Raw genomic sequence first — 72089 nt, forward strand, 5'->3', positions numbered from 1 at the left:
ACACTACTGACGATACTCAATTCAATTTAGACATCCCATATACTGAGGATTTGATGGAAGAAATATCTATAAAACGTGATGGGATAACTAAACAACTACAATCGATTAAGAATAGTAAATCTCCGGGTCCGGAGGGAATACCCGCGCGTGTCCTCAAAGAGTTAGCTCCACAGATCGCGCCTTACTTAGAGATCATATTCAAGAAGTCACTCTCCGAAGGGAAGTTACCGCCCGACTGGAAAATTGCAAGTGTTACACCCATTTTCAAAAAGGGAAACAGAAATGACCCAGGCAACTACCGTCCAATTTCCCTAACATCAATTATAGGCAAGATACTTGAACATATCGTTGTTAGTAATATCATGACTTTCTTGGACAGACGTAACTTCCTCCATGACTGTCAGCACGGATTCCGAAAAAATAGATCCTGCGAAACACAGCTCGCGCTCTTTCTTCACGACGTTATAAAATCTGGTGAATCGAAAAGACAAGTTGACGCACTATTTCTAGATTTTAAGAAAGCTTTCGACACTGTACCTCACAACAAACTTTTATACAAATTACAGTCATGCGGATTAAACGAAACAGTTGTAAGCTGGATACGCGACTTCCTCAGAGATCGTAAACAAAAAGTAGTTCTTGACGGAATTAGCTCTGATGTTGTAAAAGTTACATCAGGTGTTCCACAAGGAAGCGTAATCGGCCCCCTGTTGTTCATTATATACATTAACGATCTCTGCTCCCGCATTAGCAGTAAAATACGTTTATTTGCTGACGACGCTGTCATCTACCGCGAAATTAGTGATCACTCTGACTATGAAAATCTATCATCGGACTTAAACAACGTTCATTTGTGGAGTCAAGAGTGGGGACTCGAACTTAATCTGAGCAAATGCATGGCGGTACATTTTTTGCGGAATTCGTCCAACACTAACAATGTTTATGCAGTGGATGGCATTAACATAAAGGCAACAGACGAAGTGAAGTACCTGGGAGTTACGATAACCTCGAACCTCACGTGGGGAACTCATATAAAGAATATTTGCGGCATAGCCCTGAAGAAATTAGGATTCGTCAAGCGTATTGTGGGAAGATTTTCGGATGAGAAAGTAAAAGAAAGGTGCTATTTCGCTCTCGTCCGACCGCACCTTGAATATGCAGCGAGTGTATGGGATCCAGTGCAGAAAGACTTAATCCGCGAGCTGAATAAGATACAAAGGAAGGCTGCGCGTTTCGTCAAAAACCGCTACGGGCGTACAGACAGTGTTACCCAGATGTTAAGCGAATTAGGCTGGGAGCCGTTGGAGACTCGGAGGCTGCGCGCTAGGCTTAGATTGCTTGAGCAATTGAGAATGGATATATTTAAGAGCGACACAGAGAACATAATCTTAGAGCCACACTATATTTCCAGGTCCGACAGAAGCGATAAATTAAGAGAGATTTTTAGCCGAACGGATAGATATAAGAATTCGTTTTTCCCCCGAACAATAAAGGACTTTAATAAACGCTTGTCCCAACCTCGTTAGAGCACTTCTTCTTTTTTTTTTTTAATAGCTGTAAACGGCTGGTGTCCTAACACCCCCTGCCACACGCCTTTTAGGCGGCTTGCGGGGTATTATGTAGATGTAGATAAGCTATTGGATTAATATGTATCCTACTTCTAAGGGCAATCTGCCTGTGAAGCTAAATCATGCTGTTGTAAATACTTAAAAAAAATTCAGAAACATCCCTTAAGCAATACACAAGATATAAGGCTACGCTACAAGTCAGCTAATCTATTTCTTAGTCCTAACGCTGCCGTTGTAGCCTCTTTTCGATCGCGGAAATGGCGTCATGCTAAATCTCTCTGTTCTACGGTCTATCTCTCTTATTTTATTTTTATGATATAATCTACCGAAGTGTGTTGATGTTCGTAAGCTTTGCTCAGCTTCGTTGGAAAATAAAGTGATGTGGCCGATAAAATTGTTCCGTATTATACGTAAGGTTTTATAAAGACATATCTCCTACTCTTTTCGGAACTTCCGCATTGCTCAACACGATCCATCGATTTGATCTTCATCGTTCTTATGTAACAACATATTTCGAAAGCTTCGGGCCTTGTTTTCTCCGCTGCTGTCATCGTCCATGGCTAATTGAAGTAAAGAATCGTGCTCCAAATGTAAGTACTCATAAATTGCACCCCAACTTCAATGCTTTTATTCTCAGCTGTGAGGAAACTCCTCTTTTTGAGGAATGAATTGCTGTTCACTTAAAACATAGACTCACAGGTACAACTAGGCTTACGAACAGGAAACGTTCCGAATACTTGGTAGTACTTTAGGTGTCATTATCCACGGAGAAAAAATTAGTATGCTGCGATTTGCTGACGACATAGTACTCATAGCTGAGACAGAGAAGGATTTGAAGAAGATTTTGACAAATGTAGAAAAGACAATGGCCAGATACCAGCTGAAAATCAACAAAAATTAAACTAAGATATTAGTATGCAGCAAAATATAGGAGGCTAAGGTAAACATTAACCTGGGGAAGCATAAGCTTGACGAGATGGAAGAGTATTCTTACCTGGGAAGCCGAATTACCAACGATGGACGAAGCAAGAAAAAAATACTCCGTAGAATAGCGCAGCCGAAGAGGGCTTTCTACAAAAAGAAGAATCTTGTTTCAGCTAAGAATACAAGCATAGTAGTAAGGGAAGAATTCATCAGAGGCTACATATGGAGCATGTTCCTCTATGGAAGCAATGCTTGGACGTTGACAGTAGCAGAGAAGTCAAGAGTTGAAGCATCCGAAATTTGGTGCTACCGAAGAATGATGAAGATAAAATGGAATGACCGTGGAGAAAACTTACAATTAGTTGGCCACGCTATGAGACATAAAGGCCTAATGAAAACAATCGTAGGACAGGTGGAAGGGAAGAAGTGCAAGGGACGGCCCCTATGGAGTTACATAGGACATGTTTTGAAGGATGTAAAAGAAAAGAAATACGTAGCTATGAAAAGGCTAGCGGATAGGAAAAAAGAATGGTGAGCTGCGTCGTTAGCAATATCATGACTTTCTTGGACAGACGTAACTTCCTCCATGACTGTCAGCACGGATTCCGAAAAGGTAGATCATGCGAAACACAGCTCGCGCTCTTTCTTCACGACGTTATAAAATCTGGTGAATCGAAAAGACAGGTTGACGCACTATTTCTAGATTTTAAGAAAGCTTTCGACACTGTACCTCACAACAAACTTTTACACAAATTACAGTCATGCGGATTAAATGACACAGTTTTAAACTGGATACGCGACTTTCTCAGAGATCGTAAACAAAAAGTTGTTCTTGACGGAATTAGCTCCGATGTTGTAAACGTCACATCAGGTGTTCCACAAGGAAGCGTAATCGGCCCCCTGTTGTTCATTATATACATTAATGATCTCTGCTCCCGCATTAGCAGTAAAATACGTTTATTTGCTGACGACGCTGTCATCTATCGCGAAATTAGTGATCACTCTGACTATGAAATTCTATCATCTGACTTAAACAACGTTCATTTGTGGAGCCAGGAGTGGGGACTCAAACTTAATCTGAGCAAATGCATGGCGGTACATTTCTTGCGGAATTCGTCCAACTCTAACCATGTTTATGCAGTGGATGGCATTAATGTAAAGGCAACAGACGAAGTGAAGTACCTGGGAGTTACGATAACCTCGAACCTCACGTGGGGAACACATATAAAGAATATTTGCGGCACAGCTCTAAAGAAATTAGGATTCGTCAAGCGTATTGTGGGAAGATTTTCGGATGAGAAAGTAAAGGAAAGGTGCTATTTTGCTCTCGTCCGACCGCACCTTGAATATGCAGCGAGCATATGGGATCCGGTGCAGAAAGACTTAATCCGCGAACTGAATAAAATTCAAAGGAAGGCTGCGCGTTTCGTCAAAAACTGCTACGGGCGTACAGACAGTGTTACCCAGATGTTAAGCGAGTTAGGCTGGGAGCCGTTGGAGACTCGGAGGCTGCGCGCTAGGCTTAGATTGCTTGAACAATTGAGAATGGATATCTTTAATAGCGACACAGAGAACATAATATTAGAGCCACACTATATTTCCATCTACATCTACATCTACAAATTACCCTGCGAGCCACCTCTAGGGTGTTTGGCAGGGGGTGATCAATCACCAGCATGCAGCATGCATTTGGACTCCCACATGCACACCACACCGTCCAAGAAACGTCCCGTATAATAACAAACTATACTACTATATGCTGTTAGAAATAGAATATAGAATAGAAATTCAGAAACATGCAGTAAGTTTTACATAGGTTAGTAGGCTACACTACAAGTCATGCAATCTATTTACGCGTTCTATTGCTGCCGTTATAATCTCTTATTGATCGTGGAAAAAATGACATTCGGAATCTGTCTGTTCTGCAATCTATCTCTCTTATTTTATTTATATGATCTGATCTTCCGTAGTACGTTGGCGTCCGCAAGATATGGTTAACTTCGTCAGAAAAGACACTGCTCTTGAATTTATCTAAAAGGTTTAGTCTATTTTTCAATCTACGGTCCGACAGAGATTCCCATCCGAGTTTATGTAAGAGGTCAGTTACACTAACAAGACTATCGTAACGACCTTTCACATACCTGGCAGCTCTTCTTTGCACGCGTTCTAACTCTGTTATTAAGCCTTTTTCATGAGGGTCCCAAACACTGGCAGCGTATTCCAAATGTGGTCGAACGAGGGAAAAGTAGCTAATTTCTCTCACTTTGTCGTCGCACTTTCCTAATATTCTTTTAACAAAACCCATTTTACGATTAGCTTGACCGGTTATTTCTCGAATATGTTTATTCCACGATAGATCATTATTGAGTCTAACCCCTAGATATTTCACAGATTCAACTGCCTTTAACTGCGCGCCCCGAATGACATAGTTACGCTGTAGGGAGTTATTCTTCTTCCAGAAATTCATTACGACGCATTTTTCCAAATTTAATTCTAACTGCCAAGCATCGCACCAAGCTTGGATAGCAGCAAGGTCATTCGTTAGTTCATCTATATCTTTGCTGGAACGAATTTCTCTGTAAACTACAGCGTCGTCTGCAAATAATCGTAACTTACTCTGCACTACTTCGCCAATGTCGTTTATATAAAGAAGGAATAGGAGTGGGCCAATGACACTACCCTGAGGAACGCCAGAAGTCACTCTAACCTCATTGGAGACTGCACCGTCTAATACTACTCTTTGGACGCGGTCGCTCAAAAATTCTCTAATCCAGGAAATGACATCTTCGTCTAGACCATAAGATTTCAGTTTTATTATTAACTTTCCGTGGGGTACTTTATCAAATGCCTTTTTGAAATCAAGAAAAATCGCGTCTACTGGAATGTTGTCTTCCCCGGAGACTAAAATATCGTGGGCGAAAAGCGCTAACTGAGTTTCGCACGATCTGCTTTTCCTGAATCCATGTTGATTTCCCATTAATAAGTTTTGCGCGTCTAGGTGTTTCATTACCGAGCTGACTACGATGTGTTCAAGGACTTTGCAAGAGATGGACGTTAAAGATATCGGCCTGTAATTAGATGGCTGTTCCTTGTCTCCACTTTTAAATATAGGCGTTACATTAGCGATTTTCCAGTCATTAGGTACTTCGTGTTGCTTGATGGATTTCCTGAATATTAACTGCAAGTAGGGGGCAAGTTCTGAGGCTAGTTCTTTATATACGCGAGAAGGGATTTCGTCTGGACCAGGTGATTTATTTGGACTAAGCGATTTCAATATATTTTCTATTCCGAGCGTACCAATGTCAATAGCTGGCATCTTATGAATACAGGGATTGTCATCGGTCTCGGGTGAGTTTTCGGAAGGCTCCGTGAACACGCTCTTAAAGTAGGAATTTAATAAATTGGCTTTATCGTAACTGCTTGTCAACACATCTCCATTCCAGGTCCGATAGATGTGATAAATTAAGAGAGTTGTTTTGCCGAACGGATAGATATGCAAATTCGTTGTTCCCCCGAACCATAAAGGACTTTAATAAACGCTAGTCCCAACTTCGTATGAGCACTTAATTTTTTTTTAGCTGTAAACGGCTGGTGTCCTAACACCCCCTGCCACACGCCTTTTAGGCGGCTTGCGGGGTATTATGTAGATGTAGATGTAGAAAACAATCTTAGGATTGTTGACTAATTATGATGATGAAGAGGTCGGATTAGTTGTAAGTATGTTAAAGATTAATCCGATAGATTATGTGTTGTATGCAGCGCACATGTAGCGTAGTGAATGTTCGAGGAATTGAACTTTAATCTCCATGAATGGTGTTTTGCATGGTGGGTATTGGTGATGGTTCACCCATTGCCAAACACCTCTGTATGTAGCCTTTAGGGTATGAGTAGATGTTGACGTGAATATTTTGGAAGCCATCATCTAGCAATCACTATAACGTTCCTTTGCCGACTGTTGTCACTCCGCTATGTGAAGAACGCGTACTTGATACGCACGATAATTGCATATAAATATGTATAACGAGGACATTATTATTGTTATTAATTAAATATTAATGCAACGTGATTTAAAAAAGCAGCTGAAAAAATATCGTCATAGGAACACCATGCCGCAATATGCGTGCTATTGGCATTTTATTTTCCGGAAGAAATTTTTTGAAAAATTCAAAACTTATTTTTCGAAATAATTTTGGTCGTAACGTCGGACGGTATAAGTCGGGGTACCTGCATTAAATTCCCAACTTCTCTGATTCTTATATCTTATTTGTCTTTCTCACCTTGAATGTGTAGGTTATCTTTAATGTCGGGGGTCACTATTGTAACCCTGGCTTGTGATTACGTCATTTACTCCCCCCTACCCGTTTCCCCCTAGAAGCTCACAAGCGACGACGCAAAACTTCTCCCTCCCCCCGTCTGATTACGTCACGCAACCCACTCCCAACTCCCCCACCCCCACCCACGTCTCCTTCCCTCGGCACCCACCTGTTCCTTTTCCACCCTCACCCACTCCCCCTACGGGGCCACCTCCCTGCGGAGGGCGGAAACGAGGGTAAAGCCCCCTCCTCAACCTTTCCCCCCCACCCCAGTGATCAGATTTAACTCCACGGAGTCCGCCGTCCCCTCATTATGTCGGCGGATACGGCAGCTGCACTTCTTTCTGCGTTCGGTCGCGTGGGAATCGTCCCTATAATCGTAGCCATCGTCGCGAATAAAGTGACGTTAATTTCAATGAACTGCACAAGTGGACTGCAGAGTTGATCACCCCCTGCCAATAACAATATTAAGGCGGCTCGCAGGATACTATATAAATCTTAAGAGATCAGATCTTGAAATGCTTTGAAGACAAAGGAGCATCTTATGGAAAAATACGTGTGTCTTCATTTTTTAAACTCTTCATCTATATCTACATAATATCCTGCGTGCCACCATTAGGTCGTTACGATAGTCTTGTTAGTGTAACTGACCTCTTAGATAAAAACGGATGGGAATCTCTGTCAGACCGTAGATTGAAAAATGTAGTAAACCTTTTAGATAAATTCAAGAGCAGTGTCTTTTCTAACGAAGTTAGCCATATCTTACGGAAGCCAACATACAACGGAAGATCAGAACATATAAATAAAATAAGAGAGATAGACTGTAGAACAGACAGATCCCGAATGTCTTTTTTCCAAGATCAATAAGAGATTAAAACGGCAGCGATAGAACTCATAAATAGATTGCATGAGTTGTAGTGTAGCCTACTAACCTATATAAAACTTAATGCATGTTTCTTAATTTTATTATTATATATAACAAGATTTGGTAGTATAATTTTTCAATATGCGTGGCGTTTTTTGGACTGTGTGGTGTGCATGTGGGAGTCCAATTGCATGCTGGTGATTGATCACCCCCTGCCAAACACCCTAGAGGTGGCTCGCAGGGTATTATGTAGATGTAGATGAACATCTTATGGAAAAATACGTGTACCTTCATGTTTAAACTCTTCATCTACATCTGCATTCTATCCAGCGAGCCACCACTAGAGTGCCTGGCAGGGGGTGACGAATCACCATAAGCAGCATGCCAGAGGACGCCGCATGCATCTACATCTACATCTACAAATTACCCTGCGAGCCACCTCTAGGGTGTTTGGCAGGGGGTGATCAATCACCAGCATGCAGCATGCATTTGGACTCCCACATGCACACCACACCGTCCAAGAAACGTCCCGTATAATAACAAACTATACTACTATATGCTGTTAGAAATAGAATATAGAATAGAAATTCAGAAACATGCAGTAAGTTTTACATAGGTTAGTAGGCTACACTACAAGTCATGCAATCTATTTACGCGTTCTATTGCTGCCGTTATAATCTCTTATTGATCGTGGAAAAAATGACATTCGGAATCTGTCTGTTCTGCAATCTATCTCTCTTATTTTATTTATATGATCTGATCTTCCGTAGTACGTTGGCGTCCGCAAGATATGGTTAACTTCGTCAGAAAAGACACTGCTCTTGAATTTATCTAAAAGGTTTAGTCTATTTTTCAATCTACGGTCCGACAGAGATTCCCATCCGAGTTTATGTAAGAGGTCAGTTACACTAACAAGACTATCGTAACGACCTTTCACATACCTGACAGCTCTTCTTTGCACGCGTTCTAAGTCTGTTATTAAGCCTTTTTCATGAGGGTCCCAAACACTGGCAGCGTATTCCAAATGTGGTCTAACGAGGGAAAAGTAGCTAATTTCTCTCACTTTATCCTCGTACTTTCCTAATATTCTTTTAACAAAACCCATTTTACGATTAGCTTGACCGGTTATTTCTCGAATATGTTTATTCCACGATAGATCATTATTGAGTCTAACCCCTAGATATTTCACAGATTCAACTGCCTTTAACTGCGCGCCCCGAATGACATAGTTACGCTGTAGGGAGTTATTCTTCTTCCAGAAATTCATTACGACGCATTTTTCCAAATTTAATTCTAACTGCCAAGCATCGCACCAAGCTTGGATAGCAGCAAGGTCATTCGTTAGTTCATCTATATCTTTGCTGGAACGAATTTCTCTGTAAACTACAGCGTCGTCTGCAAATAATCGTAACTTACTCTGCACTACTTCGCCAATGTCGTTTATATAAAGAAGGAATAGGAGTGGGCCAATGACACTACCCTGAGGAACGCCAGAAGTCACTCTAACCTCATTGGAGACTGCACCGTCTAATACTACTCTTTGGACGCGGTCGCTCAAAAATTCTCTAATCCAGGAAATGACATCTTCGTCTAGACCATAAGATTTCAGTTTTATTATTAACTTTCCGTGGGGTACTTTATCAAATGCCTTTTTGAAATCAAGAAAAATCGCGTCTACTGGAATGTTGTCTTCCCCGGAGACTAAAATATCGTGGGCGAAAAGCGCTAACTGAGTTTCGCACGATCTGCTTTTCCTGAATCCATGTTGATTTCCCATTAATAAGTTTTGCGCGTCTAGGTGTTTCATTACCGAGCTGACTACGATGTGTTCAAGGACTTTGCAAGAGATGGACGTTAAAGATATCGGCCTGTAATTAGATGGCTGTTCCTTGTCTCCACTTTTAAATATACATTGAAATTCCTATTGGAAATCCATGCTATGCGCATTTCTTAGATACATTGCATACCGCGCGGTCAGAGAAATATTACGGATAATAGAAAAATATACATGCATATTCACAAGACAAAACTTTCCAATCGCAATCGATAATATAAAAATAATTGGTGACTTGCCAATTCATTCATGCATCGAGTGGCCTGTAAGCTTTATGTAGATGCAGATTCATGTGTAGACGAATTTAGCCTAACAGTTGAAGAAAGATCTGTGGTTTTCCCGGCGTATGATGATGTTGAAGTTGTTTCGGGTTTCCCACCGGATGAGATTCTCCATCTCTGCCGACGTTTCGATGGCCGTGTCGTTCATCGTCATCAGGGCTTGATGACGATGGACGACATGGCCATCGAAACGTCGGCGGAGGTGTTGAATCTTATCCGGTGGAAAACCCGAAACAACTCAGCATTAGCCCAACGGTTAGTAATTCCTATTGGAAATCCATGCTATGCGCATTTCTTAGATACGCGCATTATTTACTTAAACGATTATATAATCTATGCTCCCTCTCTTTAAATTAATAGTAATGCGTTTTTACTTCTTGCTTTTCCTCTGGAAATCAATCACTTGAATTTAAGTTGTAAATTAAAATGAAGAACTAATTCAAATGCAGCCACAGTTAATTTTGAATCCACTCATGTTAGATTATGCTGTAGAATGTTTCTTCATAATTTTTGTTATTGCAGGCTGTGAAAGTTTTGAAACATGAAAGGACCTGCATTTCTCCGTTTTTCGATCTGCCACCTATTTCTCGCGCTATTTGCAGCGAAGAATTGACGGCCCCTTCATAGATAAGTTGATGACGTCACCGACTCCTCCCAAGCGTGTAACCGCGACTAAGCTGCTATACGTCCTCACGCATCGGCATCGGGTCATCGGGTGGCTCGTTTCTGTGTACACTCTTGCAATTTCCTCCCTCATTTTACGGTTTTCTCTGATCGAGTCCAAATTTTAATGATTTTATACCTCTTATATGTATACGACACTTTAAGTTCGCTATTCTTTTTTATTTTTAAGGTATGAGAGAAGGGCTAAATGAACAGAAAAATTGTTTAAAGTCGTAATTTAAATTTGCCTTCTGTTTATGGTGCTACTTTGGTTCTGAGGAAACAATTAGTAAATAAAAGGTTGCTGTCAGTTATTCGTAAATGCTTAGATTTCAATTTACGAGCGATTTGAATAGATTTTGTTACATATTATGTATAATACATTTTGTTACATATTATCTATAATACATTTTGTGATTTATATTGATATATATAAATAAAATAATGGAACCGGCCTTGCATTTAAGTTTAATTTTTTTTCTTTCAAAAATTGCGAGTGACTTTTGATGCAACATCATTGCGAGTGGTTTCTCCTCCATATGTAGGGTTCTCTCCGAAAATAGCTCTAATGACGTCACCAACTCATTAAAAGTGGGTGAGAATTTTTTTATTCAGTTTACAAGAGAATGGTTGAAGGAGAAGTTTATTTTTTCGTCGTAACTCACTATTGTTCTTCTATCCACCTAACTCTGTCATTGAATAGGGTGGTTTCCTTTTATTTTTTATTGCCTAAATCGAAAGATTACAACTCCTGGGTAACATATTTCACGCTTTTAGATTTTTAAATGACGATATCTACTTTTCGCGATTTAATGAAAAACGAAAAATTTCAAGCGCGCGAAAACGCGACGGCTAAGTAGGAATGCTGGGAAAAGCCCGTGCGACGTCATTCTGCTTCCGGCTGCCGCCGTGTGAGGCCATCTTGGTGCGAGGCTATGAGGGCCGCTACGATGCAGGCTGCTAGTAGGTAGCAGAGTACCCAGCTAGCAGGTAGCACTAGGCTTAAATAAGGATTATTAATACCCTATCAAGTTATATACCTCATTATGTAGTTATTATTTCACCCTCCTTCTCATCAAATATAAGGATTATTTTTTCGGTGCCACAATACCACTTCGGATTTTTAAAACTTCTGCCTTCGCATGGAATATACGCAGCCCATAGAGCACGCTTAAGTTCGGAGAACGTGGGAGATGTAAGCAAGGAATGAGGAACAAGGAAGGCGAAAGTGGGAAGTAATCTTGTGAACGGAAGCTGCTTTGATTGTGCCGTCCTAGATCTTTCTGGTTGCCAAGACGTCGTTGCCAATAAAAAAATATTTGCCTCGTCATCCCTTTGCTGGGGAGGAGACAATTATAAGTCAGAGGGATTCCCAAGAATGTCTATAAAAAACGAAACTGACTAAACGAGAACTTTCTGCCTTTCAGATTTGGATGTCACTAAATAAAGCTCCTCCTAATGTCAGCAGTGGACTTCTATGGACATCATGCTGTTAGGCAGGGAATTATACGATCAAGAACCATTCTAACAGTGATCCCGAATTGGAGATGTGATATTTCTAACGAGAAAAAATAGTGTTGTTACGGAAGCTTCCGCGGTTATCAAATTGAAGATTGTTTTCTGGATTAATTCCGCGTCTATTCTTTTTTTGTGGACGACAGTTTCGGGTTCGTTGCAGCTCCCGTTTTTAGGTCCAAATGATCTGTAGAACGCAATTCTTTATATATAAGGCTAGTCAGACCCGCGCTGATTTTTTTCAAGCAATTGAATTCAAACCGAGCAAATCTGCGCGTGCATGACTAGCCTTATATACATAAAGAATTGCAGCTCTGCAAATATGTTAGGGAAGTTCAAGGTAAACGATCTACCGTATGTTCGCTGAGAAACGACAATGGAGATGTGTTGACAAGCAGTTACGATAAAGCCAATTTATTAAATTCCTACTTTAAGAGCGTGTTCACGGAGCCTTCCGAAAACTCACCCGAGACCGATGACAATCCCTGTATTCATAAGATGCCAGCTATTGACATTGGTACGCTCGGAATAGAAAATATATTGAAATCGCTTAGTCCAAATAAATCACCTGGTCCAGACGAAATCCCTTCTCGCGTATATAAAGAACTAGCCTCAGAACTTGCCTCCTACTTGCAGTTAATATTCAGTAAATCCATCAAGCAACACGAAGTACCTAATGACTGGAAAATCGCTAATGTAACGCCTATATTTAAAAGTGGAGACAAGGAACAGCCATCTAATTACAGGCCGATATCTTTAACGTCCATCTCTTGCAAAGTCCTTGAACACATCGTAGTCAGCTCGGTAATGAAACACCTAGACGCGCAAAACTTATTAATGGGAAATCAACATGGATTCAGGAAAAGCAGATCGTGCGAAACTCAGTTAGCGCTTTTCGCCCACGATATTTTAGTCTCCGGGGAAGACAACATTCCAGTAGACGCGATTTTTCTTGATTTCAAAAAGGCATTTGATAAAGTACCCCACGGAAAGTTAATAATAAAACTGAAATCTTATGGTCTAGACGAAGATGTCATTTCCTGGATTAGAGAATTTTTGAGCGACCGCGTCCAAAGAGTACTATTAGACGGTGCAGTCTCCAATGAGGTTAGAGTGACTTCTGGCGTTCCTCAGGGTAGTGTCATTGGCCCACTCCTATTCCTTCTTTATATAAACGACATTGGCGAAGTAGTGCAGAGTAAGTTACGATTATTTGCAGACGACGCTGTAGTTTACAGAGAAATTCGTTCCAGCAAAGATATAGATGAACTAACGAATGACCTTGCTGCTATCCAAGCTTGGTGCGATGCTTGGCAGTTAGAATTAAATTTGGAAAAATGCGTCGTAATGAATTTCTGGAAGAAGAATAACTCCCTACAGCGTAACTATGTCATTCGGGGCACGCAGTTAAAGGCAGTTGAATCTGTGAAATATCTAGGGGTTAGACTCAATAATGATCTATCGTGGAATAAACATATTCGAGAAATAACCGGTCAAGCTAATCGTAAAATGGGTTTTGTTAAAAGAATATTAGGAAAGTGCGACGACAAAGTGAGAGAAATTAGCTACTTTTCCCTCGTTAGACCACATTTGGAATACGCTGCCAGTGTTTGGGACCCTCATGAAAAAGGCTTAATAACAGAGTTAGAACGCGTGCAAAGAAGAGCTGCCAGGTATGTGAAAGGTCGTTACGATAGTCTTGTTAGTGTAACTGACCTCTTAGATAAACTCGGATGGGAATCTCTGTCGGACCGTAGATTGAAAAATAGACTAAACCTTTTAGATAAATTCAAGAGCAGTGTCTTTTCTGACGAAGTTAACCATATCTTGCGGACGCCAACGTACTACGGAAGATCAGATCATATAAATAAAATAAGAGAGATAGATTGCAGAACAGACAGATTCCGAATGTCATTTTTTCCACGATCAATAAGAGATTATAACGGCAGCAATAGAACGCGTAAATAGATTGCATGACTTGTAGTGTAGCCTACTAACCTATGTAAAACTTACTGCATGTTTCTGAATTTCTATTCTATATTCTATTTCTAACAGCATATAGTAGTATAGTTTGTTATTATACGGGACGTTTCTTGGACGGTGTGGTGTGCATGTGGGAGTCCAAATGCATGCTGCATGCTGGTGATTGATCACCCCCTGCCAAACACCCTAGAGGTGGCTCGCAGGGTAATTTGTAGATGTAGATGTAGATGTAGATCTGATCATTGCAAAAAAACTGTAACCATCAGCTCAACAACCATGCATCACCTGTAGTTACCCATTTAACTCGAAAATTTCATCATTTAAATGCACGACACCATTTTTTCCGAAGCAACCATTTTCTACGTAAAACTTTCTCGGGATCGCCACCGAGTCACTAACTGCATAACTGCCGACGTTTCGATGTCCGACTAGGCCATCGTCCTCAGGGCTGTAAGGACGGTGGCCGACTCGGACATCGAAACATCGGCAGTTATGCATTTCCTGACCCTTGTGGAATTCCCGATAACATTTCACAAAGTCTACTCGCCGGGAAAGCACTAAATCTTTCTTAACCATTTTCTGGTCTAACGATATTCACCCAATTTTTCGACATCCTTTTTCTCCGCTTGCCGCGCATAAGCAGTTGCGCATGAAGATCTTCATTCCGGCGGGCTCCCCGGCCCAATATCGGTACCCTCCCTTATATTCATAACGTGACATTTCATATTAAAATTATACGAATAACATAATAAATGCGTGGAGAGCTTCGTCAAACCAATCTTAGGATTATTGACCAGTGATGATGATTATAGATGCATGGGCATCGCTGTTTACCGCGAACAAACTCTAGCGCATGATCCATTACACTAATTCATATTTTTTATTTTTTTCTTTCGAAGGGTGAGGCCTGGCCCCAGGGCTTTTTTCAGACAAGAATCACGGAATTTCATTCGGATGACTGGCATCGTTTTGATGATTAGGCGTCATGATGGCGTCGTTTTTGAGATCCGACATTTCGACAGCTTTGTCTGCCTCATTCTTCAAAGGTTTCATTTTTCCAAAAAAGCAATGAGAGAAGTATAAACCCGAAATCCCGGCGCTGCATTAAAAACCGTGAAAATTTATTTTTACGGTTGAAAAGTTAATTCCCGTATCCATTGAGGCAAGAAGGAAAATTAATGATCATAAGCTGTACTTCTGTATTATAGTTTCATATTTCGAGTTAATTCAGAGTGAATTAAGTTTTTTTTATTTAATCTCAGTTTATTGTGTATTTTTCTTCGGTCTGGTAACGTTATCATTCTACCCAAACCCATCTGCATCTACATAATACCCTGCGAGCCACCTCTAGGGTTTTTGACAGGGGGTATTATGTGCAACAGGCCAATAATGTGAGTGCAACAAGAAATTTCTTCCACAAATAGAATCTCCTCTTTCACAAGGAATAATTGGAGGATCAGAGGATTTCGTATTTAGTATTTCTAAGTATTAACCGTATTTATGTTAACTTTTTTAACCCGATGGGAATCCCGAGAAACTGTATCCACATAATTCGCCGGGAAAGCATCAAATCGTATTTTATGCGGCTAATTTATCCTTAATATTAAATTATATTTACTGCTAATGTTTCCTATGTACCGGCCTTTATTTTTGGTTTTAAGGTATGGTTTAATATTCAGCACTCAAAAGTACACCAGGAAATGGAATGTAGTTGTGGCCTTAATTATTTTTATTTATTCTTGTAAAACCCACAACAATTCCATTGGCCTATTACATCAGGGTTTATAACTTACGTACACGAACATCATCCATGCTCTGGATAGGGGCAAACCAAGGTGATAAAGGAGTTTATAGTTTTTATCGCCGTGGGGGCTACCTACCCTGGTGGGATTGGAACCCGCGACCTCTTGTGTGGCTGGCAAGTCCTTTACCCCGCCGCCACCGAGGCTGGCATACTTGGATATTTGAGGATTTAGCATATCTGAAAGCGGGAGTGTACCGAGTATTTTACGCGGGGAAACAGCGCGCCCTCCCCCCCTTTCCGAATGTTCCCTCCCCTCTCCTCCTCCGCCCACCTCCCCCACTCTTTTTCACCCCTCTCATTTCGCTCCCCCTTCCTCTCTGCTTTCCCCCCTCCCCTCCCTTACGCTCTATACTGCCGTTGTGTCGTAAAGCTGAAAGGAGGCTCTCCCGTTACTATGGTCTCCACTCTTGCCCTCGTTGCCATGGAGACCGAAATGCTCCATCCCCCGAGGCGCCATCTATCGGGGGCGCGGGAAGGCACCATAGTAGTCCTTGTTTCAACGCGGTTCGCATTGCAATACAAAATGAAATTTGAGGGGAGACCGGCCGCACGCAGGATGAAGGCAAGATGGGAAGAACCATGTGAAATTCTCTCAGTGTCTGAACGTAGCATATGTGAATGCCTTTTTAATACTTACAGTTTGATGTCGTTGTCATTCGTTTAAGCGCTTCATGCGCTTTAATTCAAGTTTTGTTGACTGTAACGGTAGACCGAGCAGTATTAAATGCCAACATTGATGAAAAATGAAAAAGCAGGAGCAATTTCCACAATTATAAATATATTAATACTACCGGTTTCGCTTTTCAGCATCATCAGGTACCTGAAAAGCGAAACCGGTTGTATTAATAAATTTATAATTGTGGAAATTGCTCCTGCTTTTTCATTTTGTCACGTTTCCACTCCATCTCGCCTGAAACCTCAGGCCAACATTGATCTTAAAATAACACCGGGGACAATTTTAAACACGATTTTTGTTGACTTCAATTCTTGAGCGGCCCTTTGCTAAAACAGGCATGCTAAATTTCAAAACTGTAGTTAGTTTTCTTCTACCACGTCAAGTTTTTTCACTACTCCTTGCGTGATTGAGACCACACTGTGCTGTATGGAGTGTCAATCACAGGAGGCAGTGGCGTAACTAGGCATGTGCTTTGGGGGGATGAGAAAGCCTGGGGTGACGACTCCCCAGGCAACAAGGGTTCCAGGAAAATTTTTTAAAAACGACATGCCTGTAAATACATTTTCCATTATTTTGGCGCTAAAAAAATTAACTTTAAGCAGATGCAGTTATTACATGTCAAAACTAGGCAATACTTTTAAATAATTGTTTTATCTGTCTGAAACTTAGGGGGGATCTGTCCTCTCATTCCCCCCCCCCCCCCCCCATAGTTATGCCACGTACAAGAGGTACCATTGCTCTCTAATTGGCTGATATAAGCCTTATCACACTGGCACAGGGTGCCTGACGCCTTAGCATTGCTTACACGGATATTTTTTTTGCTGTCAATTCACCAGCATCGGTTAACTATACATTTGAATGGATTACCAACCTACAAATTTCGTGTATGAACAGTATATAAGGTAATATTTCCCTTAATATTCATTCATTTGCGCTCTTTTTACGACGCACGAGACAAAAAGAGGAGCTGCTGTAGCTTAAAAAGTTAATGTGATAGATAAAAACTGAGGTTATTTTCTTATTCAGGGGCTAGAAGTTAGTCAAAAACAAGTCACAGATCTAAGACAACGAAAGGGCTGTTCCCCATTGTAATCATTATCTTTTGAAACATGAAAACGTACGAATTTCCATTAGAAACAACGTTTACAGAAACCTGCATCCCACGCCCCACACTGAAATGTAACTAGCAATCATGGGCGTACCCAGGATCAAAACTAGAGGGGGAGCAAGCCGTTCAAGTTGTAACACAGAAAAGATTATGAAACCATAATTTAAAGAAAATATGACAGTTCTTTATTATTTTTTAAAGTTATTTTATAGGAAAAGTATTTTTATTTTTATTGCATTTTATATACTAATAACAAATCCTTGGATTTAAAGAAAATTTATTTTAAAAATTCACTTTGAACTAAATTTTTTTTCTGCCCCCTCATGCCCCCCCGCTCGGTACGCCCGTGCAATGTCATTTTCGCTCTTATAAATCGATGAAGCTGTTGATCGAATGATAAAAATGTTTATAACCTAAACCAAAAATGTAAGTTTAATAACCGCATATTTTACATATCCTAAAGGTAATGCTTAATGGTTGGAGAATGGAATATGGGGAGGGGGACTTACGACCTGGCGTTGGAAGTACTTTTTATCCTCCAGCTCGCTGAGGAGGGCTACATTGTGTGCCGAAATACGTATTTGATTTGTTCCTCGTCTTCTTCTGACCTTTCAAAACGCTCATCTCGAAGTTACATCTACATAATTACCCGAGAGCCACCTCTAGGGTGTTTGGCAGGGGGTGGTCAATCACCAACATGCAGCATGCATAAGGACACCACATGCACACCGCACGGTCGTAGACATATTTCGCATGATGCCAAAATTTTCGTCATATTCATCCAAAGACAAAACTTGCCAACGGTAAGTTATTCCTATAGCAAATCCAGACTAGGTTAGAACAATGGCAGAAAAATTAAAAACATGTTATAAGTCGTCCCTGCGAGTGACGCCTTAATTCTATTAATTGAGACACCGTTACTATCCTTGATATTTCGAGGAAAAAATGACATTTAAATCGCTCTGTTTTGCTTGCTATTTCTTTTATTTTTTTTCTCGTGATCACGTCTACTGTAATGCGAGGGTAATCGAGGGTTATGTTTCATGTTGTCTGGGAAAACAACTCCGAATTTAATAAGTAAATTTAGCCTATAGCAATTTTCTCCTAGAATCTTGAAGCAGTCCGTGGGTGAGTGAATGTGCGGGTGACTGTTTCCAAATGCCTGTGTGCACATCTACCATAACGTCGTCTTTTATAATTTTGTATTTACATATCATAATCTACGTATTAAATTTTCGCTGCCGTTGTCGTCCCTTACCAATCGCGGATAAACGACATTCTAAATCTTTCTGTTCCACACACTACCTGTTTCTGTCTTATTTTATTTTTATGATCTGATCTCTAGTAGCATGCTGTTGTTCGTAAGATGTGGTTAACTTCGTCGGAAAATAAACTCATCTTTAATTTAAATTATCTTTATTGCTTTCAATTAATTTTTGTTAGAGTTTTGTATAATCGTAGAGGTGAAAAGGCCAGACCACAAACTTATTACATCAGATATTGGAGAAACTTAATATACCTTGGCCAGCGACTGAAATTTATCGACAGTCATATCAATACTTGGGGCCAAAATTATTTAGTATGTTGCCAATCAATGTGGCAAAGAGGGTGAAAAGATGGGGATTTACATCCTCTGTTAAAAAATGGCTTATTTGCTATGAGGAAGTAGAGTTTTTGCTAAGATAGGTAGCATAAAATGTTCTCAATACTAGGTATATTGTGCGTGTGTATGTAATTGCTATGCATTTCCAAAAGCAAGTTAGTTACCATGTGTATTAGTATTGCTTGCGTGTACATTACTGGAATATCACAATTGAATGCAAACGATAAGAAAAAAATCGCTGAATTCAACGAAGGAAATTTTTCATGTATTGAAAGCACCAGTACTGTATAAACAGTGTATGATGGTAGTTCCAAAACGATTTCACAAGGGATACCTATATATTCAACCATCCTTAAAGGGTTTTCTGTCGCAATGTAGTTGCATATGAGTGGAATGATATTATATTTAAAACAATTTAAATTGTTTTATTGGTTCCGCGAGTGGCTTTTGTGGCTGGTTGTCGTTTTCAGGGGAGAAATTTGCGTCCGCCCGTCTGTCTGGCTTCAAGTCGACCCTTGCTTGTCCCCTGGGAGCACAACCGACGCACGTCAGAGAAAGGCAATGCTGGAGAGCATCTGCTCCGGCCAGACGAGATAATATGCGTATCGTGTTGGCGCCGGGCCGCGGTGTGACACTAGACTCACGGAGCACTCCTGTTCAGCACAGACCTCCTGCCAATCTCTTGAGATTGTATTCCTACAATGCACAGTGGCAGAATGGAATCACCCCGTGCCAAACACCCTAGAGGTGGTTCGTAGGATATTATGTAGGTGTAGATCTTTTGCAACTCAATTTGACGAATTAGTGTCATCTAACATTTTCATGTTCTACGCTTACAATTCTTGCTATCAATTAGGCAATTAAACATTTGTGTAAAGGTTCAGTTTTCTCCAGGTGTGCCCTATTCATTCCGCTATCTAAGTATTTAGGATCAGATCTACATGTGTCAAAAACCAAGTACCTGCATGTAAGGAATGCTACATGCGTGTCGACCTGTTAGTATTGCGGGAAAAAAAGCATCATAAATAACTAATCGGACCTATTACCTATATTGTGTGTATTTAATTGCTGTGTGTTTGTGAAAGCAAGTTAGTTATCATGTGTATCACTTATATATGTACCGAAAACTGTTACAATTTTGCCAAGTTGGACAAATTGGCCAGTTTTTTTAAAAATATTATGTTTGGCGCCCTAACAAATTCCTAACAATTTCAAGAGAGGCGTCTATGTTTTCACAACACACTCGATATAATTGACCATCCTTGGTATGAAACCCATGGAATCTTTGCCTTTTCTGTCGAAAATGACAAAGTTTTCTTTTAGTATTGGAGTTAGTGAATTTTAAACATTCCTTTTTAAATGTTTTGAGTATCTCTATGCACCTTTCTTCATATTAAAGGGTTTTCAAATTTCAAAAATATCATATTCCATTATTTTACTGAGATTTCCACTAGTTATAACTCGGTTGGTATTGTTGCCCCAGTCCCAGGGAATCTTTGCCAACTATCCTTTTATTTTAGATTATAAAAGGTCAACATTTTGGCAAGAATGGCTCATGATTTTCTCAACCCCCAACACATAACGGCCACTTATGAAGAATCTTTCTCTGTTGTCGGAACATGATTATTGAACTGTGTTTTTTTCCGTTTTTAAGCAAATATTTTTTCGCTATAAACAAACCCTCGAAATTGTTATTTTTTCTCATTTATATTCATGCAATTTTCACTACGATGTATCCGCCTATCCCTATATATTCCACTCATAAATTTTAGTTATTTTTGTACCATATAATGAGCTCTACTGTAGTATATAACCCCATTATGTTCTTGATGGACTAGTCCAAGAGCAGTACTGTACAACTGGTTTACTACAGCCTCGGCTGTTACGTCAACACAGATATAACGTCATTCGCTCCTAAGTCCGACCAAAATTAAAATGTAAGCATTGATATAACCTCGGATTTATCTTCAATACATTACAAATCCTCGCATATAACGGCAACAAAATCCGGCTCCAAGGAACAAAGTAGCCTTCATTTTACATAAAATTTAAATAGCAAAATACTATAACTCATTAACGTAGCTTTATTAACACCAATAATCTCATGAAAGAATTTATTTCATGATAACTCGTAATTTATCATTTCTCCTGTGTTATTGATTAATTAGTTAAATATTGCCACCGATGCATCGTCAATAATTGTGTGGTTACTTAAATTACGTTATAACCAAGTTATACTGTACATCATATTATTATTATCATTACGAACCCGGAGGATACCCGGAAACCATGGCAGCAAAGCAGCGCAAGTTTTAGAAGAGTAACGATTCAGGAAAATAGAGACAAACTAGGACCGCGGTCGTGCGGGTGTGATGGGTTCCAACACCTTGCAGTCGACAAAGGGAAACGGCATTTGGGGACTGGGAGGGAGGGGTCAGGGGGAGGGGGAGTGATATAGCAGGTGCGAGAAAGAGCCGCAGCCGACAGGTGGGCGCGAGCGGCCGAGGAAGTGACGTAGGATGACGGGTAGTGGGGATGGGAATGGCTGGGTTTTGGAGATTTAGTGTTGTGGGATATACCGTGTGTTAAAAGAAGCAAAATACTACTCATGATAAAATATGTGTAGCAATTGGTAATTAAATTTTCAAACTTTGCCAACCTCGGTGACGGCGGGGTGAAGTCTTCTCCTACCAAATAAGAGGTCGCGGGTTCGAGTCCCGTCTGGATAAGTGCCCCCAATGCAGGGATTGGTTGTTCGTGTTCGCGCAATTTGTTGAATACCCCGATGTAAAACGGCCGATATGAGCCTATTCGGTGGTTTGGGAGTAAAATAAAATGAATATACAACTCCACCACCGACTATGGTTTCGACATATCGTCATTTTCAAGCTCGAGTGTCGAAACCATGATCCGTAGTGGAGTTATTATAACTCCACTACGGATTTTAAAGTAAATAAAATAAATCACGAAATAATAATAATTAATAATATTAATATTAATTAATAATATTAATATTAATTAATAATTAATAGTAAAGTAAGTATATCTTGTATATTAAAGTGTGTGGAAATTACCAGTAGTCGTTTGTTTTATTATGGATACATCGCATTTCCTCCACGTCAAGCATGAAACGATTTCATTCAAAATACTCAGTTATTAGCTGCAAGCAGAAGTTTGCGTTATTCACTGCGACTTCTACAATTTTTGTGACATGCCCAATTTGTTTCCTTCAAACAGTGAAGAATAGATATAGCTTCCTTGTATCAAACTGCAATTTATGCTGACCAAAATGTTATTTTTTCCACCGTACTGACCTTGCATGGATTTATTTTATAAATCCCTAACCGTTAGCAAGATTTTCGTTTTCATGAAAGTGGTATTTGTTTTGCTATCATGTCTAAAGTTTATTAAGACCGTGCGGTTTGCTTGTCCTGTGAAGTTCCTCTTACATGCTGGTGATTGATCACCCCCAGCCAAACACCATCGAGAGCAACGCACGTGAGAACGTTTAAATGGGTATTTTATCGTTGTAAATTAGTTTCGTCCTTAAAATGTCTACAGATTTCAATTAATTAATTGCTAATCGGGTCTGTTTGAACGACCCCATTGCAATCTCACGATCCGTAATAAATGAATGAAGTGGGTTCTGTACTCACCTTGAAATTTTAAAAAATCATTACGAATTCATCCGAGTGTGTTGTTTTGAAAAGTTACACTTTTATTTATGAGATCAACCTATCCTAGAATACAAAATTGAGGCTCACAGAATGTGGGCTGTACTTAACTTCATATTTTTTCAAGAACTTTCGAGGTTATATTGCTTGCAGTGGATGTGCTTTGAGAAGTTCAACGGAATTGGGCGAGAATCTGTGATACAACCAAATAAATCTAATAAATTTCCTTTTTTTATCCATGATAAAAAGAAGAACACAATGGTAATTTCCACTCTTTTAATATTGCAACTCAGCACCGACCATGGTTTCAACACATAAGTGTCATTATCAAGGTGAAAAATTCAGTACTCTCTCGGTATATATACCCAGGCCAAGGTAGGAGGTGAGGACATATGGAATTTTACGTACATATTTTACATTGTATTGACAAAGGGCTTAAACTAGATTTTATGGAAAAATTCGAAATTGCCAATAGCCCGGATGGACTTTGTAATGATGTTTTATTTTGTAAGGACTCACCTTTGTTAAGCATTCCCATGACGTCAAAACCCTGACCTTCACTCCGATCCACTCGATGTATGTTTTCGTCCTTCACTCACTTGTTCACCAAAAACCGTTTCCCCTCCCACTCCCCCACACCAATTCCATATGTCCTCACCTCCTACCTTGGCCTGGGTATATATACTGAGAGAGTACTGGATTTTTCACCTTGATAATGACACTTACGTGTTGAAACCATGGTCGGTGCTGAGTTGTAATATTAAAAGTGTGGAAATTACCATTGTGTTCTTCTTTTTATCATGGATATTAAGAAATTCCACAAAATCGAGCCGGATACGATTTTATACGTTCCTTTTTTTAGCTTTTTTCCTTTTCTTGTACAATGCCGATGGTGGAATACAGCGTGGTTCGACGAGTTACCAATACGGGATCTCAGAGACAAGCTACCACCAGAAATGTCCTCACTTCTATGTTCGATTTTAGAATTTGGGGACTAACAAGGGAAGTCCCTCACCACCCGCACCCTTTCATATTTTGTTAGGTGATAGAAAATGGATATCCATGAGGTGTGGTTCTTGTTTTAGCCGCCGACGCTCTGTACTTTTTTTAAATTATTAGTTACGGAAATTGAACTGCTAGATTTATTCAACTCTCAACGCTCCAACAGACCCTTAAGCCTGAATCACACGATCATTTGTTTCGTCCCTCCTAGTGACCGGAAAACTGATCGCTCGTGTGATCATTTTACTGAATCACACGGCCCCTCCTGCCGTCGCTTTTCGCATCAATTCCCATATCACAGCTCGTTGTCATTGGACCCGCATTACGAAAATATATAGCGTGTTTATGTTTACCTATGTCGTTCAAAAGGTTGTCAAACGTAGCGCTGCAATCGCTCCATACGGGCATGCGTTCTGATTGGCTGATATGGTGTTTCAGTGACGGTTTCAGCGATGGAAAAAAGCGACCAGACGAGTGATGAAAAAATTGATGGGAATCCTCATCATTGGAATGATCGCGAAAAACAATTGCGCGCGACGATCATTTCGGAATGATCACTCGTGTGATCGCTGGAAACTAGAAAAATTTGAATGAGATCTGTTGGTGACACTTACAGAACTGAAGTGGAACTTCCCTTCCCGTGGTGACAGGAACTTGCTTTGTTGGACTGTTCGCAGGCAGAGGGATGTGGTAAGCCATACGCTCTAAGTGGTGTTCCAGGCTATATGGGCGTAGGGACTACCAGCCACGCGAAAGTTGAACCCTCCTGATATGAAACCGATCGACTGTGAGGTATTTCCTTTTCAAATCTTCACACTATTCACGTGTAACCTCTGTGGTGACTCCCATTTTGCGAAAATGACGTAAAAGCTCCAAGATCCACTCTGAAACGTTGGGATTTAAGTTCTTCACCATTGATTTAATAAATTTTTCTTTGGACAATATAATGGTAATTATTAATATTTTTGGCGATCGTCCACATCAGATTACCACCTATGTAAATCAATGGCTTTTACAATATTGAAGGAGATGAACAGAGACGCAATTAAAATATTAAGTTTAAGGGTTACGAATAAGCATTACGAATAAAAAAAAACGATTACTAAGGTTCGTTCTCTGTAATTCATTTTAATGCAAAATATTTTATCTATAATATATTGAGACTATTGGGCCAACAGCCATCTTAAGCTCGGAAAAGCCACGTAAGGCTATGAGGCTACACGATCGTCGCCTGGACTGGGTCCCCGTAGCATTCAAACACACCGTACACCGGTTCTGGCATATTGGATGCAACTGCGTACTCCTTTCCGTTGATGACCACAATTACCCCTCCCGATTTGGTCCTCATGATTCCAACGCGGTCACCAGCCTGAAAATATTCAAATGAAAAGTGGGTGAGGAACTTCCTCCGGAGGAGGTCCTTTCGTGAAAAAAACATGGTATGGTAAAAAAACATGGCATGGTATATATAGAAACGACAGCAAGGATAATACTATGGAAGTAGACTGAAGAGCCGATAGATTTAAGATGTCGTTTATTCCGCTTACATTAAAGACCTGCGATATTTTGGCTCTAGAATTGCTCGATTCGGAGTAGGGAAAATTGGCTTTGCATGTATAGTTAATAACTAACTACACTTGTCAATACTTATTGTATGCATGCATTTCTTGCCGTGATGAAACTCGTGCATGCATCACTTACACTAAGTTTTCGTTTTCTATTCCTTACTAATAGTTTTATTGGCGTGGTAGCATTTTGTGTCCTTAGCATCCTCCTAGTTTCTGGCCTGACCGCGTGTCGTTGCTCTGTGTGTTTGGCCTGTGTCCGGTGAACGAACGCGTTTTTAATTATATTTTTCAGTCGCAAAGATATTTGAAATTAACTCTAGGTCCCACCTCCTGCTGCGACACCGCTCGAAAAATTCCGAGCTTGCACGATTGGGCCACTCGCGAAGATATTTTAAAAGGATCACAGTTATTGCATTGACGGAGGCGACAGGTAGCAATGTGAGCCCTGGACTGGAAGACTCGGTCCTTTGCTGTACTATAGGCGAATATAAAGCTCAAAATTAGAACGTGCGTTTCATTTCAGCAGCTCGAAAAAAGTTCTCATCCTGCCCCACCAATTATTAGATCAAGAAAATACAGTATCCTTGAATGTTGGACTAAATATTTGGCTATATTGCACCTAGGAAAACACAAGTAAAAGTAAAGATCCATTTCGAGTGTGCTTGACTTTAATTTCGTTTTTCCGAACCCGATTTTTCATTTATCACCCATGTTTTTAAGCAATGCGTGCAATTTTGCCGTCAGCAGGTCAGCAATGTAATTTGATATTATAAATAAAACAGTTTACACCGAGCCCTGATCCTAAATTTCAAATAATCTCAACTCTTTCGTTGTGCGTTTATACCCTACTTATACCCTAATTTACCTGGAGAATCGATTTCTTAAATCTTTGCTAGTTATTAAAGAGGTTACGTGAACGCTTTTACGATATAAAATCGAAAAAATGTACTTACTTGGAGAAGATCTAGGTTGTACGGTCGATTGCTCAAGACGTGTGATCCGTTGATGTAGACGTTACTGTGGTACATTACTACCGTTACGGGCCTGCAAAGAAATCACAAATAACAAATTAGGTCTTTGTACTCTGTGGGCACTCGATCGTGGAGATTGTAAAACGGTAATTTGAATGTGTCCAAAGTATATCTACGGTAATTTAACACGTTCACATCATTTATTGCGAGTAATGTGTGCTATTGACATTTAAAGTATGGTCTTATGATTGAAAGTGCAAATTGATTTCAACTCTACCATCAGTGGGCGTTTTCAGGATTATTTTTCGCGTGGGTTACAAAAGTTACTTTGTACGCCCTTCTTTATATTTAGTCTCATATTCTCTCTCCGGGTTGAAACGAAATATTTTAGTTTCGTTTCACTTGCCATTCCTGGTTATAACCATCGTTGTGTGAAAACACGATAGTTCCAACGATCGCCGGAACAATCGTAATCTGAAAGAGACGTATCGGTGCTGCGTTCCAAACAATGGATTGAGTCGCCATGTCATGTGAATTGTGAATTGGCGGAAACCCGCGGTGGATTCACAAGAGCTTGCAGCATGTCTACAGTAATCTGGCATTAGACAAAAGCACGGTAAGTCGTTAGGCAACGCGTTTGTTATCATCGCCGCTACGGGGATGAAGAAGAAGCTATTGATGCAGTACGACGTTGGCACCAACGTCGGAACAGTGGAATGCAAGGAGGTTGTAATTATCTGGAGGCGCTGCATTCGAGTTTTAAGCGTGGTGAGAATTCCGCCATCTTGGTTCGACAATTTTCGGACTTAATCTCAAACAGTGTACGTATATAAGGTTTATAATTAAATATTCTATTCCTTATATCGCTTCTGTACTTACTTATATCGCCTCTGATATATAAAATAAAAATGTAACTATTACTTCTTGATTGCCGTCGGAGTTTTCCGATCGTTCGTCATACTACTATGCATATTAAACTGTCCATATAGTCATATCGTGGTGATAATATATCGTCGTGAACATACTTTCGTACTATTATTGCGACCAGTCGGCTATAGTAATATTTCCATTGGCTGTAATATTATAAATTACCAGTAGAAATGCAGGGGAATGGATATTTTACACTTTTTCAATGTTATTTTCGGTTAAGCTAAGCGGAAATGTGGTGATAGACAGAAATTTTTTCCTTGGGAAAAGATATTCGAGGCATATTTTCACGAAGCCTTCCAATAATGATAGAAAAAAGGTTTACTGTGTTCGTTTACGATAGTTAATCTTAACGTAACAACGATCATGACCGAATACTTCACCAAATAGTTAGCATTGACTCTAATGGAATTTTCAATGTTTTGGTCAAAGTAGGCGTGGCTTATCCTACCCAAGCACCCCCATCCCGGCCACACTGCGCTCAACGCTCGAAACCAATGGTGCCCCCTCCAGTATATTTACTACCTCCTTGGTGGAATGGTACCGTGCTGGAATACAGGCCCTCCGTTCAAGATGGCGTCAAGCCGTAGAATTGAATTGAGATTAAATTGAAAAATAGCGTTGTGTAGCAAAATGATTTGGGAATAACATGTTATATTTGAAAATTGAATAAAACTACCCCCGTTTCAGAAAAAAAATCTGTTGCATTACTTTATGAACTGCCCTAGTAATAGGGTTTCCTATTATTTTCTTATTGCCTACATCGAAAGATCATTACTCCTGGAGTACGCCTTTTACGCTCTTAGATTTTCGAATGACGATACCTATTTTTCGCGATTAAACGAAAAGTGAAAATTTTCAAGCGCGCGAAAACGCGACGGCTAAGTATGAATGCTGGGAAAACTCCGTGTGACGTCGTTCTGGTTCCCGCTGTCAGGTTCACCGTGCCAGGTGACCTTGGGGCGATGCTTTGAGCGCTGATACGACGCAGGCAGTTAGCAGGTAGTAGAGTACCCTGCTAGCAGGCGCTAGGCTTGAATAAGGATTATAATTACCCTATCAAACGAAAGAAACTTTCCAAACTTAGGTCATTTTAATGGGTGATTATTAAGAGATGTTTCCCTGAGCTCTGTGCCTCATGCATGCATTGGTAATCTCAGACGATGTAAAACTCCTATCTACTCGTACAGAAACCAGGTCCCTGTGACGTCGCGTGTAGTGGAATCGCATGGGCGCCAATCTGGCCTTTTTCAAATGAGGTTAAAATTGACCATTGACATTCGTCTAAACTGAGAATTCTAAAACCAAATAATTTGTGTATTATGAGTACACTAATGGTGGGTAAGGAATCGTAATCAATGCATTTCGTTTACCTTGATGAAGGAAACTATCCTAATGTCACCCGCAGGCAAAAGGTCGACTTTACGTTGGTGTTTTTTTTTCATTTTCCACTTACTTCATGTAGTTGATGTGTGAGGATATCTCTCCGTCATGAGGTGCGGTCGTGGTCACTCCGATGCCCAGGCTGCAGCCGAATTTCTTCCCGCTCCTCCGATCCACCATCAGTTCGAACAGCTCGTCCGGATGCAGAGGTCGCTTTGTGTACCCCACTCCATGGAATTTATCGTCGCCGCTGGTTGGATTCGAGGAAGAAATTAGAAATTCAGCGTGTACAGAAACAGAAAAAGGTTATCTAATAGGATGAAAGCGAGTGCTTCCTTAGAAACTGGATTCATTTATTTTTTAGCGTTAAGGCCTGTTTACACGATACATTAACATCGTACGAGCTAATGTACGTTTGCGTGAATGATTTTTGTGGACTGGAACGGAACATGTACGAATGCATGAACCAAATTGGAACAGATTCTATTTTCTGTGAATGAATTCGCACAAGTTAGGTGATTACACGGGGCATTTTGGCGTTCATTCTCGCGTTCATACATTTAGACATAAACCCGTACGTGTACGAGTAAACAGGCCTTAATAAATGAAATATTTGAAGTTTTATTTTTGTTGTTTCAAGGTCTTGATTTTGGTGTTCTTAGTTGTTAATGGTCAATAAAATTGCGGAAAAGTCAGAGCAATCAGAGAAAATTCAGCGAATCTTTTCAGTGGTGATAAGGAAAATACTGACAGTCCCATTAATTGTGTGATTTTTGAGCTCTAATTTTAGTCGATTCCCCTCCAGCAATGCTCATGAAAGTTGACTTAATTATCGGAAAAGGTCGTATGTTTTAATTAGTGTGACCAAAATTTTACAAATTTGAGCTCTTGACTTCGAAATATGTGTCCAAAACAAAATCTAAAATTTGCTTAATGCTAATTTCAGTGATAGAATATTCGAGATAGAATAAAGTATGGATACCATTAAAGAAGATGTCAATTATTAGGTTTTCAGACGTGATAAAAAAATATATTTAAGAAAATTTAACTGTTGACGCAGTAAGGTCACAGTCAAGGTAATCGGAGTGGCATAAGTATAGCATACCAATAAAGGTATCAATTTATAGGTTTTAATGGGTGCCAAAGTCAGTGGTATAATCCAAACATCCGTCTTATCCACTAGTAGGCCTCCAGGCTAATACGGAGGTCAAAGATCGTAGAGGTACACGTCGGGCTATCATCACAGCCAACGTGTCAAATTATGGGTTTTAAAGGTGCCCAAGTCAGTATTGCTGTTCACTGGTTATATCGTGAATCGTGAATCAAAACAACCTCCACGCTCTAAGGTGGCTTATAGCTAGCATCTTGTACACGGTAAGATGATGCTTACGGCACGATATGCTTACGTTTAAGAGTAAATTAATTGGACATGTTTTAGGGAAATGAAGCATCGCATTGCTGAGCGTGGGTTATGCTTTTAGACGGATATCTATTATCATTTCTTAATTCCAAGAAGTTCTAGAATCGTATAGAAACAGCAATTGAACTTTTTGGCGTTCAAAGATTATATTTATCGAATGGAAGTTCAGATACCGTGCAAGACATAAATGGTGGTTTGGTTTTCCTACAATTTAGCTTAATAGTTGTGCTTTATGCACTATCGTGGCCTAGGGAAAGGAATTGGCCGTGTTACCTTCAATGAGTGAAGATCAACCGTCTGTAGCTTAGGTCAGGGTGAGCCCTATCTGCATCTAATTTAAGTATACCGAGGACTCATCTCCGTAATAACTTTTACGGAGTCACCCGCAATGCACGAAGTACGAAAATTCCACAGAGAAAATATCATTCGCCTTGACCGGGATTCGAACCCTAATCCCCTGATTTCCGGTCGAGTGTTTTAACCATTTTAGCTACCGTGGCATTATTTCACTCATAATAAGTTAAAAAATGTAAAAAAAAATATTTTTGTGAGAAATTTTGATATTTTCATAATAAATTCTGTAAATTCGGTTTACCAGCCAGTCAATAATTTTATTGCATAAAATTCTGAAATCAATAAGATAGCTATCCCTTATATTTTTAGCATGAAGATGGTCCCTATCGTAAGACGTATTTCATGAATCCATAAGTTTTTTTTGTTATTCCTTCTTTCGAAGACCATGATTACCGTTTCTATTTTTATTGATACCAATGCATTTGGTTAAAGTTTATTCGGAGGGTCTTTTCCATGTTTAATGAAAATTTGTGTAATATTATGTTTATGAAGGTTTCTTTCCGTCAGTCCGTTTACAAAAAATGAAATGTTTTTCTGGGACATGGAAAAAAGGCTAATAATTATTAGTCAATATATAATAAATATTATAATATTTAAAACCAGGACAGCGTTTTGATACTAGTCAAGTTTGAAAAGTAATATGTTGTTTGAATGTATAAATAATAATTTGACTTTATATTTCTTTGTAAAGTAACCAATTATAAATAATAGGGGAAGAGCATCCGTATAATTCCTTTAAATTCCTTTAAAGTTGTACGATAAAATACAACTTTAAATGAATACCTGAGTCCATACTTACTTGATCTTCTGAATAGTTCGACCATTATTAAAAATGGCAACATTTGTCCCGCATTTTGGGTGAAATGATAGTCTGGTAGCTGTCTCTCCTAAGGTAGTTCCTGGAAATAAAAATCAGGTATGAAATGTAATTATATTAATTAAAGTATTCTACCGATTAAGGTAGGTTTTTTATGGAGTTTTTAAGTAGAATTCGAGGATCCTTCCCTTCCATTAAGCACCTCCGTCTTCAATTCACAATAAGGCCTACTCCCCTTCATTCTATCTAAAAATTGTATTCTTTTCCTTTCTCGCCCTCGTTTACCTAACATTCTACACTCTGACACTGTTTTCAACATCCCCTCCCCGCTAAGTAATTGCTCCATCCATATCTTCTGTCTCCTCTGTATCTCATCTAAAAGCTGCCCCTCTTCATCCACCATGTCCATCTCTTAGCCGTTCCTCCTCCTCTCCGTCCACTACACCGTCTCGATTCTTCTCCACACCCATATCTCAGTCTTCTCTCGTCCTTCTTCCTAAGTGTCCATATTTCCGCAACGTTAAGCGCCACACTCCACGTCGTAGTCTTCACTAACCTTTTCTCTAAACTCTTAAATAACGATCCTCTCATAATCTCCTTCCTGTTCATGAACGCCTCCTTTTCTCGCGCAATTCTCTTCCCGATGCCCTTACTGCTGTATCCCTTTTCCTCTAATGTGCTGCCTCAATAGTTTAATAGGATGGTTTCCTATTATTTTTTTATTGGCTAAATCGAAAGATTATTTATTACTCCTGGAGTACCTATTTCACGCTTTTGGATTTTTAAATGACCATATCTTTTTTTCGCGATTAAATGAAAAGTGAAAATTTTCAAGCGCGCGAAAACGCGACGGCTAAGTATGAATGCTGGGAAAACTCCGTGTGACGTCGTTCTGCTTCCCACTGCCGCAAGTGAGGTGACCTTGGGGCGAAGCTTTGAGCGCTGATACGACGCAGGATGCTAGCAGGTAGCAGAGTACCCTGCTAGCTGTTAGCGCTTGGCTTAAATAAGGATCATTAATACCTTATCAAACGAAGAAAACTTTCCGACCTTAGCCAGTTTTAATAGGTGATTATTGAGACACGTTTCCCTGAGCTCTGTGCCTCATGCATGCATTGGTAATCTCAGACGATGTAAAACTCCTATCTACTCGTAAAGAAACTAGGCCCCTGTGACGTCACGTGGAGTGGCATCGCATGGGCGCCAATCTGGCCTTTTTCAAATGAGGATAAAATTGACCATTGCCATTCGTCTAAACTGGTTTTTCTAAAACGAAATAATTTGTATATTATGAATACACTAATGGTGGGTAAGGAATCGCAATCAATGCCTTTCGTTATCTTTGATGAAGGAAACTACCCTATTGCTCTACCTGCTCGAGTTTTTTCCTTTTATATCGAGTCTCAAACTCCTAGCTCGCGATGCTTTACAAAATCGTATACCCTTGTTCTTATTGTGATAATTTTTATGCCATATTGCTCGCAACGCCTGTCTTATACATCCACTACAGCCTGCAGCCCTAATGTTGACTGGCTAGTTAAAGCCCGATCATCCGCGAAACTCACTTATTTAAGTATCATTCCCTCACTTTTACTTCGTCTCGCAACTCATCCCACGCCTCTCTTTAGTTTCTGCGTTTCAGCACCGCAAAGCTCCACCCTCGAGATCAGATTCTTCTCTAATATTAACTTTTAAGTAAGTATATGTTATTCATAGTGTTTCAGGAGGAATATTTGAGCTTAATTAAACGAGGTATTTGAGCGAGTATCAGCAATGCCATTCCGCGATCTCATCCATTATGAGATAAATTGTTTCAGATAATCATAATCACCCATTTTGTTCAAACCCTAAGTATTTAATATCCTTAAAAATCCAGGGTATTAAATAAAATGTCGAAGAGGCTGATTATCCAAGAAAAACGTTTTCATTTTCATGGTAACTGCAAAGTGTTTTTAAAAACATGCTTGCGTTTCCATAGCTCAGTAACTAAGAAGATTCGACTTATGATTATGGGCAAAAAAAACTTTAAATTTTCTCACCTGCCACCTCCTGAAATATTTCAGATTCGTCCTGAAACACCCTGCATAAAGCGAAAATTGGAAAGATTTATATCAGTTCATGTAAGTTCTCAGCGTTCTCAGAGGTGAAAAGAAAAAGTGTCGAGAAGCGCAGGATATCACGCCTGAGTTAGCGTTTCTCACTTGGTTGGATAGGTAATATAATCTTTAGCATTGTGATGGCATGAGCGTCGGTGGTGTAATGGTCAGCATAGTTGCCTTCCAAGCAGTTGATCCGGGTTCGATTCCCGGCCGACGCACTTTTTTTTCCGATCGTATTCGCGATCATCGCCATTCCGTGGTCACCCCGGACCAGTAATTAAACATTGATTCTGCATTAATAATGTACAAATTGCAAGATGAAATGTATTTCTAATTACTGCAAATTACATTTTAAATAAGCGTATGCTAAGCGTTATATTGAGGTTGTACAGACTGTCCCACTAGTGGTGTGTCAATTTTGACCTCTAATTGTAGTATATTCCCCTCGAGTGATATTCATAAGAATTTGCATACTTATGGGGAAAGGTCCTATTTTTGTTGAGTTTAAGCAGCACTCAACAAAACATAGGAACGCATATTGACGGGTATTTGGGCAATACGGACAATATCAATGACCTAGTCCCCCTTTAAAACCTAGGGATCGAACCTTTCTTGGTGTGCTATTCTTTTTGCCACCCACAGGATTCATCAAGCGTATTGTGGGACGATTTTCGGATGAGAAAGTAAAAGAAAGGTGCTATTTCGCACTCGTCCGTCCACACCTTGAATATGCAGCGAGCGTATGGGGTATGGGTCAGAAAGACTTAATCCTAGAACTGAATAGCATACAAAGGAAGGCTGCGCGTTTCGTTAAAACCTGCTATTCCTTTGGATTCTTTTATTATTAATATTATTAAAGTATCCTTCCGGTAGGTTTATAGTGAGTACTGAAGAAGAATAATGGGGGCCTCTCTTTCCTTCAAGCACTTCCCTCTTCAATTCACAATAAGGCCTTCTCCCTTTCATTCTCTCTAAAAACCCTATTTTCTTATTTTCTATGCCTCGTTTACCTAACATTCTACCTTCTAACACCGTTTCCAGCATTTCCTCCCCGGTAAGTATTTCCTCCATCCATACCTTCTATCTCCTCCGTACCTCATCTAAATGCTGCCTGTCCTCTCCCACAATGTCCAGCACTTCGCCGTTCCCTCGTAGATGTGGGAGCAGCAAATTTTTCAAAAAAAGTCGATATAGTCAATACTCTTTTATTGAACTGCAATGATTAAGAGATAATTATTCTTCTAAACTTGCCTCCAGTGTTTCCCTCGAAGATGAACCTCGTTTTCCCGTTGCAAGGGACCACGCGATGGGAGAGGTCCAGTGCCATCTTCTCCGTTCGGTCCCCGACGTCGCGGTAGCCCGACACTCGGCTGACCCAATCTCCGCTGCCGTTCCTCTCGCTGCGGATCGAGAGCTGGAAGCCGTTATTCGCGACGGTGCCTGGGCAGTCGCTATCCACACTACCACTGCATATAGCGTGTGCGAAGACGCCGCAGAAGAGGATAGCGACCTGCAGAAGGTTCTGGGATGACATGCTGAAACGTTTGTAGGTTTAAAGTGCTTCTTAATTCGAAGGTTCTATGATCTCAAAAGAGTTGCTGACAGATTACGCCAAGCCAGTCAAGGTCCAAGTTACGCGGAAAGATTTAAGTTGAGCTACTAATGAATTGCTCCGAAAATTCAATTGAGACAGTCCAGAGCAGCTCATGCGAACAGGGCTTCCGGATAGTTTGGCACTGTCACACCAACTAAGAATTCAAAACTCATAACTCTAACCATGCAGAATCCAGATGATGTAGTCATGTTCCCCCTTCTTGAGTCTTTAATGAGAACCTTGTGGCGTTTCGTTTGCCAATCAACTTCTTCTTCAAAGCTTATAAGTGTGGAATTGATCACGGTCGTGAAGATGAATGAGTACTCTTTGTATCGCGAAAAAAGTGTATAGCCTAACAGGAGTGAAATGTGATAAGTAAGAATTGCCTCCCAGATCTTATCCTTGATGTCATTAAGGCATAGGAACAAGGACTTGGTCTCATGGAAGCGTCTTGACCGTGCGAAAGAAAGGCCCTCTTTTTAATACTTCACCCCCTGCGAGCCACCTCTTGGATGTTTGGCAGGGGGTAATCAGTCACCAGCAAGCAGCATGCAAGTGGCACCACGTGGACATTAAAATTTTACGCATTATGTCAAAAAGTACGCGAGCATTCATTCAAAGTCAAAACTTGACATCATTTAGCAATTTCTGTAGTAAATCCATGCAAAGTTGGAAGAATGGAAAAATATTAACATGTAATGAGTCGTCCCTCGAATGACCATGGGCGTACCAAGTGGGGGGGAGCAGGGGGCAGCTACCCCCCTAGAAGCATGAGTAAATTTTGTTCAAACGAAATTTTTGAACAAATTTACTTTGAATCCAAGAAAAGTGATATTAGTGTAAACCATGTAATTAAAGTAAAAATATGTTTTCCTCTAAAATAATTTTAAAAACCAATAAAGCGCTGTTATAATTTTCTTGTAATTTTGGTTTCATAACCTTTTCTGCGGTACAACTTGAACGACTAAGGCTTGTCCCCTCCTTTAGTTTTGATCCTGGGTACACCTTTGCAAGTGACGCCATCAATTTTATCAATCGAGACACCGAGACACTTCAACGTGAAAACCAGGTTTTCGTGCCAGGGTTTAATGCAAGGGGACTGCATAGAGGAGGCCCAATTCCATCCCATATAAGGCTGATTTCTATTGGCACTTTCGGTCGCATTATAATCGGTTTTCAAAAATGTCCGATGAATGCAATGATATCCACTTTTTTCGATTATTTTTCAGTACGATGAAGGAAAGTTGCGAGGAATATCACTAAACTTTAATGAATTTGATAGATCACATAATCATATCTATAGATATCGTTGGTTTAAGTTGGTTGGTTGGTAAGGTATAATTCAAATCGTTGAGTATAGGTACCTTATTTCCCCGCAGTGGCGTAGTAGGCGCAGTGGCGTAGGTCTGGTGGGTCCGGGCGCCCTCCGGAATAGAAAAACACAATTTGTTGCCTTCATACAACGAAACAAAATATCGAAAAATCATAAATTTACAAAATATATTTTTTCATAAATGAAGTTTTTTCGATAATGAAAAGTGTTAAAATTAGTTTAAAACCCTCTACTAAGTACGCAGTTTTTTTTTTTTAATTTTCCACCCTGGTCTTGTATGTAAGAGGGCCCCCCTCCCCGAACGAAATTCCTGGCTACTCCACTGTTTCCCCGTGAAACTCGGATCACTTTTACCGCCAGCGACGCGAGTGGCGACTTTTGCAAACCCATTGAAATAAGCGGTGGATGACAAATCATATAGAGGCCGACTTGAGAAACCTCTTTTCTAATATTCGTGTGATGACGCATTGACATCGAGTTTTCTCTAGCTGCAGCGCCGGCGAAACTGTCGTCACGAAGATGAACCGACTTGAGGATCCACTTTTGTAATATTCGTGGCTTTAACCTCGGGAGCAATATGAAGTGATAAACAGATCTACGACACGTGGAGGAGAATTGAATGTGTCTCGATACATGAAATACTCCTCCGTCACTTAGCAGCCACGCGAAAGGTGACTCGTGCGAACTCACTGACGTGATGCACGTGGCAAGTCCGCTAACACGAGCACGAAGGGTGAATTTCACACAGGCCATCAGAGTTATTATTATATACCCGTATTCAGATTCCATTAATTGACACGCTTAGTCTCAACTTGCTTCTTCTGCTTGTCTATTTCATCGATAGTATCCTGTAATATTATAGATTTCCAACCCAAGTACCATTGTTGGATCGACTTGAAATTTTAAGTGTACATCAGTGCATGCATTCTAAAAATATTTCTAGGTCTTAAGAAACAGTTTGAACCACCTTTTTAATTTATTTCATCAATTACCATTTCCATTAATCGCTTAGCTTCATGATTCCTCGTACTATTAAGGATATCAACGTTGTCTCAATTAATAGGATTAATGGTGTCATCGCTAGGATGACTCATTGCATGCTTTTTTCCATAGTTCAAACCTTGAATGTTTTTGCTATAGGAATAACTGACCACTGGCTAGGTTTTTCTTAAAAATGTACATGTATATATTTTGCTAGTATGCATAATATTTCTATAACCGTGCGGTGTGCATGTGGCGGTCCTCTTTCACGCTGCATGTTGGTGATTGGTCACCCCCTGCCAAACACCCAAGAGGTCGCTCGCAGGATTTTATGTTAATGTAAATAAGAATTAACGATTTCATCCTTCTGTACACAGCATGTGCAACGGTTAACGCGCCTGGTTAGGGATCAGATGGTTAGAGGTCCGTAACCTGGAATAGGTGATTGTTTACCATATAGGTACTTTCAAATGTTATTTGCAAGTTCACTTCCCTCGTACTTCCATCGTTTTAAGCTTTTATATTTCCTACTTTATATGAGGAAGTTTTTGATAGCTTTTAGACCTCACTTTCAATTTCATAAAATTATGAAAATAATTCTATACTGGATCAAATAATTAATTTAAAATTCGCATTTACCTATATTCTAACTAAAAAGAAGAAAATAAAAATATTTAAAAAACTATTTATTTTTTCCAAAAACAATAAATAGCACTAAAAAGGTTAAAAAACTTCACTTCAGGAGCCAATCTTCAGCTATCAGGGTCTTCTACCCTCTTTTCAAATAAACCTAATTAAGCAACCACGATTCATTCTCCAAGTGTTGACAAGAATAATTTTAATTTTGAGTGCATTTTGTACTGTTTTTGTAAAAAAAGTTTTTTAAATCCTTAAATTATTTAATCTAAATAAATAACCGCGGAGAAGCAATAGAATAACTTTCATGAAGTCACCCGCAAGTGCACTTAACATTGAGAAAATTCCACAGAGCAAAGATCATTTGCTTCGACCGGGATACGAAGACGGACCCGCAGAATTCACACCGGGTGTTTTACCAAATGAACTACCAGTGCATCTAATTCCCCAGCGGAGTTCAGCTAGCTTAAGAGGACATGGTGGTTTATGCTTCGGAACATACAATGTTTAAAAAATATACATATATAACACCTGACTTTTCCTGATATTCATCCTTATTTTGCCAGGCTATTTCATACCCTATATTCGACCATTACATAATATTTATGGAGATAAAGGGCCAAGAAAATACAAAATTCTATCGGAAAAATATATAAACCTTTATAAAACGAGTGAATTACAAAACAAACCTCAGAGATAAGAGTAATTTGAGACCTTAATATCAGTACACAAAAATGATGAACCACAGTCTGCGGAGAGTATGATTGTTCTTTTGATTCGCACATCATGACATACATTTTCTCTGTCGTCGTGAACGAGATTCCCTGACTCATTTCAATTCCCCTAAATTTTGCACTAGTCTCCAATAATGGACTGGAAAAGTCTTGACGTCACCAATCGATAGTCATTTTTTTATTTTTCCAAACAAAGCAAACAAACCTTTTCTGACAATCTCAAAGAAATAAGTGAAAGTAATTAACTTTTCCCATCTCGCCAGCGGATTTTATAGCATTACGATTACCTGGAATGGTATTCGCAAGATATATATTCGCTGGAACAATCGTAATCTGAACGAGGCATTATCGTGGGATTGAAAGCACTCCATGTTACAAGTGACTGTTCGGAGTCCCGCCTACGGATGCAAAGTTATATTCATCTCCGTCACGTGTGCCGCAGCATGGATTTGTGACTTTAACGCCTTGTTCGATAATACCCATCCTCAAGTTCGCTCTGGAGAGATGCCTTGATGGTTAACTAGCATCATCTGCTCCACGCAGTGGCGCAACGAGGTGGAGGGTTTGGGGGATAAAGAGAGCTCAGAGAATTTTTTTATCCGTAAGTTAAATCCATTTTACTTAATTAAATTAATAATTCTTTTATAATAGTGTAATAATTAATGAAATATCCCTCTGATACCCGTATAACTCACCATTTTGAACCATTTATCTCAATATTTTTTCTGGGGGAGGGCCCCCGCACTTCCCGCTTACCCTGGTGGGTATTCTATACCCCCCAGTATTAGCTGCACCTAAACCTCCCCAGCTTAAATTTCCTACTGCGCCCCTGGCTCCATGTATTTCATCTGTGGGTTAACCCTATCCTTCCACCTGTTCCTCAATGATAATTTTCATTAGACCCTTATGTATCATTATATGGCTGTTGAACTTGCACTGTCTTCTACCCAAGTTTTTCGAAGGCTTCCCTTCTCTCCTACTTATCTTATAAATTACGCATTACTCACGCGATCTATCCATTTGATCTTCATCATTCCTCTATATCAAATCATTTCGAAAGCTTCCAACCTTGACTTATCTGATGCTGTCATAGTTCATGCCTCCCTGAAAAAGTGTCCCCTGAGTTCAAGTACTTTTCTTGATGGCATTAAGGAGAAAATCTAAAGAACTTTAAGTGTAGAGAGATATATATTTTAAACTTCTCTTCTTTTTGATGAAATTAAATTGATTCTAGCGTACAACTTATACCGAATTTTTAATAAATAAAAAACAACAAGAATTGGAATTTGAACATCGCGGAGAAGCTTGTTAATGGCACCAACTCAGAGTGGTAGCCATTAGTTCACACCTTGTAGCAGTCAGAAAGTGTGGAAGCCAAGAACTGCTTGGTATTCCTAGGATCCAATTTAAAGAGGTTAGATATCACTGAAAAAAATGATCCTTGAGGAATGAACTGCTGACAAATATTGCAAGAACTGGAAGAGTGGTCAAAAAAAGGCCGCAGGCCTCTACTGGAGGGGTCTGAAGGGCACAACCCAACGAGCGCAAGATGGTCATGAATGCAAAGTTAGGCTAACAGCCTTATTGATGAATAAGAGAGATGGCAATTTTCCTCAAATTTATTTGACAAAGGTCGACGCGTTTCGACCGTCAGGTCATTCTCTAATAAGTTAAGAAGTTGTTGGCACCAGGAGCTGTATATAGTTTATTTATTTATATCAATTACCCCCGAAAACAGCACAATGTGTTATTTACATCGGGAGTTTAAACAATCAACAACATACTATCACACACACCCATGTCCTGGAAGGGGAAACTTATCCAGGCGGGATTCAAACCCGCGACCTTAGGTATGGTAGGCGAGGACTCATCCCCGCCGCCACGCGCCACCGAGGCCGACGTGAGTGGCGATATATGTAAACCCATTTAAACTCGTGGTCAATCACGACAGACGTCGAGTCCTACTTGAGAATCCTTTATTGTAATATTCGTAATTGAAGGGCTGGTATCACTCGGATGCGTTGAAGAAGTTACTATATAGTTCGGATGGGTGAGGAGGGGGGAGGGAGATGCGTCATTTGGGATTGAACTTAAGGATAGTGATGGCATAGAGTGGGTAGTGTTTGTTCATTTATTAAAGAAATGCCCCCTTCTAGCACAATTTCCAATTCTCCATTGTATCTAATCTTCGGCCTTTCCTCTCCACGTGGACGATCTCTGGGTCAAAATCACAACAATGTTTCTCTTCTAGGAGATGCTTCGCCATGGACCAAATATGATTCAACTATATATCGCCTGTCTCAGTGACTTTTAACAGCCCTAATTATTACTAATTTTATCGTTAATTTTGGATTGCTCTGTCCGTCAGCGACGCAAGTGGCGATATGTGTACATACATTAAAACTCGCGGTAAATCACAACAGACCTCGAGGCCGACTAGAGATCCAATGTTTTAATATTCGTGATCGTAGGGCTGGTATCACTCGCCGTCTGATCTTGACTTATTCTGGAGATACGTTCACCAGGCAACCATGCGATTCAATTAATATCCTCGCGTACGCGATAAAGAGATATTGAATAGCAATGGCATACCCAGAGAGAGGATAGAGGGGGCTATAGCCCCTCCCTGGGGTGTCCAATTTATACTAGATAAAAAGGTAATTTTGTTCATTTGTAGAATATGCACCGGAGAGAAGAGCCCCGAAAATCCAAACCTCTAAAAATATACATTAATGTGTGTTTCAAAAACTTTATTCTTTGAAAAAATAGTGATGAGACAGCCTTAAAGAGTTGTTACAAGCCTCGAAGCTCTCAAAAATTTCGTTGCGTCCCGGACCCACACTTCTGCACGGAGGGTACCCTCTAGCCCCCCCCCCCCCCGAGCCTCCCCTTGTCCCTATCCTGGATCTGCAACTGTTGAATAGCACGATCTAAAATCTTTTTAAAGGCTTTTTTTTCCCTTCACGAATCATACAGATTAAACACGCATGCTATCCTCGACGAAGGGAAAATTTTTAGAAAAGGATTGTTCACCAATTTTATTTTCCTGTCCATTACGATAGAATTTGAAAAGTAAAGAGACTAACGAACGACCAAACTCTGCATACCAGCGATAAACGGTTGTCTATGATGGTGCTTCTTCGCCAAAAACAACATAAAAGTTCAGTAACGCATTCTTGCTGCGTGAGGCTTCGTCGAAAGTTATGGTGCGGTAGGTTTTGTTCATGACTTAATTCCATCTCGTATAGTGACTTGGGAACTTTGACACGCCACTGTTTTAAAACCATCCGAAGCCGATCTTAATGAAACTTTGCATGGGCATTAACCAACTCAAAAAGTTGTTTATAAACACCATTTATAGTTGCTAGGTGATAAGGAACGTTCTATTCCCGACACTTAAAAGGCTACCCTCGTAAAAGTTGTAGGATGATAAATACTGCGTTATGCACAGCAATAGTGTACCAATCGTATTCAAGTCATGTGGCACAATACCATGTTAACATTGAGACGCTCGAGGTGTATTGGGACATGATTGGGACCTATGCACCGACGGCATCCGGCCTTTACATAACCTTGCTCTAACTTCTTGACTTGCTACTCTTAGACCTTTTGCATGAGTATCGTATGGTTCGTTGTTGTCTGAACTCTTGACGGCGGTACTTCTCTTCAATGAAAGGTTCTCCCTGAAAGAGTATAAGGAAATAGAAATTTAATGGCATCATCACCTCATGTAAAGTGGACAGCAAATTTCGCGTTTTTCGATATGAAACTCGCGAGAGTGGCTGAATGGGGAAGAATAACTGTCGTCTCTTTTCATTCCATCTAGCGACCCCTCTATCGAGGGAACAAGGAGTTTATTCAGTAAAAAATAAATTAAAGGCAATTTCATAAACATTTATGAAAACACACTTTCAATTGTGGCTCATCTATCATGTTCAACTAAATTGGTTTTCCATCCTGTGTTTTTGGATATTAAATTTTAAAATCAGAAAATTATCACCGGGATAACTTAGAAACTGCTGTAAACACGAATTATTTGATGAGTGTCGTGAATCCTACACGAGCGAAGTATCCGATAATTTAGCATTGGCATTGTTCAGAAAAGATTTCGGAAATAGCAAAGTAAATTTATAACGTTAATTGTTGCTGCAGAGCTATGGCTTTCACCAATTCGAAGTTCGACTTACGTATGACGCAGGGACACCCCGCAAGTGTCGTGAAGCTCTTTGATGACTAAATCTCTAATATTAGCCTTAAGCTATCGGGAGGTCTGCTTTATAGCGCCGACGCGCCACGATATATCGAAATGGATATCGATTTTATCGCTTCATTTATTCCGAATTTCCCTCTACCTGAAGGAGTATTTTTTGTATTATAGTTGGGCAATCTACAATGTTTGACCATTCGAGAAACGCTAGGAAAATAATATGTAATTATGAGCTAATCTTTCGTTTCTGATAAAATCTTGGCATATCGTAGAATGTAATAAGTAAGCAAAAAAGTATCAATTTGAAGTAATACGCTGATGATTTTGTTTCTGTAATTGACCTTTGTATCATGGATTCTCTCATGCCATTCTTTGTTATATGGTCTTATGTTAGTCCATTGTGCTGGGTTCTTAAGTTTTGTCCACCGCTTTCCTTGATTTGTCCCTCTCATAAGCTAGTGTATTCAGTTCTCTGTCTTATATTAGCATGAAAATCAAGTATTATTACGCCTAAAGGCCAGGTTACACGATACATTAACACGCACGGGTTAATGTCTAAATGTATGAACGCTCGAACGAACACGAAAATGCACCATGTAACCACCTAACTTGTGCGAATGCATGAACGGAAAATAGAACCTGTTCTAATTAGGTTTATGCATTCGTACATGTTCCGTTCCGGTCCACCAAAATCATTCACGCAAAAGTACATTAACTTGTACGTGTTAGTGTACCGTGTAACCAGGCCTTAAGAATAAAAAATGTAAAAATAAATATAAAATATAATAATTGCGAAATTTTGGGAATGGACGATGCGTAATTAATCAGTCTACATTTCAAGTACTTAAATTAGTGCTATAATACTTGTTTTGTTACTAGATGCTACTGTGGACGTTTTAGTGTAAAGTTTCAGTGGTATGGACTCGATTCTCTTTAAATATTTTTATTACATCAGGTGAAGCACCTTTTATTCTGAGGTCACTGGAAGTGATTTAATTGCAAATTAGTGAGTTACATTCTATGATTATATTTAATGTGACATTACGTGAACTTTTCATTTTCAAAAAAATAACTGCTGGTCCAAAATGACGTTGAAACGCTTATTATTATGCATAATAACAATGCTATTGCATCACCGGGCAATTATTGGGCAGATGTAGGTATTGATATTTTACTAATGCTAAATAAAGTGTTAAAATTGTAACATAAAGGGCGCTTTGTAGCGTATCATTCTGCAAACAGGAGATTTTCGAATTTAATCAAGAACAACTGTAGTCAGTAAATTCTCATAGTTGTAAATGGTTCTTGTAGCGGATCGAAAATTTTGAAAACAACAACTGTAAGCGAACCCGATTTCTATTTTTTGTACTTAACCCTTCTCTGCTCGTAGCGGCATGCGCTTCAAAACTAGTAAGAGGGTTCCCTCTTGACTTCCATTGCTTGAGAAAGTTTACGCGTGAAGACAGTTGATCGACTTGGTTTAGCGGAGAAACCAAGGTCGTGATGTGACAGACTTTCGTTGTCGGGATGAGGTTGGCCACTTACGGCTTTGGAATATATTGAGCGTTCGTCCGATTGTTTTAAGCTGCGAAAACCTCCTATGGCTCATAGTGAGGGGAAATGGAGGGTTGCTGCATACTGTTCCAAGAGTTGCAACACTATGCATGCGGTTAAACCTTTGATCCTCCCTCAAAGAGTGCATTGGTAATACATTTCGGTGAAGCTTCGAGAGGAAATGGTATGGTATGTGGAGGAGGCGACCGGCAACAAAGATCATTTGCGCCATGAGGGAATGGTATGGATGGAAGTTTTGGAGAAACCGGTCGTTGGCATTAACGAAAGGCGCCTAGGGGACCACAGCTTAACGTCCCATCCGACGGATGGAGTGTTGCGCTCGAAATGTCCTACACCCAATATTCAAGCCGGGGTCGGGCAGTTTCTGAAAATTCTTTGCTCTCTTCGTGGTTTGAACCTGAGCCCCCGGGTTGAGGAGTCAACGCTCAACCTAATCACCCTAATCGCGAGAAAGGAATTAGAGAATATTAACGTAAATGGCCACTGGTATGGAGTCACATCATGAAATGATCTATCAAGATAATTTAATGGCTGTATTTGAGATCAGGTATACCAATTTAACTATTTTTAAAAGTGCAATTCCCCCAAGCCCAAGAATGAATCTCCATCCTTACTAGCTGATCCGCCTCGGATAACCCTTCTTTCCTCCCTCATTGCGTGCCTTATTAATACGGTCAATTTGTCACCATCGCAAGTCAACAAACGTAAGATTGGTTTCATACAGCTATCCAAAAAATAATATAATATTCTATTTTCAAAATCTTATTACCTTCAAAAGGAAACACTTTATCAGAACTTACATTACTAGAGTGCTTCTCTACTGAAGTGAGACATGGACAGTGACAGCAGCAGAGAAATCAAGGGTAGAGAGGCCTTTGAGATGTGGTACTACAGTAGAGTGATGAGTAAGAAATGGACCGACCGAGTTAGTAATGCGGAATTCCTGAAAAGAGTAAAAGGGAAGAAAAACTTCGTGAAAACGTGGATTAGAAAACGAAACAGCCTTATAGGACACATTTGAAGTCACTATCTCCTGATGAGGGACAAGTGGATGGCAAGAATGGAAAAGGAATGCCTCGAAAAAAATATATGGAACAGGTAAATAAGGGTGTGAAAGAGAAGACATGCGTAGTTGTGAAAAGATTAGCTAATGAGAGAATTGAGTGAAGAGCTTCGTTAAACCAATCTTATAATTGTTGACCAGTGATTATGAGTACGGACAGTGCTTGTCTTCCCGTGACCCTTTAGTAAGATGGTAACATCATTTTTAATTCAAATGATTTCCTTATTTCATTGATTGCTTTCTTCTTTTTAACTTTTTAACTGCACCGTATGCACATGGAAACATTTTAAAGAACCCTGACGCTCAATGATGAAAACTCAAAGTGAATCATGATATTTATTGCTATTTTTATATATCTCTGAGTTTACTTGGGATAAATGACTGATTCTTTCCTTCAGCTTCCTGAAATCTACATTTTTAACTCGTAATTAATTGAACTGATTTATAAAATTACTTTTGTAAAATTCTTACTGTTTTTGCTGCTTTCAGTTTTATTGCATCTGTCATTCTGTTGTTTTTTGAACTTTAACGGAAGGGAAACGAACTTTCCTCCCGCACAATATTTTTTTATCTATCTAATTAATCAATCCACGGTTTGCGATATTTTCCTTTTTCGTTCTTTATAATATTTTGGATCACTTCGCCGTAGTTGTTATAAGGAAAAGCTTGCTTACGCTCTGCAAGCTGATATCGAGTTCAGTCTCTTCAGGGCTTGAAAACTTACGACACGTGGAAAGCCTCAATATTATCCTCGTGCTTAAACTTTGAATTTCCCTAATGATGTCGTATTAGCATCTCCCTTGCTCTTTACATTTTTTCCTTCCGCTGTGAAGGAAATTATGAGGTGGTGCTTTTGTTATTTTCCCCATTCGTCGACCTCCCTTGCCCCGTGGAGGAAGCCTTTTTTTGGGTATCAGGCTCATTTGAATGGCGGCGAACGAAATAACAAACAGGATGCGATCTCCTTGGAAACAGGAAAGCGTGAAACAGGAAGATGAGGTGGTGTGTAGCGGATAGAGTACGTGAAAGCTGTTAACGTCCTGCTTTTAAAACCGTGGAAATGATCTCTATACTTTGCATTCCGTCGCGACGCGTCGCCTGTAGAATATTGCATACTCGAGTGTACTAGATAAGTTTAGTAGATGAAGTTTACTTAAGGTCGTTAGAGCACCTCGGTAAAAGTAACAAGTTTTGATGACACTTTGGTCACATATTCTTTGAAAGACGCACTTTAAATTATCTAAAGAAAAATGGATTCCTATGTGCCATTTTTGAGATGCTTCACGGTAAAATTTGGATAATTTAACATGGGCTCCTATGGAGAAATACTGTTTTTCAAGCCGGTGGAGCTGTTTGTGAAAAGAAGTATTTGAGACGGCACTCATTAGAAGCAAAATTTTGTGAGCAATCTAAACATGTTCGGGAAAGTATTAGTCCACCGTAAAATAAGAAAGATATTTGCGAAAAACTGCCTGAAACTGGCAAGGCGGCTGGGATTCTTTCGTACCAACATCGTAAAACGAAAACCTCTACACCGACTTCGCCTAAATTACGCAAATATATTACCCGGCTTTTGCATACGTCTTACACATCTTTTGCTTATAGATAGGGTATGTAGGATTACCACTAAGGACACATTTACGTAGTATTTACCACTAAGATTGTGAATATTAGCCAAAAATGTGTCGTCAACAGTTCAGTGTGCAACGGTTGGAAGCAGTGTTGAAACTAGTCAATTTAACTACTGTAAATACCTTTTGAGAAATAATTTATGTCGTTTGAATTGTGCTGACGTGAAAACTGCTCACACGTTTCATTCCTAATTATTTTTTTCTGTTGTTTAAAATGTTTTGGCGACTCTTTTGCGTAAATCATAGATAGCTCGAATACGCACTTGATATCAGCTGATGCCGCTCTTACTACGTTGACACACTCAATGCTGAAAAAAATTCAAAGCACACCGCCACGCGGAACTAGTGTTTCTTGTTAATATCAGAATTTATGTTTTTTGCACTTTGGAGGCAAATATTCTGCTACAAGCAAACGGCACGTATCCGATCACTACAAAAGACACACTAAGTATGAATGCCGGGAAAACTCCGTGTGACGTCGTTCTGGTTCCCGCTACCACAAGTGAGGTGACCTTGGGGCGAGGCTCTGAGCGCTGATACGACGCAGGATGCTAGCAGGTAGCAGAGTACCATGCTAGTTGGTAGCGCTTGCTTAAATAAGGATTAGTAATACCTTATCAAACGAAGAAAACTTTCCGACATTAGCCAGTTTTAATAGGTGATTATTAAGACATGTTTCCCTGAGCTCTGTGCCTCATGCATGCATTGGTAACCCCAGACGATGTAAAACTCCCATCCTCTCGTGTAGAAACTAGGTCCCTGTGACGTCACGTGGAGTGGAATCGCATGGGCGCCAATCTGGCCTTTTTCAAATGGGGATAAAATTGACCCTTGCCATTCGTCTAAACCGGTATTTCTAAAACCAAATAATTTGTATATTATGAATACACTAATGGTGGGTAACGAATCGCAATCAATGCGTTTCGTTTTCTTTGATGAAGGAAACTACCCTGTTCTCTACACTACTCCCTCATAGAGTTATTGTAGTCCTTGGGTCAACTATGTAGTGTATTTTCGACGATCCAGAGGACTCTGCATTAGGGAATCGATGTCTTTAATTCAAGATATCCGTATTGAGCGTGTTATTAGTAAATAAATACAGAATAATGAATGAAATTATATGGTTTCCTGCGAAATTCTGCGTAGTATTAGATTATATTTTGATCATGGAAACGATTTTATTTATATTTTATCATTACAGAATCAATGAAGAAGCACTTTTTTTTCAGGGTACCCTTAGGGTAAGTACTGACTTCGATAAGTCATTACTAAAAAAAGTCATTCCATTGCAATTTTATTGCAGTTTGATCTTAGAAACGCAATAAAATATTTTTTATCACAGTTGCATCTATGAATAAATACTTGTTTTTCAGGGTATCTTTAGTGCAAGTACTGACTTCGAGAACTCATCATTCGGAAAGAAGTTATATTTCCAATTTTTTATTATATTTTGATCTTAGAAACGCATTTATATTCTTACCGTAGTTGCATCGACGAAAAAGTAGTTAATTTTTTTAGGGTATCGGCTGGGTAAGTACCGACTTCGATAACTCAATACTCGGAAATAAGTCATTAAATTGCTACCCTGGAAAAAAATGCATTTCAGATACACATCTTTGCATGTGCCAAGTTCATAATGTTAACGGAAAAGAGCTGTTATCATTTTTTCAAATGTTAATGTACCGAGGCTGGAGCACAGTAGAGTTCCATTCTTTTTTGCGTAATAATCCACTTAAAATGCTTTTTCAAACTTGCTGCTCAATTTGGTTACGACTCGTGTCATCCAATTGAGATAAAACGTCTTACAGTAGAACCTTCAGAACCTATAAGCCTCAATAAAACGACAACTTCAATTACAAGTGCAATTTTCACATCCCCTTGAGATTTCCATATCACGTAACATTAAATTAACCTCTATAACGCGACTATTATTATCCAAATAACCTCAATAACACGGCTTTTTTATAATTCATTGCGAACCTATATGACAAGTCGTTTTGAGAAGTCAACCTCGATAAGGTAACTGTATACATGAATGGGTCAACGTTTAAGTCTGTCGGATACCACTGCCAAAAACGCTTCTGCAGGCGTCTACGCCTCTTGACTGTGAATCGTATGGGGTCAAGAAAAATCAAGCCCTTCGTTATCGGTTAGACTAAAAAGCCAAGCTGTTAAAAAATGTCACAAGTTAGCCGACTGACTACATGGCAAACAAAAAATCTTACGTGAATGGGGATGTTGTTTTTTGTTCAGACTTGAATTTTATTTCCTGACCTATCGCAACCTTCGTTATGGTACACTCTACAACAACTCTACGAGCATAAATTATGCTTTGGAAACAAACGTATTAGTAAGGGTGACTCTAAAATTCACCAGTTACGAAGTGATTCTATTAACGAAAAAAAAATCCTGGAGTATAGGTCATGTCATCCAGGAATTTTGGATCATTAATTAAAAGAGGTAAAGAAAATGGAAAAAAGAAGATTCTATTAACCTCTATTACATCGCCAAAATAACCTTGATTACAGGACCATCAAAAAAAGAGCACCTCGATAACAATACTGTTTTTCCAAACCCCTTGAGACATTTGTTGTCGGGGTTATAATGTATTTCAATTTCTGTGAACGAAAGAATAATGTAAGGTGTGAGGGCAAAGATTTTTGCAGAATTACTGTTTTGACAGAATAAGGGAGTCTTTTTTGTCCCACCAATCCATTTCGTCGTCAAAGCCTCACATGCCAAGTACAAATGGCAGCTGATGTCATTAGAGTATCGCGAAGGGCAGCCAGATTCGTGATGATGAGTTGTTACGATAAAACGTGCAGCGATTCGATATGACTCGCTGGTTAGGATGGGAATATTTACAGGAGCGCAGAGCAAAGTATATGCTACATTCACTTAGCAATTTCAGAGAGAATTTTTTCTCAGACGACGTGAAACATATCGTTCGTTTGCCGTCGTACTATGGTAGACGTGATCACGAGAAGAAAATAAATGAAATAATGCGCAAAACAGAGAGATTTAAAACGTAATTATGTCCTCGGAATATTAAGGATAGCAACGGTGTCTCGATTAATAAAACTAATGGTGTAACTCGCTGGGACGGCTCATTGAATGTTTTATTTTTCCATTGTTCTTACCCTGCATGTATAAGAATAACTAACTATAGGCAAGTTTGTCCTTTGCATGAATGTGAAAGAATTTTTTGCTATTATGCGTTATATTTTTATGACTGTGTAGTGTGCATATGGAGGACCTCTTGCATGCTTGTCATGGCTTACCCCCTGCCAACCACTCTAGAGGTGACTTGCGGGGTATTATGTATATGTAGAACCTACATAAACATAATATGGCATCTACATTTTAGATGCCGTAGCCATGCTAGTTTGAGCAAGTTCCTTTTTTCCCTTCATCGTCAGAATTGGCTGCATTTTGTGAAGTCTCATAGTAATTGAGCCTCTCTGTCTTGACCTGGAAGACTCTTCAGTTTTAGGATAGGTTCGGAAGGGCTGGGAAGGAAAAATCCCGCAAGGGCGGTGCGAGTAAATGCTAACGAATCCTGAGATTTACTGTTCCCAACGAAAGGACTTCACATTATTTGACGCGTAAACGCTAAGGATATCACGCATCTTGGAAATCTTGTTCCTCAGCTGATTTAATTCGAATGAGATTGTTACTTGCAACATTAATCACTAATATACGGCAGTTTTTGCCCCTCACAATTAACCATCCTTACAATCGAATTTTGTACATTCTCCCATTCCAAACGCATGGTATCATAAAAATATTATCCGGTTTCAGTAATTATTGGGAAGATAGTAGGGAAATTTCAGGGTGTTTCGAGGTCTCACATCTTGGGATAATTTCTTTAAGGGGGTAGTTTGTTTATAGAAAAAAATCGCGGCCTAAAACACGTAATGAACAGGATTAATGAAGCAATGACAGCCATTAACGAAGAAATGTTAACTAATGCTTGGACGGAAGTTGAGTATCGTTCAGACATTAATTGTCGAGTGACTATGGGCACAGACATTGAAATTTATTAATCATTTATAAAAAAAACTTTTGGAGAAAATTTCGAAAAATAACAAATATATAAACTGTGATATATTCTGTTTTAATTAATACCATATTCAAAACCGTACCATTCTTTTACCACAACCCTGTGTATGGAAGGCTGATATTTCTATTTGATTTGTATCCTCTATAGCTCTAATACCGGTCAGAGGTCACTCCTAGTTGAGCCAAATGGTTTTTTCGTGTTGAATGTCACCCGTGGAGCGTGAACAAGAGAAAGTAATTGTTTTGGATAGTTCATTCGGAATCACCTCAAATTAGGTTAAGGGAAAGGGCGGGTGCCACTCAGGGGAAATTGGTATGCAAGTCGTCCATGAGCGCCGCTAGGACAGAGGGAAAGTCCCGGGCGACCACTATCTTCGTGTTTTACGGTCGGCAAGCCCACCCCTCTGGCCAATGCAACGGAGGAAGTGAAAGAGACGGGATAGGCAACAATAGAATGGTAATGAAGTGTCGTGTGGGGTTCGATTGGTTGCTAAGCGATACCGCAAGCATAAAGAAAGCGCCGCTGTAGGGGTCGTCGCTTCACTTATAGGGTGGTCTTTCTTTTCTTTCTTTAGGGGCAGAAAATCTCAGGATTCGATAGCATTTACTCGCAAAAAAAATTAAAAGAAATGAAGTATAAAAAAATACTTTCCTAAATATACTGTTGCATGCAATTATCTCATAAAATGTTTTCTGATCAATGTTCTCAATGTTGATGTTTAAAGTTAGATATTTTTTCTTTCAGAATTAATTGATGACTTACTGAATTCGATTTTTGTTTGAATTGGATTTTCTGCTTATTTTTTTGCATTGAGGCCTCTATTTTTAGTAATTTGTGGTGGTGATCCAGTTGATTATATGAAAGGAATATTAAATTTCTCCTGACATAAACAACAGCTACCCACAAAGCGTAGACAAATGCGCTCCAAATTACTATATTGTTAACTGGCTGGTTAAGGTGAACATAGTTTACGAGACATCTGTATGTGGAGAAGTATTCTTGAGGTCCTTTTCTGAGTCCACCAGTTATACCACCGAGCCATCTTCCTCCATAACGAATATGAGAGAGGCGCAAAAAGTACTGGCTTAAACAAATAAGGATGCATCATCTACTCGTGTGTACCCTAACTTTGTTTTTTTTTAAGCCTGGATGCATGTCACAACTTAAAGCGATGAGATTTTTTCCACGTGCAGTGGTCGGGGTTCTACCTACTGGCATCGTTTCGTTGGTAGTGTGTCCTGTTGACCATTTGCAGCGGTGACACCTGCAGGTGCTTTGTTCAAGCTCGTCATGCCGTGGACAACGGAAAAAAAAGTCGAGCCACGAAAATTGCGACCTGATTTCTCCTTTCAGCGCGCAAAACCAGGTGTGCTATCCATCGAAGGCTTTCGTCATGAACATGGATAATGCATGGTTGATCATCGGAACCGTTGGAAAGTGTCTCAAACGTGATCCCAAACATTACGATCTTTACATTTTCATTGACATAAAAGGTATCATCACTCACGACCACTTTTTTTGCTACTTGAGAGCTACCCCTAAGGTATTTTTATGTTTATTTAGTGCTTAAAAACCTTTTTCTTTGCATAGTGGACTTTCAAATGGTTTATCGCCATGGCATCAAAAGCGAAAGCATCGCTTTCAATGTAATGTCCAACTTCCCTGGCCTTATCATAATATCTCTCAGAGGAGTTTTATTTTCTTTTCCCCAAAATATTCAATCTACCCCCAGCAGCAATAAAATCGATCAAATGTCCAAGGTCAATTAAATACAGTTGAACAAAGGCAATTTATTCGAGAAAACATGGAAATACGTTTGATAACGTGGATGAAATTGATAATTAGATAGGAAATGGTTGAATCTATTAACTGTATTGCAGATTTATTTGTGTGAAAAGGTATCATTTTTTATAAATTGTTTCCAAATTATCATATAGTATTTAGTATGTTTCACGTTATGTTTATAGCATTGTATAATTAAAAGTTTTTGTTTTCACGAATTTTATGATTACCACTCAAGGGTATTTATTATTTGGTGACCTAAATCTTATAAAATGTTATTGTTATGTTTTTCTGTACTTCCGTTTTCGAATGAAGCATTAAGAGTATTCAACAGATGTGTCCATCCTACCGTGACGCTTGAGTCTTTTCTCTTTGGTGCCTACCTTCCCAATCGTTCGTTTAGCCACTCCGACAGTACGCAGGACACACTCGTACACTTGTGGCACGACCTACGGCCACTATAGAAAATATTTCCATTTGGGCCTCGAAAATTCTGATACTAATTAAATTTCTTGCATATACACGACAGTCTAAATAGGTACTGCTTAGAACGTCATACTATCCCCATAGGTATACATCTACATAATACCCTGCGAGCCACCTCTAGGGTATTTGGCATGGGGTGATCAATCACCAGCATGCAGCACGCTATTGGACTCCCACATGCACACCACACGGCCCAAAAAACGTCACGCATATTAAAAAATTATACTACCACATGCTGTTAGAAATATAATCAAATTCATAAACATGCATTTAATCTATACATAAGATAATAGGCTACACTACTAGTTATCTAAACTATTTGTGAGTTCTATCGCTGCCGTTATAATCTCTTATTTTCACGTACCTGACAGCTCTTCTTTGCACGCGTTCTAACTCTGTTATTAAGCCTTTTTCATCGGGGTCCCAAACACTGGAAGCGTACTCCAAATGGTGTCCAATGAGGGAGAAGTAGCTAATTTCTCTCGCTTTGTCGTCGCACTTTTCTAATATTCTTGTAACAAACCCATTTTACGATTAGCTTGAACTGTTGTTTCCCGATTATGTTTATTCCACGATAGATCATAATTGTGTCTTACTCCTAGATATTTCACAGTTGTTTTCATTGGGTGCCCCGAATTATATAGCTATGTTGTGGGTACATATTCTTTTTCCAGAAATTCAAAATTCAGTATATTGTGGATGGAGCTAATATGAAGGCTTAAAATGAAGTCAAATATCTGACAATGAGAATAACGATTTTCACAAGCCTATTGTGAGGATCACGCATGAAAAATAACTTAGTTGGACCCCCTGGGAGTTATAATTTATATTTTGGGAACATCCTCGGAGGTAATAGAGTTGCTCGTTTGGGATCTGAAGGCCGCATCTGGAGCACGCAGCAAGTGTATGGGATCCGATGTTGAAAGAATTAGTCCACGAACTGAATAGGATACAAAGGAAAGATACGCGATTCGTCAAAACTGTTGCGAGCGAGCAGAGAGCCTTACATAGCTTTTTCTGGGATTAGGCTTGGAGCCGCTAGAAACTCGGAGGCAGATTTCTTGTGTCAGACGTGTTAGGCTTACCGGAGCTATTTAGAACAGATATATTTCAGAATGACTATGAGAATATCATCTTATAATCGCTATAAATTTCCAGTCCGGACCAAGATTTTCAGTCGTGTATATGTCGGGCCCGACAGAAGCGATAAAGTAAGAGAGATATTTATCCGATAGGATTGGCGTGGGACTTTGTTTTTCCCTCGAATAGATGAGGGCTATAATAAATGTTTGTTCGTAGTCAAATCGCCCTACCAATCTTCAATATTATTTCTACTGTATAGATACCTTTTTCTCAACTTATACGCAATCAAACTCTACAAATGGGGTACTAAAATGCACAGAATTTATCAGAGAACATGCGACGGCATATCTTACTTCCTAAAAATATTGCTATTGTTTCCTAAAATTGGTTTTTAAATAATTAAAAAAAAAACAACAAAAAAACAAAAACCGGTAAATATTCCTGACGTTAACGGCGCACAAACTGATACATTTGTTCATTTTCAACAATATCTCGCATTCTTTAAATAACTTTAATCAAAATGCGGCTGATTCCACATTCAAGTGTCCTGTTGATACGTAAGTATGAGTCATCATGTGCGTTTAACAGAGGATAGTGTAATTACTTCCAATGTTGTGTTTAAAGAGGTCCTCTGACCTCAATTTGTACATGAACATTCCAATTAAATTTGTACATAAGACCCTACCTTTTTTGTCTACATTTTAAAATTAGAAACGCGTCTATCCCTCTGTAGACCTGCATTGAAAAGAGCGTCGCTCCATGCTCATGTAAAATTCCCATCCCAACTTGTTAACACTGGAACACTTGTTAACTCGTTAACTTGTTGTTGTTACTCTTCTCGTACACAAACCGTCACGAATCTGGCCGCTCTGTGCTATACTCTATTGATTTCAATAATCAGTAATACTTCATATGAGACCCACACGCTTGCAAATAATTATTCGCTTCGATTCGCCTGCTTTTTCTTAATTAATTCAAGTTATCCCATGCAACTCGGTATTTGTTTCCATTTCCTATAAAAAAAGTAAGTTAGAAAAAAAGAAACATTGTCGGCGCTTTCTCGTAAAATGAGGAAACCTTCCGATTGTTATCTCTTGCTCGAGAGGCCTGGAGGACTCGGTTTGTTTACTAACAAGATAGAGCGAGGGAAACATTTGAAAGAGTGGCTTTGTGTTCAAAGTCGCATCTTTTTAACGTCACGACGAGTCGCTACAAGCACATGGCGTGCTATGCTCACTCGTCTGTCCTTTTCTCGTGATGACTCCGTTTACAAATCTCTGAAAACCCAGAGTTTTTTCAAAAATTGCGTTCCTCTAACTCATTATCATCAATAGTGAACGATCCGAATATATCTTTGACGTAGCTCACCAATCAGTCCTCCTATCGGCTAAGTTTCTAAAGTTTACGTAATTATTTCGCTTTACATTCTTAATCACTTGCTCCAAATCTATAATGAAATGAACTTTTTTATATTCCTCCAAATTATTTTTTAGGTGCGACTAGTATAACGCAGTGGCGTCATCCTCAGGTAAAAAGTGACGCCGCGGCGTCGAAACCTTTTCGCACCTAAAAATAAATTGGTGGAATACAACAAAGTTTTTAAATTTATTAACGATAAAAACGAATTTCCGCAAAGTTGAGATGATAGTAATATATTAATTTTGTAGATATTAATGGGATTGCGGATTGAGCTAAAATAGAGTCTTAAGACAAAGTGAAATATCAGGGAATTTCGTTTGTTGCAATCCTATCGTTGGGAACATGCATTAAAAATATCTTAGTTTGAGTCCTGAAGGAGCTTGGATTCATCACTTTGTTCTGGGAATATCCTCGGCGTTTTTTTTAAGTTATGTTCTAGTTAACGGTATACTCGAGGACATGTCTGCCAACTTTGTTGTTAGATTCATTTCAGGAACTGGATATGTAGAAGGAGGACTTGGATTTGGGATGGAAAGCTGTAGAAGGTCATTTGGTGTAATTCGTGGCCATAGGTTATCGTAGGGCGTTGGGATGTGATATTAATAATATTTATTTTTTGAGATTAGTTGAGTCTATTTCCGATAAAGGCCCCAAAGCTATTGCTATCGACCATTTTGCCATCCAGGTAAGGTGAGGAAATTGACGCAAATATTGATGTTGAAAAACTTTCCCCATCTCACAAATCGTCACCATTAACGAATACTATCTGATATATATGTTCCACTCTGGGGAGAAATTTTGTTATGACTGGTTCCACACATGCACATCTTGTCGTCGTAGTGATAGCAAAAATAATGTTTTGTAAAGGTGTAGTTTAACCGACTTTGAGCTCTTATGTGTCATACGAGTTGCTGAATTTGTAAAATCAAAATGATTTAAATTTATGCTCGCAAAACATTGTAACATGTAACAATGATTTTCTTTTCTCCTGTTGAATTTAGCTACGAGAGCTGTATGATATTGTTATTACTTTTTTAATTGATGCCAAAATTATGTTAAAATGCCAGGAATATTTTTTTCTTCCTGCAATGTGCGGGAAATGTATTTGTCTGCAGATTTGCTCTTTGATATTACTTCATCTTAAGAGGTAGTGACATAATTTCAGTTTTTCTACAAATCATAGTACATTTTAAGGTATTTGTAATACTATTTTCGACAAGTACGTGGGTACTCATTGCGTTTTAAGTGCGCAAATTACAACATTAGAACTTGTTCACACTGCACTTAATCAGAACAAAATTTGTACGGCAAATACTCCTTCTATTATGCTGATGATCTGTTTTATATGACCTTCTAAGGAAATCAGAGGTGGATTCATTGTGTGCCTACTTACGTCAATGTTACACCAAGCGATATGAAGCCAGTGCTCCCAGCATTTTCTTGTGCATGAGGAATCCATTATCTTAATGCGGATAATGCTCTTTTATCTTTCCAAGGGAAGGTTATGTAATTTCATTGCGTCAGTACTTGGATTTTATGATCCAGTTTTTGACCCGACGACTACGGCTTTCAAAGTTAGCTAAAGCGCGCCTATAAATTGTGCTCGAGTAGGTGACAAGGCAGTTTCGACACCTGGAAATATGTTTCTGGAGGACTTAAAAGGAATTAGTCTCCCAATTTTGCTATTATAAAACTAGGTTGCTTTTGACGTTACTGGAACTTAATATTTTGAAGTCATCATGGGATTATTTTAATCGTGTGAAAGATCCACAGAGAAAAAATCATCCGCCTTGTCTGGGATCCCACGATGGATCTTTCGCACGATTGTGCATTGCGGGTGACTCCCGTAAAAGTTATCACCGCGGCTAGTCCCGGTATACTTTGAACCAATTATTTTAATAGTGATAAGTTAAATCCATCAACATCACTGGTCAACAATCCTAAGATTGGTTTGACGCAGTTCTCCACTAATTTCTCCTGTCAGGTAATCCTCTCTCGCCAACGTATTTCTTCTCTTTCATGTCCTTCCTGACCTGTTCCATATATTTATTCGCGGTCTTCCTTTTCCATTGTTGCCATCTATTTGTCCGTCGACGATTGTCCTCATCAGGCCATCATGTCTCAAGGTATACCCGATTAGGTTGTTTCGTCTTCTCATCAAGTTATTCACGAGGCTTGCCTCCTCTGCTACTCTTCTGAGGACCTTCAAATTTTTTTCTCCTCAATTGTATTTATTTGTTATAACATTAATCTATGGGGACTCAGGAAATATTACTATATTGCATTAAGCGCATTAAGATAATGGATTCCTCACGCATAATAAAATTCTGGGAGCACTGGCTTCATTTCATTGGTGTAACATTCAGCTAAGTAGGCACACAATGAACCCACTTCTGTTTTCCTTAGAAGATCATATAAAACAGATCATCAGCATAATAGAATGAGTATTTGTTCCGAATAAGTGCAGTGTGATTAAGTTATAATGTTGTAATTTGCGCACTTAAAATACTGTGAGCGCCCACGTAGTTGTCGAAAAATAGTATTGTAAACGTCTTAAAATGTTCTATGATTTGTATAAAAACTGAAATATCGCCTGCTGTAGCTGCTTTTAAGTACATCACAACGTTATAGCGGTCATACAGGGGCAACTTGTCGTAGACTTAGTGACCTACAAAAGCAAAATTGCTTTTCAATAGGATTAGAAGGTAAAACTGCTACTTTTTTTTACGAAATATTCTTTTTTTCTGTAGAAAACAAGGAAAAATATGAAATGTTGTCACATTCCATGATGTAAACAAGAGCTGCCACCTTTGCTTCGCACGGTGTCTCATCTCACCTCGCCCAACTGACATCAAAGGCTTTCACTGATTGGCTGACTGTTTAACGGCCAAGTGCAAACCTAGTGTCCGACTACAGCGTTAAACCACGCGCATGACATCTTCATAAGACTAATGGTTATAAGTTTCGCGACTTCAGCTACTTAGATATAAGTGGTTAAGGATACAACTGAGTGGGCGCTACCTTCGAATCGTGGGGAATGCGGAAATGTATGTGCTGAAATGCCTTTATTTTGTATCAGTTAGTGATAAGAACTACAAAGGTAGATGAGTGAAACGGCTGATTTTAGGTAGTATAAAAAAGGACGCATAGCGCTTGTCAACTCTGAAATCAAGAACTTAATGAATTCCACTTGCGTAAAAGTGTAGAACATAATTTATTCTGCTACTAAGTATCAGAGCTAGAAAGTATTTCAAATACTAGTATTTTAAAATACGTATGTAAGGTATATTTGTATTTGATATTTCAAAAACACGACCTGAATGTATCTTTTATTTTGTATTTCAAAAATAGATTTTTCGTATTTCCCCATTCTAAAATAAAAAATACATTAGTAAAGTACTTTTTAAATATATTTTGTAATACATTTTTAACGATATAATTCGTAGATTAGTTAATGAGTAAGTGAGAATGAGACTCGGGAGTCATTGGCTGTGGTCCTCAGGGCTAAAGCTCATAAGGGAGCGGATTAAGGTAGCCAAGTCGGGCAGAAAATTTAGTATGTACTAAGTCTATCTAAAATTTGTATCCATTCTATATTTGCCGTAACCAGCATTGAATCACACGAGCTTGAATTTTTTTTTAAATTTCCAGGGATAGTTCCAATGATAGCTTTACAGGGATCGCAAAAAATGATCGCTGCATCTATCATTTTCGCGATAATTTCCCCCATCCCTTTACCCTTAATTTCTCTTCTCATTTCACGGCGCTCAATTTTTACAACACACGTTCCCTTCAGAGCCGAATGTGATTCAAAGTTCGCTCTTTGCTCACCGATTGGGCCAAATAATGTTGTCAACGATGGCTTCAGGGACGAAAATTGGGAGATATCTAACATTGTCGCAATCGCTGCAAGTAACTGCGTCAGTCGATCATTTTTAAGTCACCATTGGAGCTATGGAAATATGAATTGTATTTTGGAATTTAAAATATATTTAAATCACTAATTTTTATGTTATATTTCCCAAGAACATCCAATTGAAAGGTACTTTGCATTTCAATTACTCTTCAGCCTGTATTTTGCCCAGCGCTTCCAGGTTTTTAAGTCGCAAAACCTGTTGCTATGGAGTTTTTTTCTATCCCTTGATCTCAATACATTGATGAGTGCCTTGGAGTGTAGATCTTTCAAAATTAAATGCAAAATATTTGGTCAACGTTTCGGTGTATTTTTATGCATTTATCTGGGCTTTTTGCTATAAATATGGTTTATTTATGTATAATATCATTTGCTTACATTAATACAATATATATAATATCATTTGAAAAATTTGTGGCCAAAGTTTTTCTTTATTTTTATGCACTTATCCGGGCTTTTTGAAATGAATTTTATTCTTTTATATATGTTATATTATTTGTCTATAATAATTAATTATATATGTAATATTATTTGCAAAATTTTTGGACAAAGTTTTTCTTTATTTTTATGCACTTCCCCGGACATTTTTGACATTATTTTAATTTTTATACATAATATTATTTGTTTATATTAATACAATATATGATATAATATATTTAAAAAATTGCTAATTTTTTGTCCAACTTTAATTTTTATTTTTATGCATTTATCAGGAATTTTTTTACTGTGAATACGATTTGTTTATATTAATAGCATTTATGAACGAATATTATTCATTGCAAGAAAGCCCTGATTACTGCATAAAAATACACAGAAACGTTGGCCTAAAATTTTTCATAAAGACCTAAGCTCGAAAACAAAATAAACACTAAAGCCATTGGCCTTGTGGAGCTGTCATGCGCCTGGTTACCTTCCCGTATCGCTCGACTCATTTCCGCGCCAGGTAGTCGGCTCGCCTCACGCGAGAGGTGCTGCCCTCTCTCTTTCCCTTTCATCGCACGCGACTTGCACGCCCGTGTCCTTATGCCACGGCCAGAACAACTCAGGAAACGCGCTTGTCATGACGAGAGGGGATCGGGAGTCCGAAGCAGTGTGCGGATCTATTGAACGGGTGTTCGAAACGGGTCTTTCGAATGCGTCTTTGCCTCGTTGCGACAAGTCCTTTCCGGGTGGTGGTGGGGGTAAATAGGGAAGTCAGTAAAGTAGCACCCTGGACAGAAGCGATAAATTGATAGAGATATTTTGCCGAACGTATAGATATGGGAATTCGTTTTTCCCCGAACAATGAAAGGCTTTAATAAATGCTGGTCGTAATTATGTTTCAGAATTTCCTTCTTATATGTAAACGGCTGGCGTTCTGACACCCCCTTCCACACGCCTATTGAGTCGCATTTCGGGTTAGTAAGTGGATGTAGACATTAAATTTCTAGTTGAGTTTTATTAATATCTCTGTTACATAAGTCACTGTAAAAATATTTCAGAAATACAAAACTATTTGGAATTATTTTGATATAAAAATATCGCCCCTGTTCGCATGACGAAATTCTCTATTTTCAACTATAAATAGTATTCCTTTTATTCGTGTCACTTCACCTGCTAAAATATTTCTTTGCCAATTTTCTTATATAAATTTGAATTATGTATCTCAATTACGTAATATTTCGGAAAATAAAATAAATTTTTGTTGGGTACAAATATATATTTTAAAAATTACGACCCAGTTTTCGTAGCATAGTTACATCAACTGTTTCCTGCTTTTTTTTTAATATTTTATATAACTTATTAAAGATTATTATTTCATTTTCCATAATGGAAAGGTTTCACACAATTAAACCTTAAGTTATTAGTTATACGTTTTGTTACGTTTATTTCTTATATTGGTAACGAAATTCAGTTATTTTTACGCTTACCGATGTGGCGTTACGTTATTAAATCTTGGCAATTCATGACGTAAGCTCAGACATAGAGAACCAGTGGCGCAGCGAGGGAGGTTTTGGGGAAATCCCTCCCCCCCCCAACCCCCCCCCCCCCCGAGCTCTCTTCCCCAGAGCTCAGAATTTTTTTGAGTTTAATCCATTTCACTTAATTGGATTAATATTACTTATAGAATAGTGTAAGGATTAATAAAATATCCCTCAAAAAGCCGTAAAACTCACTATTATGAACCATTTACCTGAAAAAAATTTCTGGGGAAGGGCTCCCGCACCTCCCGTTTACCCTGAAAGGTATTCCATATCCCCCAGTATCAGTTGTGCCTAAAACCGCTTTAAAACCCTACCCTTAATTCCTAGCTGCGACCTTGCAGGGAACTACTTTCACCTGTCTCTGATCAGGTTAGGGAAAAACTCCTCAAAAACGAGAAGCATTTGAAGGTATAAACATTAATATAAGAAGTATTTCAATAATAATCATCAATGACTTATAGTCTCAAAACGAACCTTAATCAATACGAAAAACTAAGTACTGAAGTTCAATATGTCAGCACCAAAAACTAAGTTGAGAATCGCTGCCAGTGGTCTGAAGAGCCTGAATAGAACAAGACACTTTGTTTCACATTTAAGTATGTACTCTTTTTCGTGAATGTATAACTTAATTTTAAGACACATCTACATTACATTTTGCAAGCCACCTATTGGGTGTTTGGCAGCAGTTGACCAATCAGTAGCGTGAATCGTGCAATAGGTTCCTGGCACTACATAAAACATGTAAAATAATTAAAATAACTTATGTATACTCTTACAGATGCAGTGAGCTCCCACTAAGTGTGTATCACTACATATAACCCGATATTACAGCAAAAATACCGTTGTATACAAAGGAATGATTTGCTAACGGCTAGAAATTAAGATAATTATATTCGTGCTAGGGCTTAACATGAAGCAATAAAGCGAAACCAATGCAAGTAGGTAATGATAAGGTTAAGAAAAGCATACAGTGAAAACGAAGTAAACACAAAAAATTACTGATGGAGAGATAGTAACTGGCCATTAGTGAATCGATAAACCTTTGCTATTCCTGATCAGCATGTTGTTGGTTTCTTGAATTTCAAGCTCAAAGTCCATATGTGCGTCTCTTATTATTTCCTGTTATGGGACGCAACCTTCTCTTCCTGGTGTCCTTGCCGCAATATTAGGTATTCTACGCTGCAACGTTCAACTAACAAATTTATATGTATGCTCAATTTTGTTGCTACCCATTTTGATTAGTTGCCTACCTAAACAAGATCGATTCGACTATGAGGATTTTCGAATATAGTATTCACACTAGATCGAGGCTTCGTAGATGCCTGATGTGCATTGGGATATATGAAATATGTCCTATGGGATCCAAAACACTATTCCACAATTAACTTAAGTCGTAAACCGTAGGAGAGATGGTCAAGTTCATACTTACGGGCTTAGTTTAAGGCAATCACAGCGCGTTGAGCACTGCTGCTGTCAGCACAGTGTCTCGCCAAAGATGGGAGTGGGTGGTAATGAATTAAATTAACCACAACGGGACATCTTCGTGTAAATTTTATGGAAATGAAAACTACATGTGCGTAATGCCTTGAGAGACACTAGTATGATCGGTGATCACATCTCGGTCATAAAAATATTACGCATGATAACAAATTATGCGTCCACATTTGTGTATAGGCAAAAGTTGCCAACGATTAGTGATTCCCATAGCAAATTCATAGCAGGTTAAAACAAGGGAAAAAGAAAAACATGCGATGAGTTGTCTTAGCAAGCGACGCCATTAATTTTATTAATCGAGGCGTCGTGGACATCCTTAATACTACAAGGAAAGAATGAAATTTTTAATCTCTCTGTTTTGTAATCTATGTTCGTCATTTTATTCTCGTGATTACGTCTACCATAACAACAGCAAAGTTATGGCTTATATAACGTAATCCAACAAATATCGTTGTTAGATGTTTAGGATTCAACTAGCGAAATATTACGTACTATATTAATAAATTTAGTATATTTTGTTAACTTGCGCCTTAGGAGAAAGAAAAATACCAACATTATGATTAGGCGCATCGATAATAAACGAAAAAGTATCGCTCGATGTGGTTGAAAACGATGAAAATCAGGCGCATAGTCATATAGAGCATAAAATGAAAGAGCCTGGAAGAATACATTTTGAGAAACTAGCCCAGTAAACCAATAAAAAATGCAATGAAAACAGGTGTCAATACTGCGAGACGTGGTATCGGAACTCGACTGTTTCCGCCTATATTTGTATTTTTGTCTGGCGGCTTATGTATCTCATTGGTGATAAGCAATTTATTACGCCTTACTACTCTTTGCAGACGAGGCATGAAGACGCCCCCTTCAACTGCCTTAGAAGAGAAGGCAGAGGCGACGTCATGGGACTCCCGCGATACGTCACACATTCGACGTCGCGTGCGGAAAAAGCAATGACGTCATTCATTAATTCGTAACGCCTCCGCGGTTCGATCCGTCGCTGCTGCCCCGCCTCCTTTCATCCCGCAGTGATAGTCCGGTTGTCCTTATATTTATTTTGGAAGCGAAATTAAGGCTGTTCAGTTCCCTCTTACTTTAACAAGGTGTTCGACGTGAACCCCAACGTGAAAAAGTTAAAAATGGGATGTATTGATAGATTTCTTGGAAAATGTGATGGAAATTAAGAGCGATGATAATTATTCTCTCGTGAAATCCCATTTGAAGCGCGCCTAGGGCCGATTCTAGGCATTTTTCTTGTCTAAGCGAACTAAATTCCATACTGCGAGACGTGTTATAGCCTGAATAGAACAAGACACTTTTTTCACATTTAACCCTACACTGCATGGTGTGCCATATATGGCACAGCTTATTTAATGGCTTGCACTGCGGGTATTATTCTAGATACCGGCTTGAAATTTTCAAGCCCTATTGCCTGTAGTCTGCTGAAAACCATGAAGTCCAATGGCTACCGCTACTTTGCAGCACCATTGTTTCATGTACTCATATCCATGTGAATGCGTCAATTTTTTTTTGTTGCAATTTTTTAACATTTTTACTTTCTTATAAATTGTAGTTATAGCAAACACAGGCAGCCAAAATAATTTAATTATTGATAAGATATGTGTATACTATATTTCTGGTAGTTTGAATAGCACAAAAGTATTTGTTTGATGCGTAAAAGTTGTTATAAGTATCTGTGCCTGATATGGCACACCATGCAGTGGTGGTCCTTTTTGTTTTCGAGTGGTTTCTTCGTCACTGGCCTACTGATATGTATGCTACCTTTTTGTTCGATAGTGACGGTCTGATACCAGCACCGTGATTTAGTGCACTTCGTTGCATAGCTGTGAAATATTTGTTCTGCATAGTTTTTGCTTTATTTTCCCATTGAAGAGTACTTCCCGTGTGTACAAGTAGCCGAAGCATATATGTGAGGTACCTCAGTGAATACTGAAATAATGTTGATTTGAATTATTCAAAAGTAATTTTTTTATGCATGGGCAATTATTATAACAGTGAGTGCACATATTTGTTGCCATTTAATGTTGACAATTTTTCGGATGGGCGAGGACTACATGGACCTGCCATGGGCGTATATTATGTTACTCTTCAAACTCCATTATGGATAACAGTACTAATTTTTCCTATCCTACCCCTCCAATGTGTAACGCTGCCTCTACAAATTAAATCAGTTCAAATATCTTTGAACGACATTCCCATTACATCGATGACCCCTGTGACGTCACCAGATAGCTCTTTCATCTGCGAGATGGATAAAAAGAAGTAAACTTTGTGGCATAATTAATCGTAACATTGTAGATGCAGTGGCTCAGTTACATTGAATTAAAACAGAAGATTGGCCAACATGAAACACTCCTTGCACCTTTTTGTGTTCAATTTTACAGTATTTATTACGCTTGGCGAGCACAAAACGTAAACAGGTGCATTGTAAATGCTATGTAACTTTTAGTTGATCCCATCTCTCCATAGGTTTTTAGATGACGTCCTCCCCCAAGTTTGTATCCAATGCCTTCAAGGTCTTTCCAAATACCGTAATATACTGTAAAAAAAGGGACGAAACCAATCGGCGTGCTGAAGAGCTTTATTTGGGTGCAAGTGCGAATGTAGTAGTGCGTCCCTGGAGTTATATTCCACAACATAAATACCATAAGGTGTTCTTTGACAACTAGCACATATCATTGCCCTTGGTGGTTTACGTAAACAAATGAGGAATTGAATCACTAGGGACATTACGAAGAAACAGAGTACAATGTCGGAAGCTCTCTTTGGAAATAGATTTGAGAAAAAAGGGACGTGGAACTTTAGAAAAATGTACCACGACAGAAGAGGGTGTAGATGTGTCATCTGTGCAATGGATGGATAACAAAGATTTCACTCTGCCCTCAAATTCATTGGCCAGCTGTCACTCAATCAAGTCAAAACAAATGAAAACAAACAAAAAAAACAGAAATACACGAGAAAAAGAAAACATACTGCCCACAAATGATTATGATATATAACCATCACATGGGAGGAGTAGATCTCCTAGACAGCATAATAGGGGGATTAAAATGTAATAAAAAAGTGGTACTTTCGCCTATTCTACCACCTTCTTGATGTCATTGTGATCAACTCACGGCTATTATATGGATGAATGTTCATTCATAAGCATATCGCAAAATACACATCTCTAGCAGACTTCAGAACTGAGCTGAGGACTACTCTGTGCAAAGGGGAAGAAAATAACTTTTTGCCGGGGTCCTCCCTAGGTCACCATTCCTGACATTGCTTGCACAGTCAGACAAAAGCAAGAGGGAAAAGGCAGTAATCCTCCATCCAAAGTTGGAAAAAAAATGATGAAGTTATGCAATCCGCAGCACAACAAAACGCCATCAGTGCTCTTCATCATAGCGAGGGTGTAGAAGGGCCCATTATTTGGATTGCGGGGTGCATAATATGCAGGAGTTTTCTGGTACTTCCCGTTACTAATATCTCGAAAATTATTGAGCGTTGGTGGCGGAACAAAAACTGCATCTCATGGGTAACCATTTCCTATCACCTACCCAAATTTGAACGAGATCTGGTGGTGACACTTGAATGACTTCCTTTGCAAGTCAAGTCGTACACCATTTGTATAATTTCTCTCCTTTACTTACAATTACTGAGTGATCAGGGCCGGCGGCAATGAGAGACAGGTGGGGGTATTCGCCTGGTGGCCTGGATCAAAAATCGATTCAATTATAAATTTGACTGAAAGCAAGTATTAAAAAACTTATATAAGGTACGTATGAAATAACCTGAAAGTGCCTATATCTCGTCTAAAGTGAGTAAGGGGTGGGGGGATTTAGGATAGGATTTAGTGGCTCACATGCATCAGTAATCCAGGGGCCCATGAAAGCCATCACCGGCATATATGATATCATTTAGTCTTTTAAAGAGGTAATCTGTGCTTTACATAGGCTTTAGAAAGCACTAATAAATAGGGTGACCACTGCATGGTGTGCCATATATGGAACGGCTACTATTTTGCAACTTTAGTACTCAAAATTTTGGAAAAAAATTTTTTCATTATTTTTTCCATGAACATAAGCTTAATGTACGTACCTATGATTTATTTCATCAATTTTGAAAAAATCATGCAGTGAAGGGTTAAGTATGTACTCTTTTTCGTGAAAGTAAATTAATTTTAAGAGACATCTACATTATATCTTGCGAGCCACCTATTGGGTATTTGGCAGCGGTTGGCCAATCACTAGCATACATCATGCAATAGGTTCCTGGCACTACATAAAACATGTAAAATAATTAAAATAACTTATGCACACTCATACAGATGCAGTGAGCTTCCACCAAGTGTGTATCGCTTCATATAACCCGATATTACAGCAAAAATACCATGGTATACAAAGGAATGTTTTGCTAATGGATAGAAATTCAGATAAGTATTGTAATTGTATCAATCGAGGGATCGTTGAAATCCTTAATTTTACAAGGAAAGAATGAAATTTTAATCTCTCTGTTTTGAAATCTATGTTCGTCATTTTATTCTGTTGATCACGTCTACCAAAACTACGGCAAATGCATGGCTTATATAACGTAATCAAACAAATATCGTTGTAATATGTTTAGGATTCACAGAGTAAAATATAACATACTATATTAATGAATTTAGTAGCTTGTAATAACTAGCACAATAACCTACAATAGTTTATCTCTAGAATATCCTGACTCGGACAATGCAAAATAGGCTCTACATGTGTAGTTAATAACTTATTATTTTTGTAAATACTAACTATCTACCTGCATTCTTGGCACGTCAATGTCAAGAATTCATGTAGATAGATAGTATTTACAAAATCAATTACTACGCTCACTTTTCGTATTATAAATTACTTACTAGTAGTTTTATTTGCGTGGTAGCATTTTTGTGCCCTTATCACTTTCCTTGTTTCTGGTCTGACCACGTGTCGTTGTTCAGAGTGCTTGGCCTGTGTCCGGCAAGCGAGCGCGTTTCTATTTTAAGCCAGGATAAGTGTTGCATGTCTGGTGTGGAATCACCCCGTGCCATACAACCTGGTGGTGGCTTGCACGTAGATGCCTCGTAGATGTAGATGAACCCTAAAGTTGGTGAAAAACCCACTCTGTAGTGTTCAACAGAAATCAACCCTCTATGGGATGGAATGGAGGACCCATTGGGACCTCCTCTATCTAGTCCTCTTACTTTCATCTATAGAAACGGAGAAAGCGCTGATAATCCCTGAAATCATGGCGATGACTCTCTATATGAGATCGGCCTCACATCAACGCTAAGGTCCGTACCCGTTTATCCCAGTCGAGTATCCACTTTCTGCTTTCTACAAAATTGTTGTCTAACAATATGTGTTGCGATAATTTCCTTAGGTTTTTGGACGGCTTCTGCTCGCACATATCACTTCCGGCGTGACTCGGAGATCATCACATTTCACTTGGTCATTACCCCCCATTTCTGGTGTGACGCAAGTCATCAATTTATTTTTATGCCTAATAACCCCGTTATATCTTCTTAATTATTGATTCTCTCGACATTCATAATTTTTCGAGTCTAATGATATTGAATTATTTCTGAATTTGATTTATCAATTTTTAATCTTTCATCTGTTAATCCCTCCCTCTTAACATTAGTTAAATGAAACGTCGCAATAATTCCACTGAATTTATTTGAGCATGAGAGGTTTCGTTGTTATAACATCATTCTCAGGTGCACCATGTGCAGTCAAGTTTTTCCCTTAAATATGAAAACCGGGTCACGCCCCCGATGAATGATATTCCATTGCATCGTCCCTCACAATTACTCAAAATAGAATTTCTAGAACCGAGGCGTACATGCATGGTCGTTTGTGTACGTTTAATTGTTACATTTGTTGAACACCCCGGTGTAAAATGGCCAATACGAGCTGTATCCGGTGGTTTGAGAATAAAATAAAAAATAAAATAAAAATAAAATAAATCCATTTCGTTTCGTTTCTGCATTTCGCTCCCGGGAACGAAACTATTGAAATTTTACTGGTTTTGACTCTCGTTTAGTTTCTGTTGCCATGCCTGCGCAATATTGAGTCAGGTTCTGGAATACGTCTGAGTCCCTGAGTTCCCCTCACGACAGGGATGGCGGGAGGGACTGTTTCGGGCGCCGTGAGTCATCACTTTTGAGTCCGCGGAGCGATCGTGGTGGGCGATGAATGAGCGCTGCACATCTTTCCTTTCGGAGGGATGAGTTGGCGCTGACTCACGGTGAACGCCCTTTCATCCCGATTCCACGAAAGTGGGATGTCCCATACGACAAGAATATAATCCCAGGATTTCTTAAATATCCCTCGTTTACTCGTTGTAGGCGGGATCACGAGAAGAAATTTTAAAATCTTGAAAATTTTTAAAAATTTAAATTTTTAATTTTTAATCCAAATTTTAATGTTAAAATTACGAAAAATTTAATTTAATTTTTTTTGTTTATTTTTTTTTTTTTAATTCTTGAAATAAAAAAAATATTGTATTCCCAGGAACCCGCATTCGGGATGCAATGTATGTACGTGTTTGTATGGGTTTACATCTTGTTTTTTTCCTTTGTTTTCTTCATTTTTTTGTATTTGCTCTTACTAAGCCCCTTTGTCGTGTTTTTTTTGTTGGTATCTCAGTCAATTGATTTTCCTGAATTGTGGCGTAGTTGTAAAGTATCTCATGGGCTAGAAAGGCCCGCGCTAATAAATGAATTAAAACGACATTGAAGGAAGCGGACTGCAAATGAGAGAGATGTAGAATATCATTCTTTCCTCGAACCAAGGGAACTGCCTAAAGGAGGCTCAATTCCATCCCATTGAAGGCTGATTTCTGTTGCCGCTTCGGTCGCATTTCAATCAGTTTTCATCAATGTCCGCGGCGCAGAGATGAGTGCAATGCGATCCAATTTCTTCCAATATTTTGCATAGTAATGTTTGTAAATGCTAGGAATATCATTGAAGAGCTATGAGTTTGATAGTTCACATCATCATGAAGATATACAGTGGTATTTTGATTAACACCTTTAATTATATCTTATTTCCCCGTGAAACTCGGATCATTTTGTCCGTGAGCGACGCGAGTGGCGACTTTTGGAAACCCCATGCGCTGTCGGTGACAACGTATTTAGAGGTCGAGTTGAAGGTCCGTTTTTGTAATATCCGTGCTCCGTACTATTAAGAGAAGCAATCAATCGGCATTTCCTTCGAGCAATGGTTTTCCCGTGTACATGTCATACATTTGCATTATACCCTGTGAGCCACCACTATGGTGTTTGGCAGGGGGTGAGCCATCATCAACATGCAGCATGCAAGAGGACCGCCAAATTCACACCATACGCTCTTACAGATATTACGCATAATGGCAAAATACGCTCGTATACGTGCGTATTCATGAAAAACAAAATTTGCCAATGGTTATTAATTCTTATGGAAAATCCATGCTCGATAAGAAGAATGGAAAAAATATGCAATGAATCGTCTAAGTGAGTGACGCCATTGATTCTAGTAATTGAGATACCGGTGATATCTTTAATAAATCGAGGAAAAAATGACATTTTAAATCTTTCTGTTTTGCTTTCTATTTCCTTTATTTTCTTCTTGTGATCACGTCTACCATAGTACGATGGTAAGAGTAGGATATGTTTCACATCGTCTGAGAAAATATCTTCTCCGAATTTGCTAAGTTAATTTAGCTTACCCTTACGTCTCGGCCCCCTCGATGGTCATTTTGTGATGATTTCTCTGGAGACGAAAAAATTCCAATTCCCTGCCCTCTGATGCTTTGCAGCCATTCGTGTCATGCCTCCCCCCGAGTTCTTTCTGGGAAATTACAACTCCCTCCTATTGATTTCCCTGCCGTGCGACTGAAGTAGTTGCTCGATCCAATACGTATGACGTATTACTTGAAGGTCTTCTTGATAATCCCGAACAAATGAAATTCCATTAGCGATACATGTAATACCTTAGGTACAATCTTTTGGTGCACCTCTGCGGTCCGCATCTATTCATGCGGCATGTGCCTACTTCAAATTGTCATCGATTTCCCCGAAACTCAATTCTATTCCTTTGCCTCAATTCTCGGTTCCACGTTCTTTAATTCTTGGATTTGTAATCCCGGGAAGTCAACTTGTCTATCGAGCTACGCCTCCAAGTGTGTCCGCCACCCTACACGTAGTTTTGGCTACGATCCCCTTTCGTGAAGTGGAGGGGAATTATTTCTTTTCCGGGCAATTGATCGTATTGTGCTTATGTTTTTCGAATATGGTGGAGTATTTCTCATTAAATTTGCCAATTCATTTCGAGAAATGGGATGAGAGAGCTGGTAATTGATTACAGTTCTCTGTATTTTCATGTTATAATTCATTCATGAATCCCTTATTACGCAATTTTTTTTCTTTTGGGTACTTATTATTATTAATATAATTACCATAGTATTTTTCCAATTAAGTTAGGTTTCCGTGGAATACTAGGGAAGCATTTTGGGAAAATCCCATTTCTTCAATCACTTCCATCTCAATTCTAAATAAGGCCTACCCCCTTTTGTCCTATCTAAATATCCTATTCTTTTTTCCCCTCTCTCGTTTACCCAGCATTCTACCCTCTAACACTGTTTTCCACATCCCGTCCCCGCTAAGAACTCCATCCATACCTTCTGTCTCCTCCGTATCTCATCTAAAAGCCGCCTCTCCTCACCCACCGTGTCCAGCACTTTTTTGTTCCTTTTCCTTTCCGTCCTTTTCACCTTCTCCATT

The 72089-nt window shown here is 39.1% G+C and overlaps 1 protein-coding gene and 1 non-coding gene across 2 annotated transcripts; one reads left to right on the forward strand and one right to left on the reverse strand.

The window, feature by feature from the left end:
• Positions 1-24912: 24912 nt before the first annotated feature.
• Positions 24913-35143, reverse strand: LOC124162792 (neuralized-like protein 4). The gene is made up of 5 exons (XM_046539433.1): positions 34604-35143; positions 31236-31335; positions 28736-28912; positions 26335-26425; positions 24913-25182 (listed from the first exon to the last, which is right to left on the reverse strand). Exons 1-5 carry the CDS (start codon positions 34884-34886, stop codon positions 25030-25032), a joined length of 804 nt encoding a protein of 267 aa, XP_046395389.1. The 5' UTR covers positions 34887-35143; the 3' UTR covers positions 24913-25029.
• On the forward strand, positions 33499-33570 carry Trnag-ucc. The gene has a single exon. It is a non-coding gene; the product is annotated as a tRNA-Gly (tRNA).
• Positions 35144-72089: the final 36946 nt, after the last annotated feature.

Source organism: Ischnura elegans, chromosome 7 (assembly GCF_921293095.1).
Source record: "Ischnura elegans chromosome 7, ioIscEleg1.1, whole genome shotgun sequence".
NCBI lineage: Eukaryota > Metazoa > Arthropoda > Insecta > Odonata > Coenagrionidae > Ischnura > Ischnura elegans.

Bases quoted from the DNA above. Each gene is read 5' to 3' on its own strand.
- LOC124162792 (XM_046539433.1), bottom strand. From the start codon at position 34,886: ATGTCATCCCAGAACCTTCTGCAGGTCGCTATCCTCTTCTGCGGCGTC. The intron at 31,336-34,603 runs GCAAGTTTAGAA...TTTTATTTCCAG, and splicing joins CTTCGAGGGAAACACTGGAG to GAACTACCTTAGGAGAGACA. The intron at 25,183-26,334 runs GTAAGTACATTT...GAATATTTTCAG, and splicing joins ACAACCTAGATCTTCTCCAA to GCTGGTGACCGCGTTGGAAT.